Source organism: Geotrypetes seraphini, chromosome 3 (assembly GCF_902459505.1).
Source record: "Geotrypetes seraphini chromosome 3, aGeoSer1.1, whole genome shotgun sequence".
Lineage (NCBI taxonomy): Eukaryota > Metazoa > Chordata > Amphibia > Gymnophiona > Dermophiidae > Geotrypetes > Geotrypetes seraphini.
In genome coordinates this window covers 184,436,874-184,508,962 of record NC_047086.1, presented here as the reverse complement: position 1 = coordinate 184,508,962, position 72,089 = coordinate 184,436,874, and the positions used below count along the sequence as shown (strand labels likewise).

Below are 72,089 nucleotides of genomic sequence, written 5' to 3'. Positions count from 1 at the left end.
GGATATGATAGAGACTTATAAGATCATGAAGGGCATAGAGAGAGTGGAGAGGGACAGATTCTTCAAACTCTCAAATAATAAAAGAACAAGAGGGCACTCGGAAAAGTTGATAGGAGACAGATTCAAAACAAATACTAGGAAGTTCTTTTTTACCCAACGTGTGGTGGACACCTGGAATGCGCTTCCAGAGGACGTGATTGGGCAGAGTACGGTACTGGGCTTCAAGAAAGGATTAGACAAATTCCTACTGGAAAAGAAGATAGAGGGGTATAGATAGAAGATTACTGCACAGGTCCTGGACCTGCTGGGCCACCGCGTGAGCGGACTGCTGGGCACGATGGACCTCGGGTCTGACCCAGCAGAGGCATTTCTTATGTTCTTATGTTCTTAATCATTGTTGGCATAGAGAAACCTAATTGTATACTGAATAGCACTTCAAAATATTTTCAATCTTGGGGGCAGTAAATGGTTTGCGTGGGACTTCTTTGACAGCTTGAACATTTTGTGCCATTTGAATGATTCTTGGCCTCCTGCTACCAGCTTTCTGACCAGTTGAATCTGACTGTCTAAGAGGTTTCAATAAGTTGTCCAAAATGTATTTCTTCCAATCTTTGGCTGGAAATTCCCCAAAAGTGTTGATATTTGACCTGTTTTGTAGAATGCTGACCATATCAGGTATCTGGGGAGGGGGGTTTGTTCGCAATGTAGCCTGGTCTTCAGTTGTATAAATGCCATCTCCAACTCCAGAAATGCGGAGAGAAGTTATTCACTGTTAAATCTGATATCTTCTGCTAGAAGCAAATCATTCAGGGAGAAAAACTTGAAGACTCTTTGTTTTCTTCAATATAATTTAGGGCTCCTTTTATCAAGCAGCGATAGAGCTTTTTACCGTGGGCTGGGAATGGCGAGGTAAATGCTCAGACACTCAATTGAATGTGCATCAGAGCATTTACCTCACTGGCCCGGGTACAAAGCTCTACCACTGCTTGATCAAAGGAGTCCTTAATGCTGAATGGTACTGACATTCTAGTAATAATTAGCAAAAATATTGTTTAAATGTTGTCAAATAAACTTGCAAATTTTGAGTACAGAATTTTGAATTTTTTAATGCAAAATTATGCCAGAACTAAAGGACTTTCTTTTTCCCTGGAGGATTTCCAATCTAAGGCCCTCTTTTACTAAGCCGCGTTAGTGGTTTTTACCATGGCCCACGGTATTAAATACTCCGATGCTCATAGAAATTCTATGAGCGTCAGAGCAGTGTTGGAGCATTTAGCGCTTGAGACTGTGGTAGAAACCTCTACTGTGGCTTAGTAAAAGGTGGTGGTGATGGTGGGGGTACGTTTGTACCTGAGGCAATGAAGAGTTAAGCAGAGATTAACATGGTATCCAAGTTATCCAGTTCCAAGCTAGAGACCTTTTGGCCAGTCCTGATTTTAAACTAGCATCCCAAAGCTGTATAGGATCCTTTTCTAGCGCCCAAGAAAAGGATCTGGGTATCATTATAGACAATGTGATGAAACCTTCTGCTCAATGTGCGCTGGTGACCAAAAAAGCAAACAGGATGCTAGGAATTATTAAAAAAGGGATGGTTAACAAGACTAAGAATGTTATAATATCCCTGTATCGCTCCATGGTGCAACGTCACTTGGAGTATTGCGTTCAATTCTGGTCTCCTTATCTCATGAAAGATTTAACGGCACTAAAAAAGGTTCAAAGAAGAGTGACCAAGATGATAAAGGGGATGGAACTCCTCTCGTATGAGGAAAGACTAAAAAGGTTAGGGCTCTTCAGTTTGGAAAAGAGATAGCTGAGCGGAGACATGATTGAAGTCTACAAAATCCTGAGTGGAGTAGAACAGGTACAAATGGATCAGTTTTTCACTCCGACAAAAATTACAAAGACTAGGGGACACTTGATGATGTTACAGGGAAACACTTTTAAAACCAATAGGAGGAAATATTTTTTTCACTCAGAGAATAGTTAAGCTCTGGAATGCATTGCCAGAGGTTGTGGTAAGAGTGGATAGTGTAGCTGGTTTTAAGAAAGGTTTGGACAATTTCCTGGAGGAAAAGTCCATAGTTTGTTATTGAGAAAGATTTAAGCCACTACTTGCCCTAGATTGGTAGCATGGAATGTTGCTTCTCCTTGGGTTTTGGTCTGGTACTAGGGACCTGGATTGGCCACTGTGAGAACAAGCTACTGAACTTGATGGACTATTGGTCTGACCCAATAAGGCTCTTTTTATATTCTTAAGATTTGTAGTCCCTGGTCCTGTCCATTGGAATTAGTGCTAGAAGTTCCATAAGGAACTAGGATGGCGTGGTGAGAAATCCAGGACTATCTTAAAATCTCCATCCTGGAACTGGGTAACTTGCCATCTGTAAGTGGCTTGCTCAAGATCACAGGGAGCCACAGCAGGATTTGACAAATTAGTGGAAAGAATTAGAAAAATAAAATTGTGAAACACTTAGACAAACATGATTTAATGGGAGAGAGTTGGCATTGTATTAGCCAAAGCAGGTCTTGCTTCGTCAATTTGCTTTATTTCTTTGAAGGTATAAATAAACATGTGGGTAAAGATGAGCCAGTTGATATATCTAGATTCTCAGAAAGCTTTTGACAAAATTTATCATGAGAGGTTCCTGAGAAAATTAAAGCCATGGAATAAGAGGCAATGTTCAGTTATGGATTAGGAACTGGTTATCGGACAGAAAACAGAGGGTAGGTTAAATGGCAATTTTTCTCAATGGAGGAAGGTAAATAGTGGAGTGCTGTAGGGATCTGTTCTGGGTCTGGTGCTATTTAACTTATTTATAAATGATCTGGAAATTGAAACGACGAGTGAAGTGATTAAATTTGCAAATGACACTAAACTGTTCAAAGTTGTCAAAAACACTTTCAGACTGTGAAAAATTGCAGTCTGAACAAAAACACAGCAGATCACAGTGATGAAAATATAAAACAATATTTATTGAAACACTCCTATTAGCCTGTCATGAGGCTGTATCAGGGACTGAATCACACTGTAAAATAATTAGATACATAAATAAATAGATTATAATATGGATAACAAAACCACAAAAGCTCTACTTAAAATATCAATTATGATATAAAACATTGCTGCTCAGTATAAAAACTTTTACATACCCAGAAAATACTAATCCAGGACTATAATAATGCCAGTTATACAACATTGTAAATAAAAAACTATTCAAAGAGCAAAACCTAAGCTTAAACAGGAATAAAATATCACGTTGCTCACCATGGTTATGTCTGGCTAATAGGTGTGATCTGCTGTGTTTTTGTTCAGACTGGATCTTACAGATTTTGCAGATTGGTTGCCTGCTTGATTTTGTGAAAAAATGCAGGCAGGTCTTAGGAAATTGGAAGACTGAGCGTCCAAATGGCAGATGAAATTTAATGTGGAGAAATGCAAAGTGATGCACATTGGGAAGAATAATCCAAATCATGGTTACCAGATGCTAGAGTCCACGATGGGAGTCAGCGCCCAAGAAAAAGATCTGGATGTCATTGTAGACAATACGCTGAAACCTTCTGCCCAATGTGCGGCAGTGGCCTTAGATGCTTGGGCCAATCAGAGCCTTAGGCCCCTTCCAGTTCATCCCAGGATGCACCGTAAAGGGGAAGGCCCACCATTTTGAAGAGGCCAGCTGGAGGGAATAGGCATCCCTCCGGCCACTTTTCAATGCTAAGGTACAGGTAGGCAAGGGGGGTTGGCAGTGAGGAGGAGGGTCATTCACTCTTCAGATATGGGGTTGCAGGGGGTTGTTGGGGGCCCTTCACTCTTAAGATATGAGGGGGTGTTGAAGGGGGTTGTTGGGAGGACCCCAGTGGCAGGAGAGAGTGGGCATCCCTCCTTCTGTCCTTTACCCGTAAGATGTGTGTGTGTGTGTGTGTGAGGGGGGGGGTGTTGTTGGGGGATCCTGGCGGCAAGAGGGAGTGGGCATCCCTTCTGCTGGTCCTGGGGGGATCAAACGGCCCTTTGGGGATTGATAGAAGGGAGAAATTAGGATTCTTATTTTTAAATTGGGGACTTTATTTGGTGGGGTCTGTGCTGTCGAGCCTTACTTTCTGTCAGTGCCTGAGCCAATCAACACTCAGGCACTGACCAGAAAGTAAGACTTTGACAGCTCAGACCCTGCTGCATGCAAATGTACTGTAACAAGGTTAGAGAATCACCCAGGCAGTTTAGTGTTCATCATTAAATGCACGGTGAATTTTGAGAATTTGGTCCTAGGGGACACTCAATGAAGTTATAGGGAGATACTTTTAAAACCAATAGGAGAAAATATTTTTTCACCCAGAGAATAGTTAAGCTCTGAAATGTATTGCCAGAGGTTGTGGTGAGAGCAGTTAACCTAACTGTTTTTAAAAAAGGTTTTGACAAGTTCCTGGAGGAAAAGTCCATAGTCTGCTATTGCGACAGACTGGGGAAAACCACTGCTTGTTCTGGATCGGTAGCATGGAATGTTGCTACTATTTGGGTTTTTGCCAGGTACTTGTGACCTAGATTGGCCACTGTGAAGACGGGATACTGGTCTAGATGGACCATTGGTCTGACCCAGTAAAGCTCTTCTTATGTTCTTAAACTAGTAAACTCAGAGATTCCTGCCTGGGGAGAGCGATGAGGGAAGGCGAGGAACTTGGCATTATACATTTACTTAATTACATTTGTTAATATAACTTCATGGATTACTTTTCTGTCTCAGTAACTAAACATATAATTAAGTAAATTGTTTTCAGCATATGCAGTTCTTAATTGCAGACTTGAAGGGCCATTCTTTATATGTAGCAGATGGATGATAGCTCTAATCACTAGGGGGCAGCCAAGCGTAATGCAGCTGATAGCCTGCTTGTCTTTGTCTTTGCATCTAGAACAAAAGTAGCTCTCTGGAGCAGATGTAATAAGCTGTCCTATCCTTTAGTATTGCAGTTTACTTTTGATTTTCCTTACTCTTGATATACTAAGGGTTTATTAGTGTGGAAAAATCAGCAGCAGTGTAGGAAATGCAAAAACACATGTATAAAGGCCATAATCCCAAAATGCTCTGCTGATGCAACTTAACTGTGCTAAATTTTGGCACCATTTTTAATCTTCCCTTTTAATACTGAATCTGTACTTCAGATTACACCTGAAATAAAGATTCTAACAAAGGAGTAAAGGGGCATTTGAGATGAAAGGCAGCATTTTATCAGACCCTGGTTGGCAAAAATCCCTAGTGGCTTAAGTGGACCTCAGACTTCCCTCACCCTCCCACCAAGGCCAATTGCTGGTGGCTTAGGTGGATAAAGGTCACCGCTTATCCCCCAAATCCCAGATAGCCCAAGAAGGTCCTGCATAACGCCCAACCCTGACGAGGGTCAATCTCTTGTGAGTTAGGTGGACCCAAGATCTCTCCTCCATGCTAACCTCGAGGTCGGGAGGCAGTAGCAATGCCTATTCACACACACTGCAATCTTGACATGGTGGTGCTTGAATCTTAGCAGTAAGGTGTCATGAATTTGATATACAGGTACCTCCTTCCTGTGGTACAACTAGGGTTGATTTCATGTTGCTTCTTTTATTATTTGTTATCTTACAGCTCAATGCTTTGGCCAAATATTGTTCATTATTCGTATTTGGCCAAATAGAAAAATATGCAGTTTGATTCAGCTGTAGTCCCTAGTGGGATCAAAATATAGGGTAATGAAGGGTTAAATGACTTGCCCAGGATCATAAGAAGCTGCAATGGGAATTGAACCTACGAGTAGCTTCCCATGTTCCAGACGTCCGGATTTACCCAGACATGGCCTCTTTTTAGAGTACTGTCCAGGCATCCGGATGGCTTTTCAAACCCCGACACTTTGTCCGGGTTTTGAAACGCATCCAGCTCAGGACCACGTCGGGAGGGTATCTGCGCATGCACGGATGCAATGTGGTGATGCATGTGACACCATCGCGTCACACCTGCGCATGCACAGACGCCCTACCGATGCGGCTCTCAGTATGAGGTTGAGGGGTCGGGGATGGGCTGGGCTGAACAGGGCGTGACTTGAGCAGAAGAGGGCGGGGCTGGATGGATCTGGATGGACCTGGGGGCGGGGCTGTGTGCGGGACACTGGGGTAGATTAATATATACTGTTCATGAAGGGGGATACAAGGGGATGAAGAGATAAAGAGGGAATAAGAAACAGATATAGTACATTGAAATGTCTCTATCATATCTCCTGCTTTTTATATCTTTTTGAAGGTCTCACCAGAGTCTTATAGAGAGGCACTATCATCTCCTTTTTTCCTGCTGGCCATTTCATCTGGCTTTCGCTATCATCTCATTTATCCATTCCCTATATTGTACTCCTTTCTTGGGATTTGCAGCCCAAGTGGCTGGCCCTACATTTTGAATCTTAGCTGCAAATTTCAGGACCATTCTCATAAAAACATAAGTGTTTGTCATACTGGGGTCCATCAAGCCCAATAAACTGTTTCCAACAGTGATCAATCCAGGTCACAAGTATCTGGCAAGATCTGAAAAGAGTACAACAAATTTTTTGCTGTTTATACTAAAAATAAGCAGTGGATTTTCCCAAGACCATCTTAATAATGGCTTATGGATTGTTCTTTTAAGCAAACCTTTTTTTAAACCCTGCTAAGCTGACTGCTTTTACCACATTCTCTGACAATAAATTCCAGACTTTTAAATTTACTTCTTAGTAGCTTCAATGTGTGCTTCCTAGTCCTAGTATTTCAAGCTTAAAGCTTTGCTAGATCACTTCTCATGCTATCCAAACTAAAAGAAGGCATGCTCAGATGTTTTTTTAAGTTGGGGAAGGAGGGACACAATACTTATCTCTGTGCATTGTATACTTGCCCTTCATTCATAAACCCTTTTGATAGGAGAGGCATTATAGCCTTTGCCTCATGCCTGGGTTTATTATAGAGCATATACAAAAGTCATTCACTTTCTTTGACATCTTTGGGGAAGATTCTGTGGCCAAGCTGAAAGATTTCTGCTTAGATTCTGTGACACAAATATTTAAAAATCAGTTCATGAATACCACACACAAATTTGCAAAAACAGATCAAACTGCAGCAGGCCCCCCACCCGTCCAGTGCTGATCTCCATAGAAAAAAATAGCAGCAGGGTCCTACTGAACACAGGAGTGAGAGTTAAGGAAGTCTCTCCCCCCCCCCCCCCACCCCCCGTGTCCGAAAAAGAAATTAGTGTGAAGAGGGAGTGGGAACTGCTGTGGGGTACAGATAGGTGGCCAGAAAATTTTCATATCATATCATTTATGAGAATTTTCACTTTATTTGTTTTCGCTTGGCCATTTTTCATTTGACAGTATGACTGCGCAACCTTTGGAAATAATGTGGCCTAGTGGTTAGGGCTGCAGCCTCAGTACCCTGAAGTTGCAGGTTCAAGCCGAGGGTTGCTCCTTGTGACATGGGCAAGTCACTTAACACTAGATTTGCCCCAGCTACATTAATCAGATTGTGGCCCATCAGGATAGATAGGGAGAAATACTTGAGTATCTGAATGTAAACCGCTTAGATCACAGGTGTCAAAGTCAGTCCTCGAGGGCCAGAATCCAGTCGGGTTTTCAGGATTTCCCCAATGAATCTGCATAAGATCTATTTGCATGCACTGCTTTCAATGCATATTCATTGGGGAAATCCAGAAAACCCGACTGGATTCCGGCCCTCGAGGAGGGACTTTGACACCCCTGGCTTAGATTATAAGTGGTGTATAAATACTACAGTAAATAAATACATTTCAGAAAGAAGGTGCACTCTTTCCTTGATAGGATGTACAAGTTCGCACAAGCACAGTGGTTAGGGTTGCCAGATTTCCTCTTTAATAAAAGGACACCTGGCCCCACCCTATTTTACCCCCAGCCCCACCCCATTCTACCTCAAGCTCTGCCCCCAGCCAAACCTCCTGTTTCCTTCCCTGAGGTCTGGAGACCCTCTGCGCATGCGTTGACATCAACACAATGATGTCACGTCTGTGCATGTGCGCATATGACATCATCTCGATCTTCATGCATGTGCAGAAGGTCTCTAGATGCAGCCCCGAGCTGGGGACTTCCAAAACCCAGACAAACTGCCGGGTTTTGGAAATTCCTCCAGGCATCCGAACAGTCCTCTAAAAAGAGGACATGTCCGGGTTTTCTGGGACATCGGATACCCCTAACAATTGCTCCACTATTGGGAAAGAGTGCGCCTACTTTCCACATTGTGTGCACCATTTACAAAGAGTCCACACCACTATCAACAAACAACCAATTAGGAAATGTCATGTTTTCCTGCTTATTTGCATTAGTAACTACATGCATATTGCATGATTTGTTTCCCTAAACCAGGCAGCTATACAAATGGGGATCAAACACTATTTTGATGGTGCTCAGAAGGGTCAAGCCCTTCACTATACTTCAGAAACAATAATTATAGTATATGTATATAGATGATATAAATAGGTAAGATACACATATATTTAGCTCATGTATTGTAACACCTTTACTGAAGCTCATACAAATCACTCAGAATTGACTCCCCAGCCATTAGTTAGCGGCATAGAAGCTTCCAGTTAACAAGAAACATTTAACAGTTGCCCCAATCAAAAAAACCCAAAGGCTTTTCACAGTTCACACTGAGCTGTATGCACTTATCTGTTTCAGCCAGTGCTGGGTTCTGACGCGTTTTGCCGAAGCTGCTTCAGAAAACCCGTCTCTCGGTTACACTTCTGAGCACCATCAAAATACTGTCTGATCCCCATTTTTGCACAGCTGCCTGGTTTTGCTGCTTTTGTGTAGTTTGAAGATATTTCTTTGGCAGCAATTTGTTTGTGATTTTTCCCAATGATTTCGGTGGTTTATTTCCCTGACGTTTGCTATATTATTACAAACAACAGCCCATCCTTATTGTGGCGACTGAGGGCCTGAGTCTATAGACGGCATATAACTTGAAGGCCCTGTTAGGTGCAGCTGTCAATCATCCGCTAGGTGTCATTTATAGAATTGCACCTAGCGGTGCCCAGGTGATCTTCGGCACCGGTAGGCATTGAATCCTTAAGCATGTTGCCATTAGGGCCAGTGTTTTCTTGGCCTACATGAGAGTGCCTAAGTCAAAATCTGCCTCGAATCCACCCCTAACCACACCTACTTGCTGGTGGACACCTTGGGGTAGGATGCCTACCAATTAATTACTCCCTCCCTAAACAAAACTGTAGCATGGTTTTCAGCACCAGCCATGGTGGTAGCAGCTCGGAGATGTTACCGCCACAGCCGGCGCTAAAAACTGTGTTATGGTTTTGTAAAAGGGGGGGGAGGGTTGAATAGAAAAGTTTTCTATTGTTTTCTATTCAGCTACTTACCGCCAGGATACCTTTTGGCTCCTGAAATTCCCGTTGGAAGATTTAAATTTTATTTGATCACCCACAACACCTGTATCAGCGACTTGGAAGTTAGTACATTAGTGGATACATCAATTTATATCATTTTGAAGACTCCTAAGACTCCTGAAGCAGGCCACTTTGGCCGAAACATTTACATGTCGAGTCAATGAGGGCTCCTTTTACAAAGGTGCGCTAGCGTTTTTAGCACACGCACCGGATTAGCGCGCGCTATAGCGCGCACTAGCCGAAAAACTACTGCCTGCTCAAGAGGAGGCGGTAGCGGCTAGTGCACGCTATTCCGCGCGTTAAGGCCCTAACGCACCTTTGTAAAAGGAGCCCCGAGTTTCTGGATGAATAAAAGGACATTTATGAACTAGATTGAGTCCACCAGTCTATATAGGACATTTCCACTCCTTGTTTTGTGTGTTGAAGAACTCCACAACATACAGGATATATGCAATGATTGGTTGGTAGGATTTTTTGTTAGAGTAATATCTCATAGAGTCTCCGGGTCTCTGAGCATATATTTGATCTTTATATTTGATTACTACATTTGAGTTTTTTAAAATTTAAGTTCAAGTGAGTTAGTTTTGTTGAGCGAAGGGTTTATTTCATGGGTTATAGCAGGGGTAGGGAACTCCGGTCCTCGAGAGCCGTATTCCAGTCGGGTTTTCAGGATTTCCCCAATGAATATGCATTGAAAGCAGTGCATGCAAATAGATCTCATGCATATTCATTGGGGAAATCCTGAAAACCCGACTGAAATACGGCTCTCGAGGACCGGAGTTCCCTATCCCTGGGTTATAGAATCAGTGCCTGAGAGCATTCCATCTTTCACTACCAGGCGTGCTGGAACCCTGCTGTCAGCTCTATTTATTTACCTCCCCTTTTACAAAACCGTGATAGCGGTTTGTAGCGAAGGCCGGCATGCTGAACGCTCTGCGGTGCTCCTGATACTCATAGAGCTCCTATGAGTGTCGGGAGCAGCGCAGAGCATTCAGTGCACCAGCCTGCGTTAAAAACCGCTATCGCAGTTTTGTAAAAGAGGGGTGTGTATTTATTTATTTAGTTTTATATCCCGTTCGCCTCAATGAGCTCAGAACGGGTTACATAGTCACATACATGATATATATCAGGGGTCTCAAAGTTCCTCCTTGAGGGCCGCAATCCAGTCGGGTTTTCAGGATTTCCCCAATGAAATATGCATGAGATCTATTTGCATGCACTACTTTCAATGCATATTCATTGAAGAAATCCTGAAAACCCGACTGGATTGCGGCCCTCAAGGAGGGACTTTGAGATCCCCGAAATATATGGTTTTACTTGCAATCCAAGGTTTTACTGTATATTGTGTTCATCCTAACTTGACATAAAGTGGATCTAGTTCGATTTACATTTAGAGGCTGGTTGTCTAAAGGACACCGATCTCAATGGCCACCTAAGAAGCGACCGCTGATCACGTGGCAATCACGCATCGGCTACCCTCTTCCAGAGAATACCACCTCACCTCTCCTGGGTAAGGGGGAGGGTGCCGATTAATGGGGCAGGAAAGAGGGTATATAGAAGGAGGGGCATGAGCTAGGTTTATCTTCCGTTCTTGAGGGCCGATGCAGGCTAGCCTAATGTTCTTACTAATACATTTTAAAATCAGTTTCGAAAATAAAATATTTCCAGAATTGTTGTGTGTATGCAAATTATATTTTCTTTTTCTCCTTCATGAAACATTTGTCTTTCTATTCTTTTTGCATCTCTCTCTGTCACCCACACCATCTATCCCACCTGTCTCTCCTCCTAAAGGTACCATTGGTTCTCCTCTGGCCTCTTTCCCTGCTCTCCCTCTCTCCTCTCCTCTCTCAAAACTCTGGCAGACTGGGATGCGTGAGGATAAAAGAGGTTGGCAAGGACAAGAAAACACAATTTCTCAGGCAAGTAGATGAGACAAGGACCAAGTAATTTTGGAAGCCACAAAGTTTGAAATCCAGATGTGCTTTGGGCTTTTAATAGTCGCCTTTGCTCTTGAAATTAAAGAACCTTTTTTTTTTCCTTTTCTTTAGGACGCAGCCAGCCTGACTCTATAATAGGCAACCTTGACCGTGTGGGGGCATTTCTCAGCAGGCTTTTTCCTTTTAAATTTAAAATAAGCACCACAGGCATGAACAAAAGGGGTGTATGTTTTTTCTAAAAAAGCCCCAAGGACAGACTCTTCAATTTAGAAACCTTGCTCCAGGGTGTTTCTATTGGATCCGCTCTCTCTCTTTTTAAAAATTTCCTTTGCAAAGGCTTTTAAAGGAAGAAAGGACTGGTGTTGAATGCTTCCCCCACCCCATCTCCTAACCGTGACAAAATCTTAGATATTCTAGTACTGTTATCTTTGGCTCATTTCCTCCTGACCCGGGGAAGGGGGTTTTAGCTTCCAAAAAGCTGGCCCAAAATTAAAAGGTATCAACTTAAATTCTTTTTTTTTCTTTGTTTGCTTTTCTTATTAACCTTTCTTTTCTAAAGTTTCCACTATCACTCTTTCTTTCACTATTGTAACCCGTTCTGAGCTCTTTGGGGAAAACAGGATAGAAAACGAATTAATTAAGTAAATAAAATAAATATCGGAGACACTATGAAAATATGAACACCAGTTTTAGAAGGAAAACTCTCTATGTTATATATGATGGTGGAGTATTCTTTTTTTTTTTCCACTGGACTGTTTCATTATAAGCTGTATTGTGAACCTTTGGCTCTCCTGGTTGTCAGCAGAAAACAACAAACAAACTGCAGATAATGTACAAGATGCAGGCGTTGTTTATTGATAAAATTGCAGTAACATATACAACCTTATAGCCGACCCGACACAGTCCGTGTTTCGGATAACACGCCTTCCTCAGGGGTCCATGGTGGTTAAGGTATAAAGCAAACCGCATCAAAGATAACAAACACATGCCAATGACGATCAAATGAAGTCGAACAAGTCTTGCGCCGTATCACTGCAGACTACGTTGGATTCCCTCCCCCCCCCCCTTTTTGTGCATTCTCCTGGTTGTCAAACAGAAATAAAACAAACAGAAAAAAATAAAAAAAATAAATCTTACACTGTGCACAGTTCTGGGCCAGTTATGCTAGTATTCTGTAAAGGCACATAGTCACCTACCCTTTTTATCTGTAATCGTTTCTGGTACACATCACCTAAAGTTAGGTGCGTAAAGAATGTGTATTAAGTGTTAATTCTATAACAACAATTATGCTTGTAATGGCCATTATGTTACGCTAATCAGGTTTTCTATTCTGCCTTTATCTATTCAGTTTAAGGTTAGATGGTGAAATATTCTTAATTGGGAGAAGGAGAAGGCAATTGTATAACCTGTTAGGTGCCATCAACTCATGTTGAAGTCCTGGTCACTTCATAATGATATCAAGTTTTTTTGGCAGAATAGAGAAATAGATTGCCGGGCCTTTCTTCTACGCAGTATAAATTCAATGTTGTTGCATCGAGCGCAACCCTCTGCCTCCAACACTGCCCATCTGCTGCTGCCCAGATGGGTGGTACATCATTAGTCTCTGCTGAAATCTGTCCGCCTTGGGAGGCCCTACTGGTAGTGAACCTACCGATGGCATAGCTTTCAGTTTCACAGATGCGCGCAAGCCCCGGCGGCACGACAAGCCCATGCACCAGGACTGGAAAATTGTATGACAGTGCGCCTGTTTTTGGTACCTATTCTAGAAAAGGAAAGTAGATGCCAAGTTTTCCTTCACAGCAGAGCTCAATGTCAGTCCTCGAGGGCCCCAACCCAGTCGGATTTTCCAGATTTCCCCAAGGAATATGCATGAGCTCTATTTGCATACAGTGGAGGCAGTGCATACAAATATATGATTACCAGACGTCCGGATTTCCTCGGACATGTCCTCCTTTTCGAGGGTCCGGACGGCTTTGGCCGGGTTTAAAAAAAAAAACTTCTTCAAAATTGTGTCGGGCAAGAGGGCATGCTAGGATGCCATCCTGCTCGACGAGAGCAGGCAGCTGGGGACGGGGCTAGGGTGAGATTGGAGGGTGGGACTGGGGCATAACGGGATGGGGATAGGTGGAACTGGGAGGGTTTAGGGCAGGGGTAGGGAACTCCGGTCCTCGAGAGCCGTATTCCAGTCGGGTTTTCAGGATTTTCACAATGAATATGCATTGAAAGCAGTGCATGCAAATAGATCGCATGCATATTCATTGCGGAAATCCTGAAAACCCGACTGGAATATGGCTCTCGAGGACCGGAGTTCCCTACCCCTGGTCTAGGGAGTCCGGATTTTACTAAAGTTAAAAAAAAAAAATCTGGTAGCCCTATATAAATAGATCTCAAGTATATTCATTTGGGATAATCCTGAAAACCTGACTGTATTGTAGCCCTTGAGGACCGACATTGAGCACCCCTGCTTTGCAGAAAGCTAGCGTAGCAACACAAATATACAGGTGTAATTTGGGTGCGACCACTTATGCCGGGTATAGAGCTGGCGTAAATGTTTGTACGTAACTTGCCAAGAAATCCACATAAATTATAATATCCTATCATTTATGTGTGTGCCCTACCCCCGCTCCATCCAGACCCTGCCCACGTATACAACCGCCTTCAAACTACACACTGTGGCCCATGCTTACAGAATAATGCTTAGCCAGTATTCAGTCATTTCTGTGCACAGATATGACTTGACTAACAGTATTTACACAGACATATTCTGCCACTTACTCCCCTCCCCCACTTTTACAATGCTGCGTTAGGCTTTTTTTTATTGTCGGCTGCAATGGTATTAGCTCCGATGCTCATAGGAATTCTATGAGTGTTGGAGCTAAGACCGCTTCGGCCAGCAATAAAAAAGCCTAAGGCGGCTTTGTAAAAAAAAAAAAAAAGGGGGGGGGGAGGGGGTTAATTAGCTCCAATATATCCATTTATTTTTCTTTCCTCCTTCTGTATGCTTTTCAGTTGACTTGTGTAGTATTTTCTTTCTAATCGCCTTCTTCTCCACCCCCATTTTCCTTACTTCCCTTCTGTTTCTTTCTTTCTTTCTTTCTGTGTTTTAGCAAGGATAAGTGAACAATTTAAAAAACCATCTGGAGACAGGGGGATTAGTGTGCTAGATATTTTTGCCTTTTTCTCACATATGTTAGAAGAAATCTGTTTAGGTGTTTCCTGGTCAATCTGAGGGAAGTTCCCCTATCCCTCGAAATCTGCAGCGGAAGATCTGCTGATTTGATGAGTCACATTAGGTTTCTACAACAGTGTCGAGTCTAGCTTCCTTAGCTTGATGACCCGGTATATAAAGTTAGCTTTAGTGTAGTTTAACTCGGTCCTCGAGTATCCCCTTGCCAATCAGGTTTTCAGGATATCCACAATGAATATGCATGAAAGAAATTTGCATATAATGGAAGCAGTATGTCTATGCAAATCAAGTTTATGCATATTCACTGTGGATATCCTGAAAACTTGACTGGCAAGGGAGTACTCCAGGACTGAGTTGAGAAACACTGTTTTAGAACATTCAAAGTGGAAGTAGCCATGGATGCAGAGCTTTTTTGGGAGAAAAAAAAGTTTATTGAACCAAACTGGAATGTTTATTTACAAGGCTTATTAAATCTGGCAACATATAAGAAATGGGGGGCCTGGGTCTAGGACTAAGGACTAGATTCATGAACCTGCCTGACTGGGACTGATCCATCCCTGAGACGGGCAGGTCCGATGAATTCTCCAAACTAAAATATGCAGATGGGGGGCGATCGGAGGAACGCCCCCGTCTGCCTGCCGGGATCGCTCAATAGCGATTCCAGCGCATGCGCAGACCATCTGTGGATGGTCTGCGCATGCACTGGACCTCTGGGCCGGCAGTGATATATATATATATATATTTTTTAATAATCTGAAGCCTGCCTTTCCTTTTAAGATTTGAGCTTTCAAGAAATTGGAGCAAGGGAAACCACAGTGGGGGGCGCTGTAGCATTTCTCTCCCTAATCTGTCCTGGATTGTTGCCCTCCACCGCAAAACATGGGCGCGCTTTAAGGTGGAATGCACCAATGCCGCTCTCCCTCTGCATTGCATCCAAGCTCCAGTGATTTGCTGTTTGGAGACTGCAGATTTGCATAGGCTTCTCTTTGCCAGCATGTTTTCTCCCCGCTTCTTTCATAAGGGTGCACTACTCTTTAAAAACATCCCCATAGCAGAAGACATGGAGAAAAAACAGTAAATGAAAGCCCAGAGAGAGGATTAAAACAAGTCGCCATGCTGAGGGGAGGGAGTGGGGGGCAAGAGTAGAGCAGCGGGAGAGTAGGGGCTGCAGGCAGGAGATCAGGGCAGCGGGAGATCGGGACTGACAGGGGAGAGAGCAGGGTGGCAGAAGGCAGGGCAGTCGGAAAGGGCTTCAGTGACTGGTCCTCGGCAGTCGCTTGTTTGTGATTGGCCAGCCCAGTCGGTGTTGCAGGGGTTTTGATTAGTGAATCGCATCCTTGCCTACTGTGCATGCTGTTCCCCTCATTTGCATGCGCAGATCGGAGGATGGTTGGCAGAGAGGTAAGTGAATAGGGCCGGAGGGAAATCGGGTCGCTAAGGGGTCACAAACCGATCGGTACACGATTGGTTTGCTTTGTGAATCTAGCCGTAAGTCCATAAATGTACATCCTTATATGTAATCAAGGAGTCAAATAGAGGAGATGGTGAAGATGGCTTCCCCTGAGCAGTGGTATGGCTTCATCCAGTTCCCAGAAAAGGCCACACAGACTTAGAAAGGCTTTGGTATATTCTGAGATAATTAAGGAAGAGGGCTGGGTAAGAGGCTGACTGGCTACACTTCCAAGACTGGCACACAAAAAGAGGAGTGATCTTCCGCAGGCATCCAAGTTTGCTCAGCTCAAAGCTGGGAGCAGTAAGGGGGGTGGGGGTGGGGCAACTGCCCCAGGAACCATCTTGGTGGGGGCACCGGCACCTCTCTTCTTTGCCCCTGCATTTCTTTGGCTCTTCACTGGTGTGAGCAACATCTCCACCCTTCTGCTCACACCATCATCGGCTCTTCCTCTGAAGTCACTTCTGGGTTGCGGGACCAGGAAGTGACCTCATAGGGAAAGCCGAGGCTGGCGCGGGCAGCACTTTGGATATCCTGCTCGCACCGGCAAAGAGTTAAAGAGGTACGGAGGGGAAGGGAAGGCACACGCGTAGTGGTGGGGGGAAAGGGAAGGAATGGGGGTGGAAACGTGGGTGGGGCACCACTGTCCTGGACACCAACTACTCTCACTACAACAGTGGCTGGGAGATCTCTTCACTACAATGAATGGAGAGAAGGGTAAGAAAGGAAATGGCCCCAGCTAGAATAGTGCAGGCTGTTAAACTAGGAGAAGAAATCTTCAGTTTAAACTGGCAGTGTTTAATTCTGGGGTTTTTGGTATTTAGTTGTTTTTTTTTTTTTTTTTATTAATTGCTTTAGTGTGGGAACTTCTGGGAGCTCCTAAGCCAGTGAAAAAAGCTCAAATGGAGGAGTAACCTAGTGGTTAGAGTAACGGGCTGACAACCAGGGAACTCTGGTTCAAGTCCTGCTGTTTCTCTTTGTGATGTCACTTCCTATGCGTGGCACCCAGAAGTGACATCAGTGGGTGAGAAGATGTGGTCGCGAGGAGCAATTTAAAGTTGTTGCCCACGGTGATGAACAAATAGAGACCGGGGCAGGTTGTAAGCAGCCTGTATACAGCGCTGCCCCTGCTGACCGGCTGTTGCTGCTTTGGGAGATCCATAGATAAGAGATTCTACAGGGTGAGAGGGGTCCATGAGGAGGGGTCCATGAGAGGCGCAGAGGGAGGGAAGGCCGACCGGGGGGAGGGGGGAAGACCAAAAGTAGTGGGGAGAGAGGAAGGGACATTTGTCTTAATTTACTATATTTCAATATTAATATCACGCCAATACAGAGCTTATGGCATGGTATGGGGTTTAGTATTAGTTAGGCCTATTTTTAATAGTAACTCTCAAGCAACTCTGTTTTCTCCTTACCCTTTTACCTTGCTTTTTAAATTTATTTTATCTCGATATATTTTACTCTTGCCTAACCCTTGATCCTCATGTTTATGTATGTTTCTGTCTTATCTATTGAACATTTATATATTTTTTATTATTTATATTTTACCTTCTTTTAAATTTTCTTAGTATTGTAAACCATCTAGGTACAAGCTGATAGAAGGAATCTCAAGTATAGAATAAACTTGGAAACTACATTTTCCGGCATCTACCAATCCCCATGGGTGCTAGTTAACTGAGCGTCTACTTGTACTAAGATTATAGCCAACAATTGGTAGTTAGAGACAATTAGCATTTAATTTATCAGTTAAATTGACTGCATAACTGAGTGTGCTATAATTTACACATGCAATTGTGCGTGCAAGATTATAGAATATAGACTGTGAGCATTTTTGGGCAGGAATACATTTTACTTGAATTCTAATAATATTGTAATGTACCTTAAACATCACTTGGAAAGATGGCCTAAATATCCCCATAATTACGGCCAGATAGTCAGGTGTTCAGTTAATGTAATCTATATTTCTATATACTATATATCATTTGCTTAGTAGTGTCCTTCAAGGGAAGGGCCATACAGTCTGCTGTTTAATCTGTAGCCACAAGGGAGCACTATCTCCATTGCAACACATGATCTTTACAAAATTGGATAGACCCAGAATCCTCAGCCATGCAGACCAGTGGAGACAGGGGACCTGGTGAGCTATAAGACAATAACACATAAGAACATAAGCAATGCCTCTGCTGGGTCAGACCTGAGGTCCATCGTGCCCAGCAGTCCGCTCACGTGGCGGCCCAACAGGTCCAGGACCTGTGCAATAACCCTCTATCCCCTTTTCCAGCAGGAAATTGTCCAATCCTTTCTTGAACCCCAGTACCGTACTCTGCCCTATTACGCTCTCTGGAAGCGCATTCCAGGTGTCCACCACACGTTGGGTAAAGAAGAACTTCCTAGCATTCGTTTTGAATCTGTCCCCTTTCAACTTTTCTGAATGCCCTCTTGTTCTTTTATTATTCGAAAGTTTGAAGAATCTGTCCCTCTCTACTCTCTCTATGCCCTTCATGATCTTATAAGTCTCTATCATATCCCCTCTAAGTCTCCTCTTCTCCAGGGAAAAGAGACCCAGTTTCTCCAATCTCTCAGCATATGAAAGGTTTTCCAACCCCTTTATCAGACGCGTCGCTCTCCTCTGAACCCTCTCGAGTAATGCCATGTCCTTCTTAAGGTACGGCGACCAATATTGGACGCAGTACTCCAGATGCGGACGCACCATCGCCCGATACAATGGCAGGATAACTTCTTTCGTTCTGGTTGTAATACCCTTCTTGATTATGCCTAGCATTCTGTTTGCCTTCTTAGCGGCTGCTGCGCACTGTGCCGTCAGCTTCATTGTCATGTCCACCATTACCCCCAAGTCCATTTCATGGGTACTCTCATTTAATAACATCCCTCCCATCGTATAGTTGTATCTCAGGTTTCTGTTTCCCACATGTAATACTTTACATTTCTCAATGTTGAACTGCATCTGCCATCTCGTCGCCCATTCCCCTAGTTTGTTCAAGTCCCTTTGCAATTCTTCGCAGTCCTCTTTAGTCCGAGCTCCACAAAATAGTTTGATGACATCTGCAAATTTTATTATTTCGCACTTCATCCCTGTTTCTAGATCATTTATGAATATATTAAATAGCAGCGGCCCGAGCACCGAGTCCTGCGGGACCCTACTCGTGACCCTTCTCCAGTCCGAGTAGTGGCCCTTCACTACTACCCTCTGTTTCCTACCCGCCAACCAGTTTCTGATCCATCTATGTACATCTCCTTCCACCCCATGGTTCTTCAGTTTCCGGAGTAGGCACCTTGTCAAAGGCTTTTTGGAAATCTAGATATATGATGTCTATGGGGTCTCCTTTGCCATCCGTTTGTTAATTCCTTCGAAGAAGTGCAATAAGTTCATTAGGCATTATCTCCCCTTGCAGAAACCATGTTGGCTGGTTATCAGAAGTTCGTTTCTTTCAAAATGTTCATCGATGTTTTATTTTATCAGTGCTTGCGCCATTTTCCCCGGAACTGAGGTCAGACTCCGAGGTCTGTAGTTTCCCGGGTCACCTCTTGATCCCTTTTTAAAGATGGGCGTAACGTTGGCTATCTTCCAGTCCTCCGGGATCATGCCTGTTTTCAGGGATAGATTGCAAATTTGCTGCAGTAGTTCTGCTATCTCCGCCTTTAATTCCTTCAGAACCCTTGGATGGATTCCGTCCGGACCCGGGGATTTGTCAGTTTTTAGATTTTCTATCTGCCTGCGTACATCTTCAAGGCTCACTTCCATGGATGTTAATTTTTCTGCTTGATTTCCATTGAAGAATTGCTCAGGTTCCGGTATGTTGGATGTGTCTTCGTTTGTGAATACAGACGAAAAGAACATGTTAAGTCTTTCTGCCACTTCTTTCTCCTCCTTCACCACTCCCTTCCTGTCTCCGTTGTCCAGCGGTCCCACCTCCTCCCTAGCCGGTTGCTTCCCTTTAACATATCTAAAGAAAGGTTTGAAATTTCGTGCTTCCCTGGCTAGCCTCTTTTCATACTCTCTTTTGGCTTTTCGAACCACTTGGTGACATTCTTTTTGATACTTCCTGTGCTCTTTCCAGTTCCCCTCAGTTTTGTCCTTTTTCCATTTCCTGAATGAATTTTTCTTATTGCCTATCGCTTCCTTCACTATTTTAGTTATCCACACCGGGACTTTTGTTCGACTCTTTTTGCACCCTTTTCTGAATCTGGGGATATACAGATTTTGTGCCTCGCTCACCATGTTTTTGAGAAAAGACTAGGCATGTTCTACCGTTTGCCATTTTTTGGAAGTGTTCCTAAGTTTCTTCCTTACCATTTCTCTCATTGCTTCGTAGTTTCCTTTCCTGAAGTTGAAAGTTGTCGCTATGGTTCTCTTTCCTTTCGGTATTCCTACCTCAACCTTGAACTTGATCATGTTATGATCGCTGTTTCCCAACGGTCCCACTACCTCTACTTCCTTTGCAGGTCCCTTGCTTAACCCATTTAGGATTAGATCCAGAGTGGCATTTCCTCTCGTTGGTTCTCTAACAAGCTGCTCCTTGAAACAATCTTGTATAGCCTCCAGGAATTCTGTCTCCGTAGCGCATTTTGAGCTTCCAAGACTCCAGTCTATCCCGGGGTAGTTGAAGTCTCCCATAATAACCGTGTTACCGCTTTTGCATTCTCGCTTCATCTTGGCTTCCATTTCTTCATCGATATCTCCGGTTTGCCCGGGTGGACAACAGTATAGGCCCATCTTTATTTCAGGCCCTTTCCATCCCGGTATTTTAACCCATAGCGATTCCAGCTTGTTGGTCGTCTCTGCTGTGTCCATTTTTGTCGATTGTATGCTTTCTTTTATGTATAGGGCTATTCCACCTCCTTTCTGTCCTGACCTGTACTGGCGATAGAACTTGTACCCCGGCAGTGCTGTATCCCATTTGTTTTCCTCATTCCACCATGTTTCAGAGACTCCAATGATGTCTATGTCCTCTGCATTGGCCATGGCTTCTAATTCCCCCATTTTGTTTCTTAGGCTCCTTGCATTAGTATATAAGCAATTTAGATCCTGGTATTTTCTTGTCTTCATTTCCTTTCCCAGTGCTTCGGTCGTTAGTTTCTTCTCTTTTGTTACAATCCTTCTAACCTCCTCTTCTGTGTTAGTCGACTCCTGTAATTTGTCCATTGTTTCTTCCCAGCCTTTTTTCCCCTCGGTATCTTCACGGGATACCTTCTTCTGAATCATCGACGCTTGGTTGACTGTCGGCTTTCCCCTTCTTCTTAGTTTAAAGCCTGTTCTATTCCTCTCCTGACGTTGTTTGCTAGAAGTCTTGTTCCCGCTGCGCTCAGATGCAGTCCATCTCTCCTGTATTTATTTATTTATTTTAGTATTTATACACCGCTTATAACCTATATTCAGGTACTCAAGTATTTCTCCCTATCCGTCCTGGTTGGCTCACAATCTAACTAATGTACCTGGGGCAATGGATTGTTACGTGACTTGCCCAGGGTCACAAGGAGCAACGCTGGGCTTGGAACTATGAATTTTGAAACATGAGGGGAAACAGGGAAAGAGTACTGAGGTCACAGATTAAGTCAGGTAAGAGCAGGGAGCAGGAATGAGGTGAACTGCTAGACAAGAGCTCTGTGTTTGGGGGGGGGAGGGTACTTACTTTTGTCAAAGGCTGAGGGAGTGTTTCAGCGTAGGAGTGAGGTGCATTGGCAGAGCTGTATGTCTCTGTACTAGAATAGCAGAGAGAGAAATGAGGTGTACTCTCTGGCCTTGGTTGGTGGGATTTGAATGATGACTAACTTATATCTCAGGCCTTTGCTGTAACCAACTAGGCCACTCCTCCATTGCTCTGCTTGTGAGAAATATATTTGTGTTCCCCCATCAGTGGAAACGTCAGTGTTGGCAAACCCTCAGCTTCTAAAAACCAGATTAAAAACACAGGAATCAGGAAGTAATTTCTTAGAAGAGGTTTTAAAACACCACAAATCAATTAAATTAAAATTTCTGCCACAAAACAAATAAAGAAAATATTTTGCACAGAGGACAATAGAAAGACAAGGCAGTACAGATTCGAAGGTACACATGCAGAAGGATGAGATTTCTGTCCAGCAAACAAGACACTTTTTGCTTTCAAGGCCTGTATTAGGAAAGGTCATTCCCCACCCTGTTTCTGTGGGCTGAAACACTCCATGTCTGCTGAACATACAGAGGAAAGCAAGCTTTTGCATGTGTCCCTGTGATAGATTGTCCTCAGCACTCATGTAAAACTTTATAACCATTTACCCGGGTGTGACTCCCTGGGTAGGGGTTTCTCCCAATTGCAGAAAGGAGAACCAAATCAGGAACATTGTAATTTTCTGTCAGTTTTTCCCACATTTGTTTTTTTGTATTCCTCTATCCTGAGAACCATTTCTAACCAATATCGTTCAGATATGGAATGTTACATTGCAATGTTTTTACCCACCTCTGTTCTAAAGGGGTGCTTTGCGGAGCTTCCAAGTTTCCCAGTTCAAAGAGGAAGATTTTAGGCCAGTCCTGGATTTCAGACAGCCCCACGGGCATGTGGAACCTGCAGCAGTGATCTCTATTTATACAGTGTTAGGATCTATAAATACCATATTGTTTTGGGATGAAAGTTCAAAACAAGCATTGACCAAAATTTTTCCTTATGAAACTGCACTATTTGGCATCTCAGCAAAAGATTTGTCACTTAATAGTCAGATATCTGTCTCACTCCAGGTCAGACAGAAAAAAAAATTGTCCTGGTTTATTCCTGGTCTAAGCAAACAAACCACAGTGGAGAAATTCAGCAATGTTGGTTTGCAACTTTATTCTGCAATCATGGAAATCAGTGCGATGGCTCAACATACGCTTGTGTCGGCCAATATGGCCTACCTCAGGAGCTTACAAGCATACATGACACACATAAATCAATTACGCTATGAAAGAGGACGCCATTTTTTAGTAATGTTGTGTCATTAACTGATGCATTATTATATTTATGTGTTTTTGACTAATATCTGTTTTATGATTGTGTAATATTATGTTTTTAACTTTTTATTACATTACATTAGGGATTTCTATTCCGCCTGTGCCTTGCGGTTCTAGGCGGATTACAATATAGAAAATATCTGGGACATTCCAGTAGAATTACATTTCAGGATAAGAGTAAGTTACAGGAACAGTAATGAGTTATGATACTACAATTTCACAGAAGATAATACTTTTTATGTGTGTCATGTATGCTTGTAGGCTTCTGAGGCAGGCCGTATTGTTTGCTTCTGCTTGGACTGTGAAGTTTTTACTCCTGGGTTTTCTGACTGTGTTATTCCTAGTTTATGCATGGATTTGTAGGTCTGATTATTCCTAGAAAAATCTGTTACATATCCTTGCATGTACTGGAATAAAGTCTGGACTGGCCTAGCCTGTTGCTTATTACATGGAGGGCCAACCAAGCCAGTCAAACAAAAAAAGGCAAGGGAGGTGTCTTTTCAACCAGTGATAAAGTCTTTATTGGTCCCAACAAGGATCCCTGTTTCGGCATGTAAAAACGCCTTCTTCAGGGGACACTATTAAAAGACATATAGCACAAATAAAAACATTAAGAATCATAAAACATGTACATTGAGAACACAAACCAATCTAAATGAAAGGCATAACTGTGCAGACTATATTAAAAAAACGTACAATAGAACATAAGAGACTGATGTCATAATACAGAAAAACACTTAGAGAGCATGTAATACATATTAAAAATCATGGAGCATAAAACATGTACATTAATAGACCAGCATAAAAATGCAAGCATCAAAGTACAATAAGAAGCCAGCATACCAATCGTAACGCAATCTAAATTTAAAAAAACAAAACCATAACCATGCTAGCTGTGTTAAAATATAGTAAAACACAAGGGGGATGATGGCAAGGGACATACACTCTTAAAGAAACATACTTGAATAAAAAATGTGAATAATGATCCATAGATGAAGGCTAAAAAAACAAAACTATATCTGAGTGAATAATGATACCAACCAGAAAGCATGAGCAAAATAAATACTCACTTATTAATTACATGGAGTCAGTTGGCAATTCTTGAGAACTGTCCTTAGAAGTGCTAGTTGTAGCCAATTGACTTTTTTGTTGGGGATATTTACAGGGTGATGAAGATTGCTTCAGAGTTATATACAGTAGCATAGTGGGGGTGAGAGGCGCCCGGGCAGGGGGCGCCCCCCCATCCATTTCTTCCCCGACCCCCTCCTGCCACGTACGCGTGCCCTTTCCCTTCCCCCATCCCTCTTTAATATTCATGGCACGAGCAACAACCCCAACCTGCTGCTTGCGCCAGCATCGGCTCTTCCTCTGACGTCACTTTATAGGCGCAGGTCCAGGAAGTGACGTCAAAGGAAGAGCTGAAGCTGGCACGAGCAGCAGGTTGAGGTTGCTGCTTGCGCCACGAACATTAAAGAGGTTTGGGGGGAAGAGGCACGTGTGCACAGTAGTGGGGGAGCAGGGGGAGGCGGAAAGGTGGACAGGTGCCGGCGCTCCCACCAAGATAAAACCTGGGGCGGACCACACACCCCTTCCTTACTACGCCACTGATTATATATGTTAACCAGAGCTCCTTAGTGCTTTAAGGTGTAAAATTATAGAACCAAGAGTTTCCTTGGACCAGTGGTCCTCAGCCTTAGACACACCTTGCCAGTTGGGTTTCGTGCAAAGGAAAAATGGAATATGAAATCCAGGATGTGTCTGTTATCTTATTGTACTTGATGACAATGATGTCATCAAGTACTATAAGAACACATGCTACATTTCAAATTCCATATTCTCTCTCCGTAAATGTAGGGTTACCAGATTTTACGTACAGTCTTTGTCTCCACCACCTATAGAAGCAGTTTCGAAAAAGTGGGCTTTAACACCAGTTAGCACCCAAATTATCAATTAATGTGTGTAACTGGCAGTATTCTATGACTGGCATGCACAATTTTGCATACTAACCCCTGGATTTTATATATGGTGACTAAATTTTTGCATGCAACTTAATTGTTTAACGAGCCATTCAGCACCGATAATTGGCCACTAACAAACAATTATCATCACTAATTAGAACTTACACACAACTTTCTGTGTACATATTCTATAAAGTTATGTGTGTAAATTCTAATGTACAGATCTGAAAGGGGGTGTAGCCAAGGAAAGAGCATTGGTGGTTCATGGGCGTTCATAAAAATTACGCACACTGTTATAGAATGCGACTGATCCATGCACAATATAGGTGTGACATTTACACCAGGTTTTAGTTGGTGTAAATGGTTGCGCCTAAATTATAGTCATGGGGCCAGCTGCTACATGTATTCTATAAACCGTGCCTAACTTTAGGCGTGGTTTATAGAATAATACTAAGTGCTTTTTTTTGGCACTATGCATAGAATATGGCCCTAAGGGGCTGATTATACAAACGGGCGTCCCGTTTGTAGGTGGCGGTAGGCGTCCTACTGCTATCTGGCACCCAATGGGGACATATGTTTTTAGAAAAAACAGGCAGGTCTGGGTTGACGCTTAGGGACACTTAAGCTCGCCCAAGGCAGGGCATAGGCATTGGTATCACTTGGAAGTGGCCATGGGCATGTTTAAGCTTCTCTACGCATCTTAACTAGAGCCGCGCCAGAAGCCTGAAATGTAGACCTGCAAAATGCTGGCCTACATTTCATTCGTAAAAGTTGACGCAGCCAGCTGATCACAGTATGGGAATCCCCCGATCAGCCGAGCCAGCAGGACTCCACGAAACCCACCCCCGCAATCCGCTGAACCAGTTGCAGCAGAGGACCCCCTGAGATTGGAAGGAGGGATGCCCACTCCCTCCTGCCTGATACCCAACCCCACCCCCGAGATTGGCAGGAGCTGATAGCAAGGGATCCCTTGGCAAAGATAGGCAGCTGAGCCGCCTATCTTTGCGATCAGGCAGGCGCAATTCTCTAACTGGCGCCAATTGACATAGACACCGGTTAGAGAATCAGGGTGGGGGATAAGGCATCTGTTCGTTAAGATAGATGCGATGTTGCATAGAATACCGGTGTGTGGTTGAGATGCAATTCTGAGCCACTTCTTAGGCGGCCCCAAGTCCGGTGTCCTATACAGAATCAGACCTAAGTGTGTAAATTGGAGCATAAGATTATAAAATTAGGGGGGTTTGTGACTGCATGACTTTTTATGTAGAGTGTTTTATACAGTTATGGCACCACATATATATTAATCAGAACTGATGGACCCCGAGTCATTTTCAGCTCATCTAATTATTTTTGGGTAGAAGCCATTAAACCTGACCAATGTGATTTCTCTTGGATACTCAAAGGATTACATTAGCACACTGCACATTTTGATTCTATAAAAGGTATTAGCATGAATGTCAGATGAAAAACCTCTGAGGCTCAGAAGAATTGCTCAGGGTTAGCAGTACAGCCGTTTATCTCTCAGTTTCACTGAGTATTCATGTATTTGCTTTTCTTGCTGTCTTCCAGGATGAAACAAGATATGGTTCCAGCCCCCTGGCTATGCTAACAGCAGCCTGCCACAAGTTTGGAGGTTCAAGCCCCATCCGAGATTCAGCAACTCCTGGGAAAGTTGTAAACAGTTCTGTAAAGAAACTTTATAGCCTCGGCTCTGACCTGTCTATTGCCAAAAGCAGAAGCTCTGACATCATGGGGGACTCTTATACTGCTACCTACCCCAGCGGGAGTGGCTTAATGTCCCCGTCTGCCAGCCCCCAAGCTTCCACTACCTATAGCACTGACTATAATCCATTCTCCCACTCCTTCCCAACTTCCTCTCCTCCTCAAGACCCGTCTCTCATAGTGTCCAAGGGGCACCCCTCAACAGACTGTCTGCCCAATGTTTACACTTCTTTGGACATGGCACATCCATATGGATCCTGGTATAAAGCTGGCATTCATCCTGGCATTTCCAGCAGCTCAACAAATGCCACAGCCTCATGGTGGGACATGCATTCCAACACCAACTGGCTGAGTGCCCAGTCCCAATCGGATGGCCTGCAGCCTTCTCTCCAATCCATGCCAACACAGAGTCCCATCAATGCTCAGCTTCCCAGCTATGGCTCTGATTTTACCACTCTGAACCCTGCCTCCTACCCAGCCGTTGGGATCACCTCCTCATCTCACCTCCTTCCCTCTGGCCAACACATGTTGTCCCAAGACATGTATAAACCCAAGCCAGTGGCCAACAACTCACTGATGGAAGGCTCCATTGGACTTAAATCTCCCCGAGGGGGATCCTATAGTGGTACAACAGGCAGGTCATCATGTGACTGCCCCAACTGCCAGGAACTAGAGCGGCTGGGGACATCGGCAGCCAACCTGAGGAAGAAACCCATCCACAGCTGCCACATCCCTGGATGTGGTAAGGTCTATGGCAAAGCATCCCACCTGAAAGCCCATTTAAGATGGCACACTGGAGAAAGACCATTTGTCTGCAACTGGCTATTCTGTGGGAAGAGATTCACCAGGTCAGATGAACTAGAGAGGCATGTTCGAACCCACACTAGGGAGAAGAAATTTACCTGCCTCCTCTGTAATAAACGCTTTACCCGGAGCGATCACCTCAGCAAACACCAGAAAACACATACGGAGGCTGGTGGCATCAAAACCACCGAGGGAGAGAGTGAGAGGGATGAGGTGGGCATGGCAGCAACATCTTCCTCCAATGGCATACAGGACAACTTGGTCAATGGGGAGGAGAAGGCCAGCAGGAGTCCTGAGCAAAGTAGCTTACTGGAGATCTAGACACAAGCAAAGCACCCACTTACCTGCACAGTCTCCAGTGATGGGAAAGTCATCTTTTCCTCTCTCAGGCAAACTTGCACGTTCTCTCAGCTCCAATCCTAGCAACAGCCCAACCTTGATTGACAGTCACAGAAGCTTGAATTCCATTTCTTCTAGAGGCTGTCCTGTCCAGGGATTGGCCACATTTGTATGCCAAGCAAGAAACTTTGTGCTCGGACATGCCCACTTCAGTTGCAGGAGCTCAGCCACCCTCCTTCTCCATTGCTCTCCTATCCTAGACATACTCCCAGGTGTCTTCTAGGGGCAACAGTTCCTCTTTCTGCCTCTTAAACCCCCCATCTTATCTGCATGACATTTCAGATTCATGGCTCCCTTGGAGTTAATGCCCACTTTCCACAGAGGGAGGAGGGGGAAGAATTTACCTTTACAAACAGCTGAGAAAAAGCCCCATCAAATATTCTGCCCCACAGCTTTTCTTAAAGGAGGACAAGAAATGAAGGACAGATTAGACTACAGTGGAATATTACTTTAAGGAAACTTTGGTGTTCATGGTGATGCTTTGAGTATTAAAAAATTGTTAATGAAGAATGGCTGGGGCCAATATTTTATTCATGAACTTTTCTCTTCTACTATAAATGAAGGAGGAAAGGGAGAGACTGAACCAAGGAAAAAAAAAATTTTTGCGTACGAGCTGGGTGGAACAGGGTGACCTCCTCCGGTATCACTGGACACTTCCCAAAGAAGAAAGGACTAAGCAGGGACAAACTTTGGTTTCTGTCATTTATTTAAGCTATAAATTTGTATTAATTCTATTTATGGTTTTAAGTTATATGACCACAAATTAATGAGACCTCTTAATGACAGAAAAGGACGCACAGCTGAGGCTGAAATAGCTACAAATAGTCTGGAAGCGACTGAGTAAGACTGAATTTCTTCTGTGTTTTTAATGTGCTGGTCTGTGAAACTCAGTTTGATATTTATCTGCTGTTCACAGAATATTATCAAATGCAGCATGGGAAACTGTGTGTAGAAGACAGCTGAAGGGAAAGACTTTTGTAGCTTTAGTGAGAACAGTCTGGTCTCACTAGCAGATATTTTAATTTAATAATTTTAATTACAATTTGTTCTTGGTATATTTTATGTTTTACTTTGAAGGTATCATGGTACTCGATGACTTCACATTGTTTTTTAGAAAAAGGGATAACTTTTTACCGCCAAAGAGTTTGGGTGAAAAAAATTCTTTAAGATGTGGCACTTTTTTGTCAGTCTTGATGGTACACAGGAAGCATATCTATAACAAGGCGTCAACATTTAGAAGCCAGATTTGCGCAGATAGTGACCTGTTCTACAAGAACACTTATGCCTGAATTTTATAAACGGTGCTTTGAATTGCGCATGCAGCTTAATTGGATAATGAGCCAATTAGTGCTGCTAACTGGCTTCTCAATGAGTAATTAGCATCAATTGGTTTTAATTTAAATTTACATCCAACAAACTGCTAAGGCCTGCCGCTTCTATCTGTACAACATCACCAAAATTCGCCCCTTCCTCTCTGAGCACAGTACCCAGACCCTTGTCTACACCCTCGTAACCTCAAGCTTAGATTACTGCAATCTACTTCTAACTGGTCTCCCATAGTGTCGCCTCTCCCACTGTAATCTGTGCAAAATTCTGCTGCACGGCTCATCTTCTAGCACCCTCACTACACCCTTCTCCTTAAATCACTTCACTGGCTCCCTATTCATCGTTGCTTACAGTTCAAGCTCCTATTTCTGACCTACAAGTGTGTTCATTCTGCTGCCCCTCAATATCTCTCCTCTCTTCTCTCTCCTTATACACCTCCCAGGGAACTCCGTTCCTCAGATAAGCTGCTCTTAGCCGTACCCTTCTCCTCCACTGCCAATTCCAGACTTCATTCCTTTCTTGTAGCTGTTCCCTATGCCTGGAATAAATTACCCGAGTTTGTCCGCCAAGTCCCTTCCTTGTTTAAAAGCAGTCTGAAAACTCAGATAGCCTTCAATCCATAACCGTACTCCGCACTGCCCACCAACCTGGCCAGCAGATTAACCGTTCCCCTTAACTGTATCCATGACATCCTGTTTGTCTGTCTTGTCTGTTTAGATCAGTGTCCCGCAAATTTTTTCGAGCTACAGCACATTAAAGGTATTGGCCACAGCTTGAGGCACCCAGAAGTGCGCAAGGATCGCCGTGATGACATCATATGCATGCGTGATGTCATCACGTTGACTTCTGCGCATGTGCAAAGGCCCTTGTGGCCAGTGGGGGGTGCCAGCAAGGAAGAGGGCTGGAGAGGACGTCCTATGGGCAGCTGGCACCGGCGCCTCTTCCCCAGTGTGTCGCGCACACCTGAAATCTCAGGAGGCAAACTAGTGTGCCGTGGCACACAGTTTGTGATACACTGGTTTAGACTGTACGCTCTTTCGAGCAGGGACTGTCTTTTTTGTGACTCTGTACAGCGCTGTGTACGTCTGGTAGCGCTACAGAAATAATTAATAGTAGTAGTAGTACATGTGTAAATTTAGGCATGGGTTCTAACTATGCCTAAAATTTACATGCGGTGCCAAAAAGGGGGCATGGGAAAAGGAAGGTCATGGGTGATTGGAGGGCTTTCCTCTAAGCTACACACATAAAGGGTATCCGCGCCAAACTTTAGGTGCAGGGTTTTGCATCATATTTCTATTAGTGTGCATGGTCCATCTAAAGTTAGGCATGGCTCCCATACATAAGTGCTGTTGTTTAAACCACGCCTAAATTTAGATAGATCATGTGCACCTAAGAAAACATGATGCAAAACGATGCCTAAAGTTAGGCATGGCTCCTGGGCATAAGCGCTATTCTATAAACCAATGTTTATACTTGGACTACGGCCTGGCATATATAGGAACACCAAAATATAGCATATGCATGATCCACAGAGCTATACGTATACATCATAAACTCCTATGGGCTCACCACAAACATCAGGGCTACACCCTCCTTCCTCAACTCAAGACCAATGCAGTGCTTCAAGATCCCCTTCCCATCTCATCAACAAATTTGCCAGAGAAAGATGTTCAAGTCCACCTTTGAATTCCAAGCTCCCTACATTTGGAACAAACTTCCAACATCTCTACGACAGATCCTCTCTTACTTCCGCTTCTGGAAGACGCTTAAGACATATCTCTTCTCCTCATAAGATAAGACAATGCGTCACAAACTTTTAAAGTTTGGGGCTGCGGCTAGAGGGCACCCATAAATGCGTGGACTTCAATGTGATGATGTCATATCCATGTGTGACATTATCATGTCGATGTCTGTGCATGCACGGATGTCCTCCAACCGTGGCCCTGAGCCTCCTATTACCACTGGGGGGAGAGGAGGGGGGCTACAGAAGGAGAGGTGAGGAGAAGGAACAGAGATGCCAGCAAGGAGGAGAGGTTGACTGACTACAGGATGACTGACTGACTACAGATTGTGCCTCTTGCCGCGAGGCATGTCCTGTAAGCAGTCAGCCAGCGCTGGCACCTCTCCTCCTTGCTGGCATCTCGGGGCACACCTGGAATCTTCTGGGGTACACTAGTGTGCCATGGCAGAAATTTTGCGATACCCTGAGATAAGAAGACTCTAGCTAGTATATCTGTCTCTACCGATCTCTCTAGCCTCTTTTACAGTTCCCACTGTTAAACCCTGTACAAGTCTTTTGTTAGCCACATTGAATCTTTGTTGAAAAATTGCGGGATATAAGACCTGTATAATACAGTATATAAGCATTTAATTGACAGTATACTGCACATATCTCATGCAAATGCCAGCCAAGCCTATGACAAACCCACGCCCCTCCCCTGTGAATGCCCCCTTGCATTTATACACGTAATTACAGAATAGCGGTTAGGCAGGCCAATGCCACATGGTACTTAAATTTAGGCGCACTGTTATAGAATGAGGGAACAGGGTCCAGGCTGAGTGAGGTGTGGTCAGGGCCATTATCCCGTGTTAGTAGTTAATAGCTCCCATTGCATAAAATGGGCCTGTGGTAAATAATAATGTGACAGTGCCCATGAGCAAATCAGGCGTTAAGGGGCTCATAATCGAAACACAAAAATGTCTATAAACTTTCCAAAATCGGCACTTGGACGATCAGTGAGACAAGTCATCCAAGTGCCGATAATCGAACCGGGTTTTAGACGTATTTAAAAACGACCTAGGCCTTCGTAGTGCTGCTGAACGACCACAGCTAAAAGGGGCGTGTCAGGAGGAGTGTCGAGGGCGGGATTTGGGTAGGAGGTGGGCCGTCCTAGACTTAGTCGTACTGCATGTATAACCGAAAGTTTTACAACACTGCCAAGATGGAACTTGGACATTGGGACTTAGGCCATCTAAAAGTCCACAGAAGGTATCCAAAGTGACTGTATAAGCACTGCAGACACAAAGTATAGACCCCCACACACTGTCCCAGTGATCACTGACCCCCCCCCTAAAAATCATAATAACAACTTTACATATCTGCCTCCAGAACATAAACACCTGGCAGCCTGGCATAGGAAAGCCTAGTAGAGCTTCACAGAGGTGGCTTAAGTGGTGTTGGGGGTGAGTTAGTGAACCATGGAGAGGAGGACCCAGGCCTAAAAGCCACTCTAATCACTGCATTCATGGTGAAAAATGTGAACCCCCCTAAAAAAACCCTAACCCTTTTGTACTGCATATAAGTGGCTCCTGCAGCCATAAGGGCTATTGGGGTGGTAGATAGGTGGATCTAGTAGATTTGGGGGGGTGTTTTGGGTGGCTCACCATGACCTATAAGGGAGTTGTAGTGAGATGTTTATGTGGGACTCTTTTTATGACGTTCACAGCAGTGCCTTGTAAGGTACCCCACTACTCTGGTGCCATGTCTGGGTGTCCAGTCCATCACTTTTCTGGTCCCTCCCGCACCCAAAAGGTCTTTTTCTAGGCGTTTGTGACTTGGATAAATTTGTGAATGAAAATGGGGCATAAAGATGAACGACTTAGCGATCTGGGCAATCAGACGGCTGGACGTACAGTTGGACGATTTTCAGAAAAAAATATGTTGGACGTATTTTTTGAAAATGAACCTTTTCCCGTGTCTGACTTTGGGCGACTTGCGCCGTAGGCCCAAAACGGACTTAGACGTTTCTTTTGATTATGCCCCTCTAAGTGTTTAAATTGTTTACCAATTGTAGGACATTTAAATACAAATAAAATCCACTAAAATTAGCAATAAGAATGCACTGGTATGAAATATAGTTTCATTTTCTAGTATCACTTGCTGATCTAATAATTCCCATTTATCAAGCTCTGTGATGTCATGTTTATGAGTAATACTTATCAAGTTCCACCAAACTAGAGTTGGCAATCTTGGTCCTCAAAGCCTGCAACCCTGTCGGCTTTTCAGGATTTCCCCAATGTGTATGCTTGAGAGCTATTTGCATACACTGGAGGCATTGTATGTAAATAGATCTCATGCATATTCATTGGGAAAATCCTGAAAATCTGACTGGTTTGCAGGCCTTGAGGCTGAGTTTGCCCTCTGCCAAATTCTCAAAAGGTAGTAGCAGTGTCGGATTTGTTGAGTCTGTTTCTTTCCTTTATTTCCAAAGATCTGCCAGGTGTGGTGAATCTTTCACTGTGCATTCCTTATATCAGGGTTGGGCAACCACGGTCCTCAAGGCCCAAAGCCCCTTCTGATTTTCAAGATTTGCATACAATGGAAGCAATACATGCAAATCAATCTCATGCATATTCATTGTGGCAATCGTGCTGTAGTGAGATGTTTATGTGGGGCCCTTGAGAACTATGGATACCCACCCCTGCCATACACACAGAATCCTTCCTTAAAACTCCTCTGTCCAAATCCTTAAAAAAGAAACCCTAGTTTAACATTTCTAGAATACATTTTTATGTTCTATTACCGCCTTCTTTTTCTTTTTAAAGGAAATTGAATCTTTGTCATCAGACCTCCCAGATAATCTCCCTGTGGTTTGGAGTGGTTGCTCGGAAAGCCAAAGCGCAAGCAGGGTTAAATCATTCCGCCTGTGTCTTTGGAAATGCAGTGCATTGAGGCTTTATTCACTTCTTCCTTGATCTATCAGAAGTGATCATTAATGCGGCATTAGACGAGGGTTCTGTGAGCCTTGGTTTGAAGATGTTTTATGCATGAAGAAAAATATGTAAGAAGCATGCTTGCAGTCATACAATTCTGCATTCTCAAAGAACTTTATTTACAGCTCCTGTCTGGGCAGCAGGTTTGACTTAAAGCAGCTCTTGTTATACATGCCCAGTATCTTAATGAAAATAAGTTTTAAAAAAATTACTGCAGAGAAAATATGGACACTGAAGGTCAGGTTGTGTTCTCTGAGAAGTTGCCATCACTTCCTCTTTGGGAAAGAGAATCCTAATTTCACTTTCTCCTAACAGTCCCTTTTAGTACATCCATGGGAGACTGGAATTTCCCTTTTTCCCCTCTCTCCCATCTCCTTTCTACATAGTTTTAAAATGCTGGCATCAGAAAACTGCTATAAAGGACTCTTGAGAATGAGGTGTCTGTTTTGATGCACAAGAAGGTGTCTGCTACTGCTGCTGGGATAGGTGACTGATAATATTAGATGAGTCTCTGACTTCAGCCAACATTATGTAAGAGCTACAGTGCCATATCTGCCTAGTCTTCAACATAAAGGAGTGAGGTGACTCATAGGGTCGCCACCTCACCAAACAGGCAGATCCAGTCTCTGTTTTGCTCCTGTACATGCACAGAGATTTTATCTTCTGATTCCCCTATACAAATCAAATCAGAACTACAGCACCATACAAGCTATGGGATAAAACTAGACCCGCCTGTTCCACTGCATGAGGTAGCAACTCCTGGCCAAAACAGTCAGACTGAGGGAGTTGCTAATGAGGGAGGTTCTGTGACTCTCCATCATAAAGACATTACTGCTTCCTAGGGAGAAGGGACTGTTTTCTTATTCTTTGCGACTCTGTGCAGCACTGCGTGCGTCTGGTAGCACTATAGAAATAATTCATAATAGTAGTAACTCTGTAGGCTAAACGTTCACAACCCTGTCCTGGGGGAATCCCAGCCAGTCAGGTTTTCAGGATGTCTGCAATGAATATTCATGAGTGAGATTTCATGCAATGGAGGCACTGCATGCAAATCTAATTATGACTATTCATAGCAGATATTCTGAAAATCTGACTGGCTGAGGCTTCCCTAAGGACAGGTTTGGGAACTACTGCTGGGTAAATGGTCTTAAAGCAGGGGTTCTCAACCCAGTCCTCAGGATATATCTAGCCAGTCCGGTTTTAAATACATCCACAATGAATATGTATGAGATAGATTTGAATACAATGAAGGCAGTACATACAAATCTTGCTCATGCATTCATGGTGGATATCCTGAAAATGGCTGGCTGGATACGTCCTGAGGACCTGGTTGATAACCTCTGGTTTAAAATGCAGAATGATCTTGGCATGGAAGAGAGATAGGAAACAAGACACAAACACATTTTCCAAAGGAGCACCAAAATCTTAGAACATTTTGGAGATGCTTCTGGCAGTTGGATGTCTTTTTTAAATTATTCATGCACAAAATATCAGATACCATGCCAGCTATGGCCATTGTTGAGTTGGTCTGTCTTGATCCTATAGGCTCCTACATACCAGTTTCAAGGCAGTATAGGATTAGCATGGGGTGTATAATCACAATTCTCAGGGACCACAACCCAGTCGGGTTTTCAAGATTTCCATAATGAATATTTATGCGATCTATCCGCATACAATGGAAGCTGTACCTACAAATCAATCTCATGCATATTCATTGTGGAAATCTTGAAAACTCAACGGGATTGTGGTCCTTGGGCACTGTGGTTGTCCACCCCTGGATTAGCAGTTCAGTAGTAGGACTACAAATCCCAGCATGCTTAACAATAGGAACTTGCAGGCTTCATCCTGGCTCGGAATAACCTGTCTTGAGTGAAGAGTTCAGGGTATTATATACCAAAAGAAAAAGACTATATTTAATAATAATATCATAAAGATCTGTTTTTAAACATTTTGTGTGGAAATTTTACTGCAAATTATTCCTTAATTAATTCACTAACCCAAGAAACAAATTTTTCCATGTCTGCCAAAGCAGTTGTGCTTTAAGGAGTTGTTTCATGTGATTTGACAGTTTGTGTTGTTACTGAAATGTCTTTTTTCTGAACCCCCCTCCCTTTTGGGGGGTTTAATAAAGAATAAGGAAATGGTGATGTTTAATTATGTTAGCAGGTCTTATTTTTGCAACACTGGCAGGTGCCTTGAGAGCTGATGGTTGGGAGTAGCTTAGTGGCTTGAGAAGCAGACTGACACCAAGAAAAGAAAAACAGGGTTCAAATCTCACCAGTGCTCCTTGTAATCTTGGGCAAGTCATTTCAGCCTCCATTCTCATGCTCAGGGGGCATGTTTTACTGCAGTGTGTTAATTTTAAATTGCTAATTTGGCAGCCTGACCCTAAGTGACAGTACTAGAGAATGACAAGGGGAAAAAGTTTGTCCTATACCTGCAGGCTCTGCTCCCGTCCCCACCCCTGCGGACTCTGTACTCATTTGCACTCAGGGTTACCATATTTTGCATTGAAAAATCCTATATACATGGCTATGCACCGTTCTGTCCCCAGCCCTGCCTTGTTCCATCCTAGCTCCACCCTGTTCTGCCTCCAGCCACATCCCATCCTGCCTCTAGCCCTGCCCCATTCTGTCCTGAGCAAACTTAATCTTTTAATTCCTGATCTCCGGGCTGCGTCTGAAGGCCTCCGAACATACGCGGCCACATATGATGTCATTCCTGCATGCTCAGACGCCCTCCAGATGCGCCAGAGATTTCCAAAATCCGGATAAACTGCTGGGTTTTGGAACGTCCACCAAGGCACCTGGATATTCCTCTGAAAAGAGCATGTCTGGATTTTCTATTTGCAGTAGCCTTGAACACATATGATTTTATATTGAAATCTTTTCATTAAAGTATAAAAAGGGACAATATTCTGTACAACTGTTTATAAATCACAAATAGTCTTTCAGTTCAATCTGGTTTTGGTACAACCTTGCCAAAGGTTGCCTAAGTTATTACATCATCTGGGAAGATAACTGGATTGTCTTTCAAACATGGGTGTAGAAGAGAACCTAAACTGTGTAGTGGATGAACAAGAAAGTGTCTCTTAAATGTTGGAAATGTTCCTTAATGCCAGCTACGATGGATGAATGTGTTGTAGGAACAGTAAGACGCTTGAGTAGCTGGACACACGATAGAAGGATGTGGCAGATGGTAGGAGTCTGATCAGCAGACAAGACGCAAATGATGTCATTTAAATCCAAAAGCAGCTTCTGCAGTTTTGTTTTGTTTTTTAAATCAATGATTTCAGCTACCAATTGTCTAAAATGTGTTAAGTTTTTACATATTGATACAAGTCTCAAGTTTTTAGAGAATGACAAGGGGGACAAAGTTTGTCCCTGTCCCTGCGGGCTCTGTCCCATCTCATCCCTGCCCTGTCCCTGTGGGCTCTGTCCATGTCTCAGCCCCATGGGCTCTGTCCCCTCCCCCCCATAGGTAACCACAGGTACAAACATGCTTTAAATCATATGCTACTGTCAAGGAAATCTAAAAAGGATATTATCAGATGAAATAAGGGGGGGGAGGCACAGAGATAACTGCAGGTGCCACCAGCAGTTTTTCAGTAGCGATGTGCATGGAAGGGTGTGAGAGACATAGCAAATGTTGAAAAAGGGAATGGGGTGGAGACTGGGCCCAGGAGCAATCTTTGCAAATAAATTGAGGGGGGGGGAGAGGAGGGGGGCACTACTGTTGAAAACAGATCAGGGAGAGAGACACCAGCCCTTTGAAAAGATAGCAGCCTGGGATTCAATATCTTTGCATTGCTGTGGCTAGGAATGTATACTTCAGTAATCGCCCGAAATTCGCAGAGGTTCCGTTCCAGAAACCCCCCCCCCCCCCGAATTTTTAAAAAGCGCAAATGCGGTTTTTCGCCTGTCAAAAGGCAGGGGAGGCAGGAGAAGTCAGCTGGAGTGTTGGCGGGTGAAGAAAATCACTCGCGATCTGCTCCAACCGCCTCTTCCTGTAGTAAAGTCGGGCTACACCGATCAGGAGCGAATGAGCGAGTCCATGATTCGCGAACTGCGAATTCACAGGGGGAACACTGTATTCCTGTCTGCTGCAGCCCAGGTGGTGAATCTTGAGGTAAATTGCCCTGTAGTAAGATCAGTGGCATAGTAAGGGGGGTACGGTCCGCCCCGGGCATTGTGTTTGTGGGGGTGCTGGCACTCTTCCTCCTCTCCACCCTCCCTGCTCCTTCCCAGCCCCCCACTACTGCGCGCACCCCTTCCCTCATACCCCTAACGTTCGAGGTGCAAGCAGAAATCCCAACCTGCTGCTTGCACCAGCATTGGCTCTTCCTTTGATATCACTTCCTGCACCCACGACTAGGAAGTGGCAACAGAGGAAGAGGAGGCGCAAGGAGCAGGCTGGGGTTGCCCCTTGCACCTCGAACATTAGGGGTATGCTGCTCGTGCCGGGAACGTTAAAGAGGTACGGGGAATGGAAGGATGGGTGGAGAAGGAGCAGATGAGGTGGGGGAGGAGAAGAGGGTGGGGGGAGGGGCGCCACTGTTCCAACCGCCTCTCACCCTCGCTACGCCACTGTGTAAGATGCCAAATTTTATTTTACTACAGGTAAGTAAATAGGGGCCTTAGACTGTTTGCCCTTTTAGGTCCAGGGTGGGCAACCACACTCCTCAAAGGTCACAACCCAGTCGGGTTTTCATGATTTCCATGAATGAGATTGATTTGCATGTACTGTTTCCATTGTATGCAAACATCTCATGCATATTCATTGTGGACATCTTGAAAACCCAACTGGGTTGTGGCTCTTGAGGACTGTGGTTGTCCACCCCTGAATATAACTTGCCTTTAACTACAAATATAAAAGTCTGAGCTAAATCTGAATAAAAACTATATAAGGAAGTACCTGGCACAAAGCATACAGACCACGTTTCTGTTTTCAATATCAGTTAATTTCTTTTTCCTTAAATATAGACTATAAATACTCATTCTTATGACCTTTCTTGGTCTCTTATTTTTTCCCCTTTTTTCCCTAATTTGTTTCCCTTTTATGTATTCTTTTAACAAATATTGTATTTCTTCCCCGCTTTCCCATTGTTTCCAGTTTTCTTCTTGTCTAAAGGATGTAACCCTTGTTCGTTTAGTAGAATATTAAGTATAAGTGAGTCCATTTTAAATTTTGTTTTATTTTATGTAAAACGCTTTGAAATTGGAAAGGCGTTCAATCAAACAATTTAATAAACTTGAAACTTGATAAACTTCCCCTCCCCAATAAGATCCAACATATACAACTGATTGGGAGGGACAAGTCCCTTGCCTCTTCCCAGATACTCTAGCAGGGATGGGCAACCATAATCCTTGCAGGCCACAATCCAGTAGGGTTTTCATGATTTCCACAATAAATATTCATGAGATTGATTTGCATGTACTGCTTCCATTGTATGCAAATAGATCTCATGCATAGTCATTGTGGAAATCTCAAAGACAATAACCTGTACGTCACATTAGATTTTGCCCCATGGTTTCTGCAATAATTATGCAGCATGTCCCTGTGGGAAATGCACTAGGGGGAGGTTTCCTGTTTTAACAGACCCACCCACCCTTACACAGTTCGTAGTCTGCTCATTTCAGCAAGTCTTTCTGGAACCCTGTATTAAGGGCTCAGGATGCAGCCGAAGGTGCCACTGTTAACTGCAGCTGTCACTCCCCCAAAGACTATCAAAAGCATGCCCCAGCCAGTACAGCCACTGAACTGGGAACCTTCCATACAGTAGCACACAGTACGGCCACCGAGCCACCACGCCAGCCCACAGCAGAGCTTTTAATGATACTTAAGCCTGGGCCCAGACAGCTCGGTTATAACCTTGAGCTTGTACTATTTTTTTCTTTTTTCACTTTTACACAGATGGTACAGTTTGACAACTCCAGAAGCTAAGGATTATTGCTGTCTCCTCTGATTTTATCCTAACTCTGTAGGAGATGGAAGATAGCCATAAAATCTAATCTTGCCCTTGATCACATTTTACTTTAATCTGTTGAATGAAAATAAAATGAATGCCGCATTTATATCAGACAAAAAAAATGTTAATTTCCAAATAATTCCAACCTGACTTTAAAATGGGGGGGAGAGGTAGTTCAGTCTTCTGAAGGCTGCAAATAAGTTGAGTGTTTTAATTTTAAAATTAACCTAGATCAGGGACTGAAATGTAGGCAAATGTAACTGCTGCATATTCTTTGTGGCTATCCTAAATATCAGAACAGTTTTCAAGTTTATTAGGTGCTTATATACTGCCTATCAAGGTTATCTAAGTGGTTTTACAATCAGGTACTCAAGCAGTTTCCCTATCTGTCCTGGTGGGTTCACAATCTATCTAACATACCTGGGGCTATGGAGGACTGAGTGACTTTCCCAGGGTCACAAGGAGCAGTGTGGGGTTTGAACCCACAATCCCAGAGTGCTGAGGATGTAGCTCCAACCACTGCACCACACTCTCCTCCCTGGTGTACCTTTGCCTTACCTTTATTTTGAGACCCTAATATCAGGTTGCTCATAAAGTTTATTTGTTTCTTGACTTTTCATTCTTATGGGTTAGTCCTGTGATTCCTTGTTTTCTGGATGAATTTACTTTGTTTACTATCATTACATTTTATTTGCTGGAATAAATGGTGAATATCTCTTACAGCTTCACCTCCTATTTTTAAAGCTCTCCTTTCCTGAGTCTCCTCTCTTCAGCTATTCAAACTGAGGAAACTATTAGAGGCAAAAAAACATCATTGAAAAAGTGGAAATTATGCTCAAATGAGGAAAGACTGACAACCTCTGCCAAGTTAAATGTGAAACCACAATGAGGCAGGCCAAAATAGAATCTGAGGAGGATCGTGCTAAAGAAATAAAAGCTAATAATGTTTCTTTTGTGCAAAATACATCAGTACCAGGAAACCTGCCAAGGAGTTAGTATAGTGTTAGATGATAAGGGTGTAAAAGATGCATTCAGAGATATTTGTTTTTTCTAATTGTCCTTACTACATCACATTTGGGAAAGTCCACAACCAGAGTCATTCCTCTTAGAGAATCAATCTGAACCATTGCCTGAAACTGAGATGATGGGAGAGGAGATGCTATAACAGATGAATTAAACAGTAGAAAATCACCAGGACCAGAAGGCATTCACCCAAGAGTTTTAAATAGGAAACTGCAGAGCTACAATGTTACCATTAAAAACAGTCTTGATACCAGAGGACTAAACTTGACAATGTAGGAGCAATCTTTAAAAAGGCTTGAGGATTGATCCAGAGAATTACAGACTAACCTGGTCTGTGAAAACTGGTAGAGCCTATATTTATACATTATCTGGATACGACATATTATATAAGTAAATATGAGATGTTGGAGCTTCCATATGTCACTAGGTAAAGGAAACTCTATACCGTAAGTGTGTAAATAAACACATAGATAAAGGCTATCTAGGTGCCATAATATACTTGGATTTTCAAAATGCTTCTGCTAAGTCTTTCACCCAAATGTATAAACAAAATTAAAGTTGGGATGGAATAAGACGAGTCTTTTATGAAACAAAATATACTTGAAACATAAGGAACAAAGGGCCATTTTCCCTTGATAGAGGAAGGTAAAAATGATGTTTTTAAGGATCTTTGCTGGGAGCAATTTTGTTCATATATTCACATATGAGCAAGTAATGAAGAGGCAAAGAGATAGCTGATTACAGGAGTATTGCAGACAATCATAAGCTGAAATGATGGTAAATAGCTGTAGTCATCATGCAGTGGCTGGATGTAGGGTTTACTGTTGCAAGTGGAGTTACCAGATGTCTGGGTTTCCCTGGACGTGTCATCTTTTTGAGGGCTCCAGTGGGCGCCTGGGCATCCTTTTTGTTTTTCTGCTTTTGTCCAGACTTCAGCAGGAGAGAACAGAAGCCAAGGTGACACTGGAAGTGGGAGGGAAAAGAAGGGGTAGGAACAACTAGATCAAAGAGTAAATATCTTCCTGGCCCACTAAATACTTGGACCATGGCCTCCACCAGGCCAAGGGCCCAGTACCTTTTTACCACCTTTTACATCTTATCTGGGGCTCCCCTCTGCTCTCCCCAGCCCCCGACCTTAAGTGCACACCTGCCAAAGCCCCACGGCAGTAGCAGCTCCCCTCCTCTGGGACCTGGTTTAAACCTGGCCAGGCCAATGCCACCATTATCTGCTCTTCCTGGCCTGGTCCGCATTTAAGTGCACTCCTGCTTGACCCCGTTACCAGTGGGCATTACCAATGTGCCAGCCAGGCCTTCTCTTTTACTGTGCATGTGCAGCCTACCGCACATGCACCTTCTTCCTCTCCCCTCCGGTGGCCAGCCCAGCAACAAAAACAAACATTGCAGCTACCAGAGAAGCAGCTGGTGCCCCTCCTGCCATGGACCCATCTTCTGCATCGTGGCAGATTCGGGCCTGGGATACCCCTGGTGCCTGCCCCCAACAATGGAGACCTGTTGCCAGGCCCCCATCACCAAGGCCCACCAATATTGGGCCCCATCACCAAGGCCCACCAACATTGGGCCCCATCACCAAGGCCCACCAACATGGAGCCCACCAACATTGGGCCCCAGTACCCCATTCATATGGTAACCCTATGCTAAATGGAAGGATGGGCCCAGTACCCCAGTCATATGGTAACCCTATGCTAAATGGAAGGATAAGGAGAGAAAAAGGCGACTTGCTGGATGCAAAAGGCATAGAGAGATGCTGGATAGAAGATGGGGAGAGACCCGAGAGAGAGAGAGGGAGGAAGGGGAGAGGAGGGGGCAACACAATGGATAGAAGTGGGAAGAGAGAGAGAGAAGGACATGCTGAATGGAAGAGAGTAGAGGAATAAGAGAAAGGAGAAGGAGAGGTATGTGTGAGAGAAAAGAGAAAGCTGTAGGCAGACTGTAAAAAGAGGGAAATTAAAACTACTGTACAGTACCATATTTTTCGCTCCATTAGACGCACCTGACCATAAGATGCACCCTAGATTTAGAGAAAGAAAACAAGAAAAAAAAAACATTCTGAACTAACTTCTCCCTGCTAGGCTCTGCACCCAACCCCACACTCCTTGCCAAGCTCTGCACCCTGTCCCCCCTCCCTGTCAGGCTCTGTACCCTGTACCCCCTCTGGTGGTCTAGTGGTAGGATGGGATAGGCAGGCAGGTAGGGACAGGGCAGGCGGATAGGTAGGCAAGCAGGCAGCTGGCAGATCGCAGCCTCTCCCTCCTCCCTCCCTATTTTTAATTCAGCAGGGCAGGGCAGGGCCGGGCCTGCCCAGCCCTCCTCACGTGTATCTTTTTTTTTTTTTTACTTCTAGCGCCCTGCTTCGCTGGACGCGGCACTCTCCCTCGCTGAGAGCAGCACACAAGGCTGGCTGCCTGGTCCCTGCTACTTCCCCGGAGAACGGCTGATGCAGCTGCCTCCTTGTCTGTTCTCTTGTAGCATAGCGGTGCACCAGATTGCCTTCCTGGTCCCGTGCTGCTTCCCATGAGAACTGTCTCAAGGGAAGCAGCACGGGATCAAGCAGGCAACCTGGTGCGCCACTATGCCGCAAGAGAACAGAAGAGGAGGCAGCCGCTCAGCCATCAGTTCTCGGGGGAAGCGGCGGGGACCAGGCAGCCAGCCAGCCTTGTGTACCACTCTCAGCGAGGGTGCCACATCCAGCGAGGAAGGGCGACAGTATTAAAATAAGGGGGAGGGGGCCCGCTTTGGGTATTCACTACATAAGATGCACCCTTATTTCTACCCACTTTTTTTGGGGAAAAAGTGCATCTAATGGAGCGAAAAATACAGTATATAGTAAGAATGAAAGAAGAGAGGGACACAAATTGAAGAACACTGAGAGGGGAAAAAAAGAATGTTAGAGACGGATGTAGTAGTGAAGGAGATGAAGAAGACAGGAGACGAGAGAAAAAATGACAAATGGAAACAAAAATCTGGCATAAGAGTTGAGAAGACACAAGAAAGCAGAAAGCACAGACTGAGACCAACATGATTAGAAAAATTAGATGGCTAGACAACAAAGGTAGAAAAAAGAATTGTATTTTTAATTTTGAATAAAGGATAAAACTCACAAATGAAAGTTGTATCATGGGGGAGAGGGTGAAGGCAGTGCAAGAAAGGATGGGGGGGGGAGGTGCGTGTGCCATGCAGGGCAAGTCAAACAGGGCACAATTATATCTTGCTACGGCCTTGACCACATGCAGCTGGCAGCCGCCTAGGAGACGGGTGGTGTTGGGGGTGGGGCTAGGGGCCAAGTGTCCTCTTTTTTTGTCTTCACAAATATGGTAACCCTAGTTGCAAGGATTCAGAGGAAGCCCTGGGTCAAGGCCATTATGGCAATGGATGAGCTAAGTTTTGATGCACCTTCTTGTCCAGTTTGTCTGTCTTGACTAGATTGTAAGCTCTTATGAGCAGGAACTGATTCTTCTATATTTTGATGTACAGTGCTTTCTAATATCACTACAGAAATGATTAGTAGTAGTAGTAAGTTTAGATAAATGCTGCCCGATTCGCCTCATTGAATCGATTCACTTTCTAATAAAAATCAGACTCGCCGATTCAGTGAGTCCTGACATACCTCCGGGCCTCCTACAGTAGCAGCAGTGGCTTCTTGTGACTAGGCTTGGCAGAAGCAGTGGCAGCACAGTGAACAGGCTTCTCGCAGCCTGCCCTGCTGGGACCTTCCCTCTTCCCTCTGCCCTGCTGGGACCTTTCCTCTGCCCGGCTGGGACCTTCCCTCTGATGACGTGGCAGAGAGAAGCACCATGCTACCTCTGCCAAGTTGATCACCTTCACCGCCATCGCTGCTGGTATTTTAGGATGCCCCAATTGAGATGGGGGTGGGTCAGTAGGTGCTGCACAGGAGAATGGGAGGGAGGGATGAAAAGCTGCTCAAAGGTAGAGAAAACGAGAGGGCACACGCTAAAGTTAAAAGGCGATAGATTCCGTACAAACGTAAGGAAGTTCTTCACCCAGTGAGTGGTATAAAACTGGAACGCTCTTCCGGAGGCTGTTATGGGGGAAAACACCCTCCAGGGATTCAAGACAAAGTTAGACAAGTTCCTGCTGAAGCAGAACGTACGCAGGTAGGGCTAGTCTCAGTTAGGGCGCTGGTCTTTGACCTAAGGGCCGCCGTGTGAGTGGACTGCTGGGCACGATGGACCACTGGTCTGACCCAGCAGCGGCAATTCTTATGTTCTTATGCACAGGGATAGGAAGGAAAAAAGCTGCTGCCCATAGGGGGAAAGATAGGGAAAATGCTTGAAATACCTGTATGTAAACCACTTTGAGTGTGGTTGTAAAACTACAAAAAGGTGGTAAACAAGTCGCAATCCCTTTCTCTTTCTGGTTAGTGTTATCCGATGTCCAGATTTACCCAGACATGTCCTCAATTTAGAGGACTTTCCAGGCATCTGGATGGGTTTTCAAAACCCGTTGGTGCTCGAGGCCACATCTGGAGGGTCACTGCACTTGCGCGGACGCAACACGATGACATCACATGCGTGCGCGTGACATCCGTGCTTGACCAGTGACCATCCAGACACGGCCCTGAAGAGATGAGGTTGGTGCATGGCTGGAGCTGGGGTCGGAATGGGGCGGGGCTATGGTTGGAACAGGGCGGGGCCACACATTCTCTTTTTTGAGAATAAAAAAATCTGGTAACCCTATGTCTGGCATTCCTGTGTAACTCAGAAGACATTGCATAAAGCCTCGCCTTCTATTTCTATTTCCCCTCTTCCTGTTTTGCCTCCATCTCACGGCTTCTTGTGCCCTTTCTCTTTCCTCCTAATCAGTAAGCCCCAACTTTACCTCCTTGAAGTGGTGCAGGGCTCCTTATCCTTCTCTGTAGTTCCTTCTCTTTTTTTTCAATAAGTAAGTCTGCTCTATATTTCCCCTCTTCCTCTCTACCTACTGTTACCATAGGAGTGCCTTCTGGACCATGAACACTAAAGCTGCTGATTCAGCATTTCCTTTGGCACTGGGCAAGCTCTGGGAGGTCAAGGCGTTTTCCAAGAGCCTGGGAGGGCTCCTCCCTTCTCTTCATGTCATGATGCAGCAGTTTGCTACAATAATTAAAAAGACCCCCACATTGTACTTAGAACAATCATCCTCACTTACCTCACAATCAGCTAGTGCCTGGCATACAAAGCTCCTCTCTTACTGCAGAACAATCAGTTCTTGTAGTGACACAGGCTCTCTGCCTCTCTGCCCATGGGAGGAGGGGAAAGGTTATTATCATAAACATCATGTCTGTGAGAATCAGAGAAGGAGCCCCCCCCCCCCCCGGGATTCAATTCTGCCTTTCTCTCAGTCTCTCTTTCTCTCTCTCCAAATAAAAAATTATTGTTGTTACTTTTAACTCCTCAAAATCCAATATTCAGTTGAGACGGACCTGAAGATTTGTTTGGAGTTTCTAGCTTTCATCTATTTTCCTCTCTGATTCCTTATGGGAACCTTAGGATGAGTTACTTTATCTCCCTGAGCCTGGATTCTAATTCCAATTCTGTGTAACTCCAAGATTACACAGTGAGTTCACAGGGGATCTTTTACTAAAGATTAGTCAGCAGGGCCCATAAGATCCCAACAATTCTGAGCGGGTAACAACAAAACATACATAATAAAATAACCGACAAAAAACATACAACATAAAATCACTGAAAATATTTCACTTTTTAACATAATTCAATGCACCTCACAGTAATACTAAAAAAAAAAAAAAAAAGCCTACAAAAGTCTATACTTGTTCAAATAGCATGGCTTTCACCATTTTCCTAAACTGCAAAATGCTTGATGCTTGCTTTATCTCAGAAGGCAACGCATTCCAAAAAATTGGCCCTTGTACAGTCAGTATGGTTTTGCAATACCCTGAGAGTCTGACCATACTCAAGGACAGCACTTTCAGATACATCTTATCCACGGACTCTAACATCCGTGTTGGTTGATAAGAATGCAACAAAGAGTTCAACACCATCGGGCAGCTGTCTTTTAAAGCTTAAAACTGAAGCGCAGAACCTTAAATTTGAAACGTGAACCAATCGGCAGTCAATGCAAATTACGCAGAATTGGGGTGATATGATCAAATTTCGAAGCCCGCACAATAATACATGTGGTGGCATTTTGAGCAATTTGTAAAGCCTAAAGCACACACTTGGGCAAACCAAGATACAAAGTATTACAATAATCAAATACTGGGGTCAACGTTGCACCAATTATAGTCTTAAAATTATCCACAGAAGCTAGTCTGTCAATCTACATAGTAAGTGAAGTTTGAAAAATTCATGAGATACCACAGACTTCACCTGGGGCTTAAAATATAGCGTTGAATCCAATACTACCCCTAAATATTTGCACTGATGCAGCACAGGGATCACAGCATCGTCTAACACTATCTCTGAAGGGAACAACTCGAACTGTCTATCACGACCAACACACAGAACTTCAATTTTTGCCACATTCAATTTCATCTGATTCTGACGCTTCCAGTCCTTAATAACCTGAAAACAATTATTGAGGCCCTTCAAAGCATTGACAATTGAGTTATTCACAGGAACCAAAAACTGGATGTCATCAGCATATAGGTGAAAACTGACCCCAAGTTTTCACAACTCTTTACAAAGAGGTAGTAAATAAATATTGCATAGCACAGCAGACATTGCCAAGCCTTGAGGCACACCACAAGTTAACGTAGACCAATTAGACTTCTCCTGAACTACCTCGACGCAAAAAATCCTGTTTTCCAAAAATGACAGGAACCATTCTAAAACTTTACCTCCAATATCCAAAGATCTCAATCTTGTCAATAGAATTTGATGATTGATTATGTCAAAACCTGAAGAGACATCCAACAATATCACAAAATACCACTCTCCACAATCTAAACCCTTAAGTAAAGTGTCAAGAATGGAAAGTGATAATAGTTCTGTGGAACACTTAGGTCTGAAACCAAACTGAAAATCATCCAAGATATTGTATCTATCCCAAAAATCTTGCAACTGCATCAAAAGCTCTTATATTTGTCTTTGTGTTTTTTATGCTTTCTAAAACCAATAAAATTTTCTTGCACTTAAAAAAGTGCTTTTTCCAACACCTTAGCCAGAAAATTTAATGACAGCATTGGATGAAAATGTTTCACCAATTTCCCATTAATACGATTCTTTAATAAAGGTCGAACAATAGCTTTCTTTAATCTCTGATTCTGTTACAACCTCAAACTCAGACCATAACATATCTTGAATGATTTCTACAGCTGGTAACAGATTTCCACAAAATTCTAAGGAAATCTTCTGAACTTTGGAGATAAAAAAACTATAGAAATTCCTGACTAGAAAAAGAACAAGCGTTAGGTCACAAAGCCCAAAAGTAAATTTCTTTACAACTTTGAACGGTTCTTTTGCCGAATTTGCTGCAGTCCCAATTTTATGATCCAAAAACTCCTTCTTGGCTTCCACCTACAGCAATTTTTGAGTCATGATCTACCTACGTTCATTCTTATGCAACTCTTGTTTCAATCTCTTTTCTCATCAGAGAACCAGGGTACTACATGAGAACGATGAGAAATTTTCTCTTTCAAAGGCGCAATTTCATCTTTGCAAGTTGTCAATGAGGTATACCAGCAATCAACTGCATCACCAGTCTCAAGCTGTTCTAAAGAGTCCAGCTGAGGAAACCATTTTAATTTTAATTGTGACAGATCAACCTCCTTTCTAATAGAATCAAAATCCCCCCACCCCTTTTCATATTCCTGGGTTTAGAAAACGCAGTACAGTTTGCAACACAGAGCTGGTTCAACAGCATTTGATCTGACTCCAATAACCACGATTCTGCAAAACATCTGGCCCACTGGAACCCGGCAAATCAATAAAATTTTCAATTTTGTTCCTCACAGAACAAGCATTAACATCAAGCTCAATCTGTCAGAAACAACCATACCCTTATGAGCTCCAGAAGTTCCTATCACCTTTTGCCCACCATAGGCTTTTTGAAGATGATTTCCCGCTTGCAAAGGTCCATACCTCCCCTGCCCAACACAAACTGGTATAAAACCCATGATAGCTCACTAAAATATACCTCTTCCTCAGTCCACCAAAGTCTGCATGAAGGAGCACACAAAGGAGTGCTCCTTTGTCATGCTCCTTCATCGGCATGACAGTAGGCACGTGACCTCCGGCGCTGACCTCCTCAATTTAAAGCTCCCACTGGACCGCGATGTCACAGTGGGTGGAGTCATATGATGTCCCAAGGAGGCAAGCAAACTTGGGCAGGGAAGAACAGCCCGGAGGAAATAAGGTCCCAAACTGGTTTCTCAACATGCAGTATGTGCACCCCAGGGGGTATGTGCTGCATCTTCCCTGTCATCTTCAGTTGCCATCCAGCACCCACTCCTCTCTCTTCCCCAGTTAACTCTTCGCCAGGCCAGGCCCCCAGACATGTAGCCACCACAACTCTTCAGCCCCGCTGGGCCCTCATCTGCTCTCCCCAGCTCCTCACATGCCCTCATTACTGGCCTGGTTTTTCCTGGACATCTGGTAACCCTAGTCAGAGCGGCAACTTAACTGCTTAGCAGTGATATCCAGTCCATTAGTCCATAAGCCATTATTAAGATGGCTTGGGTAAATCCACTGCTTATTCCTAGGCAGAGGCGTACCTAGGATATGTGACACTCGGAGTCCATTGTTTTTTGACACCCCCTGCCATCATTTTTGACACCCCCCAATGTAAAAAATATTTTTAGCAATGTTCTCCCCAGGTGCCAGCCATAAGGGGGTGTTCCCGGCCTAGGAGTCATGGCCCGAGAACTTCCCTTCTCACGGCCCGGTGCCAAGGCTCTGGATAGTCCCCGTGGCCCAGCATGTTCCCAGTCTTCTCTCCCTTTACCTTCCGTGAAGCTGAAAAAACTGCCGGCCTCGGCAGTGATTCAGCTACGTCGCCCGTGGCTCCCCTTCCTGCTTTCCGTGTCTGCTTCCACCCGGGCGGAAACAGGAAGTTGCGTCATTGGCAGATGCGTAAAGCAGGAAGGGGAGCCGCGGGCGACGTAGCTGAATCACTGCCGAGGCCGGCAGTTTTTTCAGCTTCACGGAAGGTAAAGGGAGAGAAGACTGGGCCACTGGGCCACGGGGACTATCCAGAGCCTTGGCACTGGGCCGTGACAAGGGAAGTTCCCGGACAATGACTCCCAGGCCGGGAACACCTCCCTCATGGCTGGCACCTGGGGCGGACTGCTCCCCCTCCCCCTTGGTATGCCACTATTCCTAGGATAAGCAGCATACAATCTATCAGTTCCTGAATAAAGAGGAAAAAGGAGGGAGTGAGGCAGTGGCGTAGTGAGGGTGAGAGGCGTCAGAGGAGGTGGTGCTCTTCCTCCTGTCTTCTTCTTCTCCCCCCCCTCTGCTCCTTCCCCACCCCCTGCCGCATGCACCCCTTCCCTACACTGTACCTCTTTTAACTTCGAAGGTGCAATAAGCATCACCAATTCGCTTCCTGCATTGAGTCTCCCTCTGATGTCACTTCCTAGGTGCAGCAGGTTGGAGTTGCTGTTTGTGCTGGTGAAGATATAGATGACTGAATATTTGATATTTATTGACTTTTTCTTGTCTATTATCATTCATCAATGTGTTCTTAAGATAAAGTTCTGTTAACCGGTTCGAGTCCTTCAGGGGAATGACCCGGTATATAAGGTTAAAGATTAGATTAGATTAGAGGTACGGTGGGGGAAGTGAAGGCGTGTGGCTTAGGGAGGGGTGGATTGGGGGGCATAGAGGAGGAGGTGTTGGTGCTCTCATCAGAACAGCGCCTGGGGTGGACTGTCCCCCCCCCCCCTTTTACTATGCCACTGGAGTGAGGAAAGGAAGGAGAAATGACAGTAAGAAGAAGGAAAAAAGCCAAAGAATAAGAAAGATCATCTCCAGCAGTTGTCATTTGAGAATTTCATCTTCCAGTTTTCGAGATATTTTCTGATTGAGTGGAGCACGATGCTTTAGAAGACACTGATGTGTCAGTGAATGAGGGCACAGACAGACGCACTGAGGGAGAAAACATACAGAGAAGTCAGAGCACTGTGCGCTACTTACAGCTTTATGAAGCCTGCACAAACACCTCTTTTGTAAGCTCTCTCAGACGAGATCTCCACAAGGGCATCCTGAGCCTCTAGACTCCCTGCATCTGGATGCGTTTGCTGTTCTGTGATGTCATCAGGGTCAGGGCCAGCTTAAAGCATGAACCAGGTTAGGCACAGGCTCAGGGCACCAAAGCTCAAATGCCCCAAAAGCCTGCCTCACCAGTTCAGCCTTCACAGCGATGGGAGCCCGGTGCTTTGCTCTCCCCACTGTGCTCACATGGACAGGAAAGCAACACACTCTTGTCACTGTTTAAAGGAGACATAGGGAGCTGGAGGAGGCGGGGATGTAGATGATGTGGAAGGGTGAGGAGGGCACCTTCAAAGCACACTGTGGCTCAGAGTGCCACCGTCCTGTAAGGCAGCAGAGGCAGTGGAGTAGTAAGGGGGGAGGGGATGTCAGATACCTATTCCCACTATAACCTCCCCAACCCTAAAATGTCCTGTCTAAATTAGATTGTAAGCTCTTCTGAGCAGGGACTGTCTATTGTATGCTAAAATGTACAGCACTGCGTATGCCTTTCAGCGCTATAGAAACAATAAATAGTAGTAGTAGTAGTGGCGGGGTGCAGTCCGCTCCTGGGTGCCATGTTGGTGGGGACGCCGGCACCCCCTCCTCCTCTCCCCTCCCCCCGCTTCTTCCCACTCCTCCCCTTTGCCATGTGCCGCACCCCCTTCCGTTCCCCCTTACCTCTAGTTGTTCACCGCTGTGAGCAACAACTTCAACATGCTCCTTCAACGTCATCTCTCCCGCTGAGGCCACTTCTGGGGGCCGCCCATAGGAAGTGACATCAGAGGGAGAGCTAACGGGGTCGCAAGGAGCATGTTGAAGTTCTTGTTGTTCGCAGCGGTGAACAACAAGAGATGCGGGGGAACACTTGTGGCAGGGGGGGAGCGAAAGGGGGTGGAGACAAGGGGAGGGGAGGCCCCCAGGTGCATCTCACCCTTGCTACGTCACTGAGCAGAGGTAAGGATCCTCATGCTTTATTTGTATGTCTGCCCATTTGTCCTTAATTCACGTGAAGTCCTTCAGAAAACAAAGCACTGAACTGCCCTGAAACATCAAAAACACTTCTCTAAACCCTAATGTATTACCATTCTCCATTTACCTCCCTTTTATATTAATTTTATTTTGATGTATTTAAAAACTTCCCCTCCCCTACTTCTCTTTTGTTCCATGTACGTCAATTTGAACTTGTGTAGTATTTTAAATATTTGATAAGATATTCTTTAGATCTTCTCGCTCTGCCGGCGTTCTTCAATCCTTGTTCTTCCTTATGCGTAGAGCACACTGGACTCCAATTAAGGTGGCTAAGATTTCAAATGGACTCTCTGAGTGCCATCTTGGTGGGGGGTGCTGGCACTTCTCTGCTCCCCCCCCCCATATCACACTTGTGCCCTCCCTTCCCCCGTACCTTTTAAATCTTCACCATGAATGTCCTGACATGAATGTACCAATTTGTACCTCAACAAAATGGAGATTATGAGGTCCATTGGGAATGGGCAGTAAGACGGTCACATGCTCTGGAAAAGGTGCGCTAGTGTGGTAGGCCACGGTGTGGGCAGAAGCAAGCTTTGATGTGGCCACTCCTGTGTGGACATAGTGGGGTGAAAATATTCTTCTATGGCCATCGGGGTCTTTGGAGAATTGCAGCCTCACCCCACATGGCCTAGGCTGCTGTCTAGGAACATGATGACCAGGTGGTGGGATAGAAAATGTAACAGAGACATTCTGATACCACAGAGATATTATTAATACATAAAAATCTAACTTTTTTTTTTATAGTGAAAAGAAATTTGTAGAATAAGAAATGAGACAAAAAAGAGGCTTGACAAGGAAATATTTTGTCCCAGAACTGGCTCTGGAAACATGGAATTGCTGCCCAGGATAGGGAGGACAAAAATGGTACTGGAAATCAAGAAAGCAGAAAGGATCCTTAGTGGCAGGAACATGGAGATTAAATAGATTGTGCTATTACAACAGGAAAGGAATGTGTAGACTAGATGGGTCTTTGGTCCCTATGTGACTTCAAAATTTATATTTTTCTGGTTCTCTGACTCCAATAAATTTCAATGGGAAAATAACACCTCTCCTTCCTGTGCCTAACTCTGACTTATCCAACAATTTAACCAGGGCCAGATTTATGCATATTGTAAATTTTAAGTTTAATAGTTTTCCAAGCTAGTGAAGCATGAGGCTCTAAGCAGTAGTTTGTCTAGCTTATACGTCCGAGGAGGTGCTGAAAAGTTCTCAGCCCAACCAAAAAGAGAATCCCGTGGATATGGTTCAATCCGTGTTCTGAAACAATGTCAAAACAAAGAATTTCATTTCTGCAAATTGGCACTTAACAAAATAAGATAACACTCGTCTCAGCTACAGTGGCAAAATAACGTTAAGAATTTAGAAAGTTGGTTGGTTGGGCTGAGAAGTTTTCAGCATCCCCTCATACTATTTTGGTTTCTGCCAGGTACTTGTAACCTGGATTGGCCACGGTTAGAACCAGGATACTAGGCTAGATGGACCCATTATGGCAATTCTTATGTGAGCCAAGTATAGGACAATCAAGCCATTGTGACTTCACTGATGAGGTTGGCTCTTAGGTATCGGTGGAATGAGGCATTATGACATCGCAATCTCAGCTCTGGAATGTTGCTAGGAGGGGTGCTGAAAAGTTCGCAGCCCAATGAAGGCGAGAATGACACGGAAATGGTTCGATCGATGATCTGAAGCAAAGTCAAAACGTAGAATTTCGTTTCTGCACATTGGCATTCATTTCGGCTACGGTGGCAAAATAACGTTACGAATTTAGGAAGTTGGTTGGTTGAGCTGAGAACTTTTCAGCATCCCCCTCATAAATCTGGTCCTGTGTGTCACCAGCAGACTAGCCCTTTAGCCTTCTTGTTCACAGTTCAGAACTAATGGAAAAACAAGTGACAAATGACTCTTGTAGAGAGATAGTTCCTGTAACCTGTCACAAATGGAAAGACACACATACGAGCAGGCTCAGTGAAACCACAGGCTTCCTAACCACAAACACATATATAGATGCAGCAGCATCATGTTACATATGCTCTTCCCATCCTCTTGCTCCATACAACCACCGTCTCCCTTGTCTGAATAACTATAGAGACACCCTGTGCACGCATTTAACGCATGCGTGTGCACACACACACACACCCCCCCTCCTTTCCTGCTGCAGCCCACCAGGACAGGGCTGGTGGCACTGCTGGTGCCACTGGGTCTGAGCTCTGCCTGGCTCAGGCAGCCACAGACCAGCTATTTCCACTGCCTCGTTCCCCAACCGCTCTTTTCATCTTGGCCAGCCTCTGTTTGGGGCTTTCTTGGTTTCTCCTAGATGAAAAAAAAGCCTCAAATTCACAAGCAGGCTTTTGCCAGTACAAATAGAGAACGATGGGATGAGCTTGTGGTAAGTGGGGAGGAGGAGGTGTGTGGCAGTGACATGTGCGAATGGTTACGGAGCAGGGGGCTCGTGGGGCTGGGGAGAGGGGTGGCGTGAGGTGGTTCCACTAATGAGCCCAAGCCTCTGCGCTGACAGGGGAAGCTACTGGTATAGCACAGCCATGATAGGAAGGGGCTTGAAGGGATATTAAATAGCACCCTTGGAACATAATAAAAATAACAGATTTAAAGCGGCTGGAATTACTGAGGTCTGCTGAGGGAAGTTTTTAAAGGAGAAAGAGGGAGTTCTTGATATTCTCCGCTGAAAAAGTACTCCAACAGCCAATGCAATAAAGTGCGCTAGGGCAGTCATCGCTCGTGGGTTAGCTCAGTGCCCTATGTTAAAACAAGTCTTTATGTGCATGAGTTAACGTTGCACAAAACTTATATTGATATCAGTGCACAGCTCAAAGTAATGAAGGTACTAGCTCAGGGGTAGGCAATTCCGGTCCTCGGGAACCACAGGCAGGTCAGGTTTTCAGGATATCCCCAATAAATATGCATGAGATAGATTTGCATCTCAAGGAGGCAGCGCATGCAAATCCATCTCATATATATTCATTGTGGATATCCTGAAAACCTGACCTGCCTGTGGCTCTTGAGGACCAGAATTGCCTACCCCTGAACTAGATAATATGGGTAGGTGAACAGAAGTGCACAGAAGACACTGAGAACTGATACGCAAAAGGTTAGCTTGTTCTTCAGCAACTAACATTAGTGAGGATTCCAAGCCCTTTTCTTCTCTTTATTCTGTGCACCCACTGTTTTGGGTTTTTTTTCTTTCAGGATGGGATAAAAACCCAGCAGGGTGAGAAGTTGAGGGGGAGTTGTGCTGGAATGGAATCAATCGCTGCACTGTTGAAAAAGGCACATAATGATATTCATGTTTAGGGGTGAAACAGCATTGTTGCACTGTCCATAATGTGGCTTAGCCAGACAGTCAATTTTAGGCAGGCCTGAGCCCAAAGTTAGTGGGCATGAAGTTTTCTCTGCCCCGCCATACCCCCACCTCTCTCTTTCCCTCCCTTCCCACCCCCAGCCTATTCATCAGCATCCCTCTTTCCCTCCCCACCTCCCGGCCTATGCAGCAGCTTCTCTCTTTCCCTCCTCACCCTCCCTGTCCATGCAGCCTCTCTTTCCCTCCCTTCCCACCCCCAGCTTATTCAGCGGCACCCCTTTTTCCCTCCCCACCTCCCAGCCTGTGCAGCAGCTTCTCTCTTTCCCTCCCCACCCTTCCAGCCCATGCAGCCTCTCTTTCCCTCCCTTCCCACCCCCAGCCTATTCAGCAGCACTCCTCTTACCATCCCCACCCCCCAGCTTGTGCAGCTGCTTCTCTCTTTCCCTCCTCACCCTTCCAGCCCATGCAGCCTCTCTTTCTCTCCCTTCCCACCCCTAAGCAGTGCAGCATTGCTTTTACAGCATATCTCTTCAGGTCACAGCAGCAGTTGCTATACACTGCCGGTGGCTGACTTGGATGCCTTCCCTCTGACGCACTATATACTTTCATTTTTTGTTAATTTTGACTTTATAAAATAATATCTAAGCGGTTTACAAAAATTAATAAAATGACAGGGGAAGAAGGAAGCACATGAAGAGGCCTATCTTATATTAAATCAATATACCGCAATCATTCATAAAGGGATTTCATATTTACTCAATGACACAACAAAGAAATAAGACCACAAGATAAATGATGCAGAAAAATCACAATGAACACCATGAATTTACATTACATTACTGATTTCTATTCCCCCTCAACCTTGCAGTTCTGGGCGGATTACAAAAGAGACATCTGGACATTTCAAGGATGATTACAAAGAGACTTCTGGACTTTTCCAGAAGAGTTACAAGAAGAAGAACATTAATTTAGTCTAGAATAGGGGGGGGAAAAAGAATGTTTTCAAGGCAGCCTTAAACTGCACAAAGGACTTGTCTAAGTGAAGATCATTAGGTAAGGAGTTCCAGTGAGTCAGTGCCATAACTTGAAAACAAGATCACCTGCTGGAGTCTAGCCAGGTGACTACTAAGAGATTATATTGTGAAAATCGAAGAGATCACACAGGAATATGGGAATTCAGTGACTTACAGAGAAAGGAAGGAACTCCAGAATAATCTTAACCAAAATTCATAATAGGATAAGAAGCCAATGTTCAACATCAACTATCAACATTATATTATTCTACATGTCAAAGGAGAAATGACTGGACGTAATGTGTGCTGTAATATATGCAATTGTCTACACTGTGACCCCCTGGGGCATTTGTGGCCCTCAAAAGCTAAGCCTGGCTGAAGGTATTCTGAGATCTTCAATGCTGCTCTCTTCATAGGTAAAAACAAGATTACTGGTCAATGTATGATTCAACAATTTTTATTGAAAACTGCACCTTGAGACCAGCAAATACAAAAGCAAAACAAAAAACAATGTCAGGATAACAGGTTGACTAAACAATGCTAGAAATGCAAACAGGATATCAACTGGGGTCCTTACTAGAAGTAACAAAGAAACCCAAGGATGCAGAATCATTATTACATATCAAACTCTACACCCCCCCCCCTAGATTAGTGGTTAATGTAATAACCTTACCATACACCAGCACATGTACCGCAGATCCCATTTTAGGAATGTGATAACGCAGTAGTAAAAGTTATGACAGTAGCCTGTTCAAATTCCACGACCCAGGGCTGCCAACAATTCCAAATAGCTTATGGATCAGGTTGCTTCAGTCCTGGATTTTGCTACACAGCATGCATGGATCTTTAGTTTAATCTCCTTAAGTCAAACACCACTATGTCTCCAGGCATTGGGACATAAGCAGGATTGGCTTAATTTAGCTTTTGTGACATGAGATTGTTGGCAACCCTAAGCTAGAGGAAGGATTGCTTACCCTGAACAAGGTTTGTTTATTGTTTATTGCAAGCTTAATATACAGCTATTCATGCATATATGAAAGTGGTGTACAGTTGTGATGGGAGTCTACATCTTGCAATATACAGTACTATTATTTATCATTTCTATAGCGCTGAAAGGTGAATGCAGTACTGTACATTTAACATGTAATAGGCGGTTACTGATCAGAAGAACTTACAATCTAATTTGGTCAGACAGGATATATAGGGATGGGGAGTTTTTAGCAGAGAGAATGATAGGATGGACATAGGTGTCTTACAGGAAGTGGGAGTTAGGATGAGTTGAAAGCAGCCTCAAAAAAGTAGGCTTTTAGATTGGATTAAAATACTGCTAGAGATAGAGCCTAATGTAATGATTCAGGCAGTCTGTTCCAGGCATACGGCACAACAAGATAGAAGGGATGGAGTCTGGAGTTTGCAGTGAGGAAGAAGGGTATGGATAGGAGGAACTTACCAGATGAATGAAGTTCATGGGAGAGCGGAATATAGGGAGAGGTAAGTGAGGAGAAATATTGAGGGGCTGCAGAGTAAATGCACTTGTAGGTCAGTAAGAGGAGTATGAAATGTATTCAGAATGGATGGGGAGCAAATGAAGTGACTTGAGGAGAGGAGTAATGTGAGTATGGCGGCTCTCACAGAATATATGAGTCATGCAGCAGAATTTTGAGTGGTTTGAAAGGAAGAAAAATGGTTGAGCGGAAGACCTGAGAGAATCAAGTTGCAAGAGAGGTGATGAGAGTGTAGATAAGGGTAAATAAAGGTGAGCCGGTTAATGTAGTGTATCTCAATTTTCAGAAAGCTTTTGATAAAGTTCCTCATGAGAGACTCCTGAGAAAATTAAAGAGCCATGGGATAGGTGGCAAAGTTCAGTTGTGGATTAGGAATTCGTTATCAGATAGAAAAAAGAGGAGAGTAAACAGTGGAGTGTCACAGGGATCTGTACTGGAACCAGTGCTATTTAACTTATTTATAAATGATATGGAAATTGGAACGACAAATGAGGTGATTAAATTTGCAGGTGACACTTTGTGTTCAAAGTTGTCAAAACGCATGCAGATTGTGAAAAATTGAAGGCAGACCTTAGGAAATTGGAAGACTGGGCGTCCAAGTTGCAATTGAAATTTAATGTGGACAAATGCAAAGTGATGCACATTGGGAAGAATAACCCAAATCACAGTTACCAGATGCCAGAGACCACCTTGGGGGTTAGTGCCCAAGAAAAGGATCTGGGTGTCATTGTAGATAATACGATAAAACCATCTGCCCAATGTGTGGCGGCGGCTACAAGAGCAAACAAGATGCTAGGAATTATTTAAAAAGGGATGGTTTACAACACTGTTCTTCAACCGCTGGTCCGCAGGAAATTTCTGCCGGTCCGCGCAGGGCCAACAAGATTAAGGTGACTGTTTTCAGACCTCCTGTCCCGTTGTCCCCACACACAGCTTCAGGACAGCGTCCCGAAGCTGTGCTCGGGGACAAAGGGACAGGCGATCATTTCCTGTTCCTACCTGTCGCGCAAAAAAAAAAGCCTCTCTCCTTCCTTTCCCCCGGTCCCCTGCTCTTACCGCCCTGCTGCTGCTGCTAAAGCCGACAGGAAGTCTTCTTTCCAACGTCAATTCTGATGTTGGAGAGGATGTTCTGGGCCAGCCAATTGCTGCCTGGCTGGCCCAGAATGTTCTCTCCGATGTCAGAATTGATGTCGGAAAGAAGACTTCCTGTCGGCTTTAGCAGCAGCAGCAGGGCAGTAAGAGCAGGGGAAAGGAAGGAGGGAAGCTTTTTTTTTATATGCGGCAGGGAGGGAAGGAGGTAGGCAGGCAAGCAGGCTGGCTTTGATCAGGGAGGGAGGGAGAGAGGTAGACAGGCAGGCAGGTTGGCTTCGGGGGTAGGGATGGGACAAAGTGTGGAAGGCAGTGAGAGGGACATAGGAAGGAGGCACTGGGGGCACTAAAGACAGGAAGGGGCACTTAGGACATGGGAAGGAAGCACTGGGGGAACTAAAGACTTGGGAAGGAGTCACTGGGGGGCACTAAAAACAGGAAGGGGCACTAAGGACATGGGAAGGAGGCACTGGGAGCACTAAGGACATGGGAAGGAATCACTGGGGGCACTAAAGACAGGAAGGGGCACTAAGGACATGGGAAGGAGGCACTGGGGGCACTAAAGACATGGGAATGAGGCACTGGGGGCACTAAAGACAGGAAGGGGCACTAAGGACATAGGAAGGAAAGAGGGAGGGAATAGAAAGGGACAATTCTTGGGCCTGAGTGCAGAAAGAAAGAAATGAAAGAAAGGATACACAGACAGAAGGAAACGCAACCAGAGACTCATGAAATCACCAGACAGCAAAGGTAGGAAAAATGATTTTATCTTCAATTTAGTGATCAAAACGTGTCAGTTTTGAGAATTTATATCTGCTGTCTATATTTTGCAATATATATTTGTCTATTTTTCTATAGTTACTGAGGTGACCGAGCTCACAGAGATGGAATGCGCTCCCAGAGGAGGTGATAGGACAGAGTACAATATTGGGTTTCAAAAAGGGATTGGATGACTTCCTGAAAGAGAAGGGGATTGAAGGGTACAGATAGAGCAGTGGTCTCAAACTTGCGGCCCGGGGGCCACATGCGGCCCACCAGGTACTATTTTGAGGTCCTCGGTATGTTTATCATAATCACAAAAGTAAAATAAAACAGTTTCTTGATCATATGTCTCTTTAGCTATAAATTACAATATTATTATTAAGACTTATCCAAAAGGAAAGATTTATAAATTATAAAGAGTTTTACCTCATGTAAAACTGTCATTTCTTTAATAAGACATTAACTATTTTTTTCTGCGGCCCTCCAAGTACCTACAAATCCAAAATGTGGCCCTGCAAAGGTTTTGAGTTTGAGACCACTGAGATAGAGGTTATCTATACAGGATAGTAAATGAATAGGGAATAAACGATTTAGGTGAAGGATCACTTGCAGGTCATGGACCTGGGGGGCCGCCGCTGGAGCGGACTGCTGGGCACGATGGACCCCTGGTCTGACCCAGCAGAGGCAATGATTATGTTCTTATGTTCTTAATTAATGCTAAAGAAGAACCAGATATTTTAAAAGAAGTCACAGCAGCAATGAAAGCTTTATCAAATAACAAGTCACCTGGTATCGATGGCTCAGAAGTTGCTATTATGGCCCTCATTCAACTGTGTCAACAGATTTGGAAGGAGAAAACATGGCCAACCAATTGGAAAAAATCACTGTTCATACCTTTACCAAAGAAAAGTGATGCCAAGGACTGTAACAACTAAAGAACGATTGCATTAATTCCACATGTCAGCAAAATATTGCTGAAAATAATACAATGAAGGCTATAATCATACATTGAGCAAGAACTACCCAAAGTTCAGGGTGTTTTCAGAAAAGCTAGAGGAACAAGAGATATTGTTAATGTTAGATACTGTAGATCAGGGGTGTCAAAGTCCCTCCTTGAGGGCCGCAATCCAGTCGGGTTTTCAGGATTTCCCCAATGAATATGCATGAGATCTATTTGCATGCACTGCTTTCATTGTATGCTAATAGATCTCATGCATATTCATTGGGGAAATCCTGAAAACCCGACTGGATTGCGGCCCTCAAGGAGGGACTTTGACACCCCTGCTGTAGATATTGGAGAAGAGCAAAAAATACCAAAAGCCCCTATACTTTTGCTTCATCTACTACAGCAAAGTTTTTGACTGTGTGGATCATGATAAACTATGGAGAACTCTAGCACAAATGGGAATACCCAAACACATAATTCAACTGATAAAGAGCCTCTAGGAAAATCAAGAAGATGCAGTAAGAACAGAATATGGCAATAAAAAGTGGCATCGGGCAAGGATGCATCTTGTCACCTTACCTGTTCAATCTTTATGGCAAAGCTATCTTCAGAAAGGCAAATTTGGAAGAAGAGAACATTTGTTTCAAAGTTGGTGGCCAAAATATAAACAACCTGCACTATGCAGATGATACAACGCTCATCACCAGCAACAAAGAAGACATGCTATGTCTACTGAGAAAAGTCAAAGCTGAAAGTCATAACATGGGATTTGAACTGAACATAAACAAGATGAAGATCACAAACACAGACAATGATGAAGATTTTGAGCTTGAAGGTGATAGAATAGAAGTTGTGTAAAGGATTTCAATCTCCTGGGCTCTTTCATAAACATAGAAGCAACTAGCAGGGAAGAAAAACTCCGGAGAATAGCACTTGGTTGCTCTTCCATGAACGCTCTCAACAAAGTGTTCAGAGGTAAGGAAATAACACTCCAAATGAAGATCAGACTTGTCCATGCACTCATTTTCTCAGTGGTCAATTACAGATGTGAAAGCTGAACACTACGTAAACAAGACAGAAAGAAAATTGACTCATTTGAGTTTGGTGTTGGAGAAGGATTTTATGTGTGCTGTGGACCAGCAGAAGAACTAATAAATCCCTTCTGGAAGAGATCAAACTGACGGTCGCTCGAAGTCCAAATGATGAAGTTATGACTGTCTTATTTTGGTCATAATGTCAGAAGTGAAAGATCATTGGAGAAGGACATTATGTTTGGGAAGATCAAAAGAACCAGGCTAAAAGGGTGACCTGCAATCAAATGGCTGGACACATTGAAAACTAATCATGAGGATGACGCTGGAGGACCTTACTGGACTAGCACAAAACCTATTTCTTTTTAGATTTGTAATTCATCAAGTTGCTAGGTTTCAAAAATGAGTCGATGGCACCTAACTAACTATACAGGAAGAAATGACAGACTTTAGCAGTTTGTTGGATATGAACAGAGAAGGAGAGAAAGGAGTAAAGATGACCCAGAGGTTGCGAGCTGACAAGACAGGGAGGAGGAGAGTGTTGTCCACAGAAATAGAGAATGGGGGGAGTGGAGAGGTGGTTTTAGGCAGAAAGATAAGGAGCTCCATCTTAACCATATTCAGTTTTAGATAGTGGTGAGATATCCAGAATAGTTTTAAACGAGAAGACGGCTTTAATGAAAGACATTGGACTAGATTCACTAAGGACACCGATCGTGACCCGACCACTTTGTGATCACTTTGCGACCCCGACCCGATTTACTAACCTTACTCTCCGAGTACTGCACCGGACATCCTGTATTCATGTATAAGATTTTTGTTACCGACATGCATCACCTTACACTTATCCACTTTAAACCTCATGTACCATGTCGCGGCCCATTTCTCGAGCATGTTTATGTCACGTTTCAGGTCTTCACAATCCTTCTGTGTCTTCAGAACTCTGAATAACTTCGTAATGTCTTCAAATTTAATCACCTCACTTGTCGTACCAATTTCCAGGTCGTTTATAAATATGTTGAAGAGTATGGGTCCAAGCACCGAACCCTGCGGCACTCCACTCGTGACGCTTTTCCAGTCTGAGTGGATCCCTGGTGTCTGAGTCAGTGAAGGGGAAGAGGCTGCTGCTGCTATACACCGCCCTTCCCTGCACTGCGAGCCCGTGGTTTTACCCCGGGGGTTTAAAGCAGGGCTGCACACACAGGATGCACACAGGATTCAGTGGTCTCTGACAGCAGCAGTCCTAAGATGCTTTATTCTAACTTTCATGATAGGAAGATGTTTGCTGCTGGGACTTTTCGCGGTGAAATGGAAAGCAAACTAAAAAAGTTAAAAAAAAATAAATAAATTGAAAGAAAGCACAGAGAGCAAGCACATGTGCAGACCATCTCCAGGCAAAGAAGATGGTCAATGCATGCATCAGGATCGCTCTTCAGTGATCCGTGCGGTCGGTTGGGGACGTGACTCCAATCTCCCCCATTTGCATGAGGACGCGTCATGAATCGGGTGGCCGGCAACCTCATGGATCGGATCGCTAACGGATTGGATCCATGAGGTTCTTCCTCATGAGTCTAGCCCATTGACAGAAACCAAGGGATATAGGAAAAGAGTGAAGGTGAAGATCAAAACCCAGAAATCTGCTCCAGATCCCTATAGAGAGCTGCAGATCAGTTCTGGTGCTTGTACATTTTCAGATGATGCTTGATTTCTGTGTCAATGTCAGCTGTCTGTGACTGACAACTTGTGAGGTTTGGGAATGATCAGTATTTTGTAGCGTCACTTTGTGACTCTGAACAGCTGGAGCTGGCTCATTGAAAGCCCAATATTTTCACATAAAGATTAGGGGTTTGCCCAGAAAACATTTTTGCTTTATTTTCAGAGCATTTTTGGATTTTGTGTACAATTTTTGGAGATTGGTTTGTTTCAGACTTAGCACATGTAAAATTTGGTTATCATGTATACATCCAATTTATGCATATTAATTCAGAGGTTTTATGCATGAAAAGCCAATGTAGTGAATGTTCTTTGCATGCATTAAATGTTCCAAAACTGGGAATTAAACATCCCTTCTAAAACCCTCAATAATTGCTTTAAGGTTCACTTCCAAAACACACACCTCATCTGCATATTAGAGCTCAGTGACTACAGCTGGAGTGGTCTTGGTTCTGGTTTGGCAGATGGTGAGGTTAAGAGGGGCATTTTTGATATAATGTCCAAATCCAAGTTTGGACGCTTTGAGGAACACGCACAAAAATCCAGTAGTGAACATGACCACTTTCAAAACAGAAAAATGTCTATCTCTTTGTTTCAAAAATGGCCATTTCTTAGATGTGCATCTACCTTTTTGAACCATTAAAAAAAAACCAAAAAAAACCCCCCCACATCCAAAAGAATAATGCATTAAATAAACCATGTAGGAGGAGCCAGCAGTTTTCGTAGACTAGCCACACGGACATCCCAGCAGAGCAGTAAGGCATCTTAGGGGACACTGCAGTGAACCTCACATACAACATCTCACCATAACCCCTTTATAGTGTATGCTTAACGTGACGATTTATTTTTTTTACTCAAAACGGGACATATACTAATTTTCAGTCCCACCCCCAATCCCATCCCAGCCCCGTCCCCGCTCCATCCCCAATTTCTTCCATTCATTTTTCATGTACACACAGTTCATAATGGTAATTCATAATGGTAGCCATAATGGTAACCATAAAATTAACCCCCACACACACACAGAGCACACTGTATGCAGAGAAAATGTTAATTATCATTTATATTCAGGGGGTTTTCAAAGAGGTCAAGACAGATGACTTTAAAATATGCAATGTCACCTCAGTAACAACTATAGAAAAATAGACAAATATAGTGCAAAATATAGACAGCAGATATAAATTCTCAAAACTGACACATTTTGATCACTAAATTGAAAATAAAATCATTTTTCTACCGTTGTTGTCTGGTGAGTCTCTGGTTGCACTTCCTTCTGACTGTGCATCCTTTCTTTCTTTTTCTGTTCCTACCCCCCTTTCTCTCTCCCTGCCCCCCCCCCAAGCCACCACTGCCACACTACCCCAACTTTTTCTTTCTTTCTCTCTCCCCCCATGCCACTGCTGCCGCCGCAGCCGCAGATTTTTCCCTGCTTCCCCAACGCTGCAGCAGCAACAGGGCCAGGCCAGGCACGTACAGTGACTGCACAATGGCTAACCCACAAGCCTTCCCCTGACGTCAATTCTGACGTCAGAAAGGAAGTTCTGAGCCAGCCAATCACTAGAGTGGGTTGCTCTCTTTCTGAAAATGGGACATTTCGGCGTCCCTAAGCTGTGCTTGGGTTCAATGGGACTATCTATCTAAAAACGTGATGGTCCCATTCAAAATGGGATGTATGGTCACATTATGTATGCTGAGCCCTCCTAAGCCTACCCAAAACCTACTGGCCCAATTGTATACCACACCAATAGCCCGTATGTTTGCAGGTAACACCTATATATAGGTTCAGTGGGATTAGGGTAAGTTTTAGAAAGCTCACATATTCCACCATAAGTGCAGGCTCGTATATGCCACCATAAGTATAGTATTTGGACATGACATGAGTTCCCATCTCTATGAATGACTACACTGTTTGCTAGGCTACTCCAGGAACCTTCTTGCTGCTCTACCAGGATTGATCATAACATCTGAAGCAATCATACACCTCTTCTGGGAGACTGTTCCATGCATCTACCACTCCTGAGCCTATCACCTCTTAACTTCATCCTATGCCTTCACATTTCAGAGGCTCCTTTCAAATGAGTCTTGACTCATGAGCATTTATGCCACGTAGGTAATTAAACGTCTCTATCATATCTCTCCCTCCTGCCTTTCCTCCAAAGTATACAGATTGAGATCTTTAAGTCTGTCCCCATACACCTTATCACGAAGACCACACACCATTTTAGTAGCCTTCCTCTGGACTGACTCCATCCTTTTTATATCTTTTTGAAGGTGCGGTCTCCAGGATTGTGCACAATATTCTAAATGAGGTCTCACCAAAGTCTTATACAGGGGCATCAATACCTACTTTTTCCTACTGGCCATACCTTTCCCTATGCAACCTAGCATCCTTCTAGCTTTCACCATCACCTTTTCAACCGTATTGGCCACCTTAAGATCATCACATACAATCACAACCAAGTCCCGCTCTTCTGTTGTGCACCTAAGTTCTTCACCCCTAAATTGTACTGTTCCCTCAGGTTTTTGCAGCCCAAATGCATTACCTTGCATTTCTTAGCATTAAATTTTAGCTGCATGGAACAAGTGGTGGAGACAGAGACTGTGTCTGAATTCAAGAAAGTGTGGGATAGGTATATGAGATCTCTTAGAGAGAGGAAATGATAATGGTTACTGTGGATGAGCAGACTAGATGGGCCATTTGGCCTTTATCTGCCATCATGTTTCTATGTTTCTAATACCAATTGTACCTATAGATAGAAGACCTGAGGGCTTTTGTAGTTGTGTACAATTAGGTATAGTAGGTTTTCAGGTGTTCCTGGAGGGTTCACAATACAAAATAAGGATTTTATAGTAGGATTTTAACCTGGGTTCCTTTATTTAAAGTAGATTCTGCTGATCATTAGGCTGCCCCTCTGCCTTGCTGGGATGTCCGTGGCCAGTTTACTAGGAATGGAGCCACACAGTTATCCTTATGGCTTGTTTTTGTGTGTTTTTTTTGAAAATGGTACCTATAGAAATATGTACTGAGTACAAAAACATCTGGAAAATAGTGATCTACACAACAAAAAAGTAGATGTTTTTCCAGTTTGAAAATTGTTGTGTACAGGATGAGAATTTTAGACAATTTCAACAAAACGTGTACAATTGAACTAGTACGTCATATAGAAAATGCCCCTCCATGTTACAATGCATCAGCTTCTTTCTTTCTTTCTTTTTCTTTAATTTCTATTTATTACCTTCACAAAGGTTCAGTGACTCTGGGAGCATTAGCAGCTAGAGTTGGGAATGTAATGATGGACTCCTTCCCGCTAGGGCCAAATTTATATGTATAGTGACCATTAAGCTATAATATTTAAGATGCCCCCTCATGATTAAATAGGAAGTAAATTTTAGATTTAGTAATTTTCCATGCTAGTAAGGCATGAGGCCCCTTGTAATGTGAAGCCCTAAGCTGTATTTTGGCTAGCTTATACAGTACACAGATCCGGCCCTGTCTCCTGCCCTGGATCCCTCCCTTAGTCTTGGCACAACTTGAGGCTGCTAGCCACAGCACAGAGAATACCACAGTTTACATTTCAGCCATGTCTCATTTTTAAAGGGGTAAAACATCTTCAGCCACTCAACCCCATAACAAAATCCATTTTATTTCCTCGTAAAACAAGTGCCCTCACCTTTCACCTCATTCTAGGGGCCCAGTTGGTTTCTACAGAAGGCTGCTCCCTTCAGGGAGGTCTCCTTCAGACCTACACCCCCAGCCTTTCCACTCCAAGCCAAAAGCAATTTGTGTGAAGTAGCTACGGCTGGTCAGATTAAAGGTTAACGGTGCACATGCTGTGAGCCTGGAGAAGAAATTTGTAGCTGCAGGAACTAACACATCTATTTTGTAGAGGTTTTGATATATACTAATTCTGGAAAATTGTGTGGTCCTGTCTTTATTTAGCAAATCTGCTCCTTCCCTGCCCTGCTCTATATTGCTAAAGTGCATGAGGTCCAATTTCTGGAGCTGGTTTAAGCTCATTATATGCCAAGGGCTGAAGATGCAACAGGGGCCAGAGGGAGGGACTCTCAGCCGTGGCAACATTTCCAGGTGGGCTGAGAAGTCTACACGTACCAGCTCCAAGGAAAGCTGGAGGCTACGGCTCCTGGCTAAAAACTCTCACTTGAAGAATTGCTGAGATAGATCTCAGCGACGAAGACGGCAATCCAAAGGAGGGAGTCGTGAGGCAGAAGATGTCAATCACTCAGTGACAGGTTAATCCAAAGCGTACTTTATTGGGGAACAGCGTAATTGTGTTTTTATCCATGCATATCATTGTGTTTTTATTTATGCGTATTTATATTTTTTATGATGAAACATCGGACTCTTGACAAAGGCAGGAATGCTGAAACGCTGCCAGTGTCGAGTTCACTTGTTGATATCGTGCTGTTCCCCAATAAAGTACGCTTTGGATTAACCCATCACTGATTGACATCTTTTGCCTCACGACTCCCTCCTTTGTAAAGACTCTCACTAGCATGACCATGAAGGTCATGCTAGTGAGTGCACGCGCTTCATCATATTGCCAGTCAAGTTTTCAGGATATCCACAATGAATATGCATAAACTTGATTTGCAAACACTGCCTCCATTATATGCAGGCATCTTCCATGCATATTCATTGTGGATATCCTGAAAACTTGACTGGCAAGGGGGTACTCCAGGACCAAGTTGAGAAACAGTGCCATAGACAGAAGCAAGAGGTCAGGGCGGATTCTGATGGGGCTGTAAACCCAGGTGTGAGGGGAGGAGACCCAGGCCACACCATTCTGTCTGTATCCTTAGTGAGCGAGCAACCTCCAAGTGGGGTCTCACCAAGAACTGATACAAAGGGATTATCAGCTCCTTCTTTCTGCAGGGAGGAGGAGGTGAACATGTCTCTGAATTACTCTTGGTGAGGCCCCACTTCATTTGATTTTGAATGCTGTATCTCACTAAGGATATAAAAAGACTTGAAGCAGTTTAGAGGATAGTGATGAAAATGATATAAGATCTGCACCAGAAAGAGCCAAAGGGAAGCATAAGAAATCCCAAAACTGTGCATCCTACTCCAGAGAGTTGAGACGTGATGAATGGATTTTCTATCTTTCCTACGCTTGAATTTTATATTTTTACGAGGATTGGATTGTGTTAAGTTATAGACTGTTTCGTAGATGTTGTGGACCTTTATTGTACTGTTCTACTGATTTTTCTTCAATAAAGATTTACCGGCTGATATTCAGCCAGCAGTGGTCAGCATCACTGGCTAAATTAGCCCTGGATGGGTCACGTCTGGGCACCAGCACTGAATATTTGAGCCTAAATGAAAGGGTCCTGGCTAGGGTTACAAGATGTCCAGAAAAACCTGGACATATCCTCTTTTTAGAGGACAGTCCGGGTGCCGGAGGGATTTCCAAAACCCAGCAGTTTGTCTGGGTTTTGGAAGCCCCTGAACTCGGGGTCATGTCGGGAGGCCCTCTGTGCATGCGTGGACATTGACACAATGACATCATATACACATTATGTCATCGCATCGACATCCTCGCCTGCGCAGATGGCCTCCAGATGCGGCCCTGAGCTTGGGGAAGGAGACCAAAGGTTTGTGTGGGGGTGCAATGGGGCAGAGCTGGAGGTGGAATGGAACGGGCAGAGCTAAGTGTCCTGTTTTTTTGAAGAGGAAATCTGGCAACCGTAGCCCTGGCTGTCAGAACATATGAAGGGTATACAGGTGCCGGCTGATATTCAACCAGGACCCGCCTAAGACAGTTAAGCGTGTCCTGGCTGAATATCAGTTGGGACCCACATAATCATTTTTGGGTTTTCTAAATCCCTCTAATCCTCCCTCTTGACCTCCAAAAACCCCCCTCTTCATTTCCCCTCCCCCACAAGCTCATGAAAGATAAAACCCATCCAGACTCTCTTTTTTGGTTCCTTTTTCTGTTTTGTTCCTATTGATTTTATATGTCTCCATTACTTTTTAATTGTACACTGCTCAGACATTAGATGTGTGGTGTATCAAGATTAAAAATAAACTTGAAACTTGATAAGCCCACCATCCCAGGCCTACCTGATATCCCTGGTGATCTCACAAGGAATATTAGGTAGCCCTGGGGGAGAGGCCTATATGTTAGGGGGGGGCAGTTATATCTCACTGGGGGAGGGGTACCTTTTCAAGGTTGGGAGGGGGATCTGGGGGAAAGATTCAAAAAAGTTATACAGGTCCCAGCCGACATTCAGTGCCAGGACCCCCATACCTAACCTGACCAAGGTAGGTCAAATTTTGAGCTGTCCTAACTTGCTTGGGTTAGTTATGCAGGTCCCGGCTCTGAATATAGCTAGCACCCACATACTGTGCCTGACCTGTTCACATTTAACATGGGCGGTCAGAAATTATATTCAGTTTAGGGCTGTTGAATATCGATGGTTTGCAGTTTACTCTCTACATAAGAACATAAGCAATGCCTCTGCTGGGTCAGACCTGAGGTCCATCGTGCCCAGTAACCCGCTCACGCGGTGGCACCAACAGGTCCAGGACCTGTGCAGTGATCCTCTATTTATACCCTTCTATCCCCCTTTCCAGCAGAAAATTGTCCAATCCTTTCTTAAACCCCAATATCGTACTCTGCCCTATTACGTCCTCTGGAAGCGCATTCCAGGTGTTCACCACACGCTGGGTAAAGAAGAACTTCCTAGCATTTGTTTTGAATCTGTCCCCTTTCAGTTTTTCCGAATGCCCTCTAGTTCAGAACGCTCAAAATGATTTTTTTTCCTTGAGAGATTGAGTGAAAGAGCCCCATAGCACCTTATAAAATGGTTGTCCCTCCTTCCAGACTCTGTTTCAAACACTGCAGTAAGTTTTGTAGTCTCTGAGGAAACTATGGCGCTCATTTTCAAAAAAGGAAAAAGTCCAAAAAGTGGCATAAAGGGGCAGATGGACATTTTTCTTGCTAATTTGCTATTTCAAAACCAATTTTGGAGATGGATTTCTGTGTTGGTTGTCTGCAGTGTGTCTAAATCTGAAGGGGATGCATTGGAGATTTGGCTTGGGTGGGGCTAGGGTGGGCTTATGATTTGGGCATAATTTTGTAGTAATTGAACATTTTAGAAAATGTCCAGGGCACAGTTTAGACATTTCGGGCTAGACCTAGTTTAATAATGAATAGGTGCCAAAAAAGGGCCCAAACTGACCAAATGACCACTAGATGGATGACCCACTCACACTCTTCCAATGATCACTGACCCCTTCCTATCCCCCAAAGATGTAAATGAAACAGTACATACCTGTCTGTATGGTAGCTTCAGATGCTGGCCAGTCTTAGTAGAGCAGCAAGCAGGTTCCTGGAGTAGCCTAGTGAGTGATGTAGTAGTCAACCATAGAGATGGGGACTCAGGCCTATATCCTACTCTAACTACTACACTTATCGTAGACTATGTGAGCCTTCCAAAACCCAACCAAACCCCACTGTACCTACATATAGGTGTCACCTGAAGACATAAGGGCTATTGGTGTGGTGTACAATTAGGTCCAGTAAAGTTTTGGGTAGACTTTGGAGGGCTCAGCATACACTATAAAGGGGTTATGGTGAGATGTGTACTTGGGCCTTTTTATGTGAAGTTCACAGCAGTGCTCCCTAAGGTAGGATTACCATATGGCTCCAGAAAAAGGAGGACGGATTGAGACATCTGGGTTTTACTTCTATTGAAACAAATGGAAGTAAAACCCGGATGTCTCAATCCATCCTCCTTTTTCTGGAGCCATATGGTAACCCTACCCTTAGGTGCCCCACTGGTCTGCTGGGATGTCTGTGTGGCCAGTCTATTAAAACTGCTGCCCCCCCCCCCTACATCCCAATGGCTTGATCTGTGTGTTTTCTTTTACACTTTTTTTTTTTTTTTTAATGGTTCAAAAGACCGAAGCACTAAGGACAAGCGCATCTGAAAAAGGGCCATTAAAAAAAAAAAAAAGAAGATAGATGTTTCTCCATTTCAAAAATGATCATGTTTGCTACTGGATTTTATGTGTGCGCCGCAAAACTCGGATTTGGACATCATATTGAAAATGCCCCTTCATATCTACTAACCTGCAAAAATGTTAAGAACATAAGAATAATCATATTGGGTCATACCAATGGTCTGCCTAGCCCAGGGGTAGGCAATTCCGGTCCTCGAGAGCCGGAGCCAGGTCAGGTTTTCAGGATATCGACACTAAATATGCATGAGATAGATTTGCATCTCAAGAAGCCAGTGCATGCAAATCCATCTCATACATGTTCATTGTGGATATCCTGAAAACCTGACCTGGCTCCAGCTCTCGCAGACCAGAATCGCCTACCCCTGGCCTAGCCCAATATCCTGCTTCCAACAGTGGCCAATCCAGGTCACAAGTACCTGGCAGAAATCCAGATAGTAGCAACATTCCATGCTATCAATCCCAGAGCAAGGAGTGGCTTTCCCCATATCTATCTCAATAACAGACTATGACCTTGTTGAAACCTTTCTTAACCCAAATACACTAACCACTATTACTACATCCTCTGGAAATGGTTTCCAGAGCTACCAGAAATTTGATCATGTAGCCCCCTCTTCCGAAGCATGCGCATGGGTTTCCAGTTTCACATAGAATTA

At 44.1% G+C, this 72,089-nt stretch overlaps 1 protein-coding gene across 1 annotated transcript; it reads left to right on the top strand.

Moving 5' to 3' along the window:
• Nucleotides 1-26,481: 26,481 nt before the first annotated feature.
• Nucleotides 26,482-28,259, top strand: SP7 (Sp7 transcription factor). Its single transcript, XM_033939688.1, has one exon. The coding sequence runs from the start codon at nt 26,521-26,523 to the stop codon at nt 27,763-27,765; it is 1,245 nt and encodes a 414-aa protein (XP_033795579.1). The 5' UTR covers nt 26,482-26,520; the 3' UTR covers nt 27,766-28,259.
• Nucleotides 28,260-72,089: the final 43,830 nt, after the last annotated feature.

Bases quoted from the DNA above. Each gene is read 5' to 3' on its own strand.
- SP7 (XM_033939688.1), top strand. From the start codon at position 26,521: ATGCTAACAGCAGCCTGCCACAAGTTTGGAGGTTCAAGCCCCATCCGA.